Here is a 72089-nt window from a genome sequence, read left to right as displayed (position 1 = left end):
ATGTAACAAAGTCATTTTCAGATTTATGAAATATCAAAAGTCTACCAAAGTCAAGCAGAGATACAAAAGTACTTTACCTTTAAAAAATCTAGCAAAAGTGAAAAAACAAATCACATTTAAATAATTGCCGTTTTCATTAAAAGTAAATTGAATTTCTTTAAGAAGTTAATACAATGCCAATAAATCTCCATATTTATTCTCTACTTTGGACTACATTGTGTCCCCCCAATTCACATGTTGAATCCTAAGCCCCAGTGTGACTGTATTTTAGATAGACTCTTAAGGAGGTAACTAAATTTAAATGAGGTCACAAAGTTGGGTCCCTAGTCTGCTAGAACTGAGGAACTTATAAGAAGAGGAAGAAGTCTCTCTTTCTCTCTCTCTCTCTCTGCCTGTCTCTCTTTTTTTTCTCTCTCTGTCTCCATGCACACAGAGGAAGCCATGTAAGCAAGAAGATGACCATCTACAAACTAGAAAGAAAGATCTCACCAGAAAAGGAACCCATTCAAACCTTGATCTTGGACTTTCTAGCCTCCAGAGCTATGAGAAAGTAAATTTTTATAGTTTAAGACATGTAGTCTTTTTTATGGCAGCCCAAGCTAAGACATTCTCCATACTTATTAAAAGTACAGAGAAATGAATAAAATATGCCATAGAGGTCCACAGGAGTCCTCAAAACAGTCCTCTAGTGCTTTTCTTTGCAAACACTTGACCATCTGGAAATCATGGCATCTAATGCTAAGAAAACCCCACTCTACTGGGTTGCAAAAGGGAAGGTCTGACCCTGGGATCACCCTAGTTAATATCCAGGCAATGTATACCACAGGCTTCCCAGGTGGTGCTAGAGGTAAAGGACCCGCCTGTCAATGCAGGAGACAAAAGAGACGCGGATTTGATCCCCGGTGTCAGGAGGATACCCTGGATAAGGAGATGGCAGCCCATTCCAGTATTCTTGCCCAGAGAATTCCACAGAAGAGAAGGCTGGCGAGCTACAGATCATCGGGTCACACAGAGTCAGACATAACTGAGCGACTTAGCACAACACAATGTATACCACATGTGTAATTTTTTAAACTAAACAATGGCAAAGTCTATCTATTTACAGACACTCAAGATGATCTCTTAAGATTCATTCTGTCCAAGATAGAGAAGGGTACGGTTGTTCCCTCCAGGGTGGAGAATACTGTGGGGTATCCTATGAGGCTGCAATATCATCACTACCAGCTTTCTTGGACTTGTAGGGGTTGTTCTGCCTTCTTTCAGAGTGAATGAGTATAGGGACAAGTAAAAAAATAATAATAATACAGAAGTCAGAGATGAATGGTACTAGAATTTAAAGAATGTAATTGAGATACCATCCACAAGCACAGAGAAGCTAAAGTTTAATGGACTTACCTACAGAGCTCATTCACAGGAAGTAAATGAAGTCCAGAGGAGGATTATTTGAGAGTTTCTTGTTGACCAGAGCTAAGTTATTTGTCTTTAAGTGGCAAGAGGATGGGGGCTTCCAGGTGGCTCAGTGGTAAAGAATCCACCTGCCAGTGCAGGAGACGTGGGTTCAATCCCTGGGTTGGGAAGATCCCCTGGAGCGGGGCATGGCAATGAAGCCAGCTCTCTCCAATTCCACTGTCCAATCTCTTACCCAGTCCACTACACATAACTCCTCTCTCTGTGGAGAATATGATTGGGCCTAAATAAGGTATGCCACAGATTCCACAGGATAGCAAAATACATTATAATATCCAATAATGGGTGCATATTACTCGATGGAAAAGCAACATGAAATACGAGATATTTATAAAAACAACAAAACCATTCCAAATTACTGGGTGTTATAGAGTAATTGTTTTTCTTCCTTTGTAAATTATCTGGGATGAGTACAAGTCAAATGATCTCCACATGTGTTCTAGAGAAGCAAACAAACTTATTTACTTTCCTTGACTGGTTCTCATTTTGTTATCTCTTATAGAGGTGCATTCTTTAAAGAAAAATAATGATTTGGCTGTGTGGTCATTGTCAAAATCACTTGTAAACACTCTTCCATAATGGAAAAGAGTCAACATTGAAATAAACTAAAACAGCTATTTTTTCTTGACTGAAGTACTGCCTAAGAAAGACTTTTAATTTACTTTCAACTATCAAAGATATTATTTTAATTGTAGCACAGAAGAGCAAAGTAACAACAAAAATCAATCTCTGAATTTCTAAGAGGATCATTAAGGTTGTTCCAAGTCTATATGTCTGAAATTATATAATACAGATTTTAATGATATTTGAACTTTCCATTTAAAAAGCACTGGCCCTATAAGCAAAACCCACCACAGATAATGACTTTTAATTGTAGCTCTTCACATGGTTTGTAGTATGCATTCAAACCTTGTGATGAATGGATATCTGGGTTTTTATTTCCCCAGTAAGCTGTAGTGAATTATACTTTTGAACAGTTCATAACTTAACATTTTTAATTTTGACATAGTATTCATGAAGAAGAATTCCATTTGCTGCTGACAAGTAGCGTCATACTCTTCAATAGGTCTTGTGAATACATTTTGGTCAGCCAAGGGCATGCTTAGGTAAACTGTCTCACCGAACACCACAGCCCTTGTCGTTTACAGTAAAAGATAAAAGTGGCGAACTTACAGTAAAAGCTCAGCAGGGAGGTGGCTCACTCTGGAAATGGTACTGGATGGTACTAAGAACAAGAATGTGTCATTGGTTTCAAGTTGTATTTCTCTTTCTTGGAGTAAGATCTTGCAAGAGAATAATAAAGAGGCACATAGTAAGGGCAAATAAAAAAATCTAATATGGAAGTTTAGGGATCTTAAACAAGATCCTCCCATCTGTAGAGGTGACCATTCTAGATAGGTGAAACATATCCTAATTTTTAAAAAATCAAACCTCTGGGGAAGAAATATTGTGAGTTACCATACTAATAAGTAATGGTTCTTGCTATGTGTTTCCTAAATTCCTACCATAGTACTTCATTCTGCATGTCCTTTTCTTTAGTCATCCATGGAAATGAAGCCCCTGGTTAGAGGAGACCAAGAGTGTCTGGTCATCATTTTTTAAATAAGAAATTTTCATAGGCTTATGATAGGTATTGTACCTAAACATCTTCTTCTCTATAATGAATAATCTCACTTCTTTGCATCTTTCCCCATCTCCTCTGATTTCAAAATCCCATGTTCATTTGTGAGCTAGAAGAAGCAATAGGCAAAGGATTAAAAGTTAGGGCTCTAGTTACAGTCCTGCCATGTACTATTCTGTTGGATGAAACACTTCAACCTTTCTGAGTTTCATCATTAATACAGTGTTGAAGTTTGGACAGATTTATCTCTGAGTCTAGCTCTAAAACCAAAGTTCTGATGCTTCCCAGAAATCGAGCTAGTTCTTCCAGGTTAATTAAGGAATTTAGAACTGGACACAGCATGCTGATGTTAAGTATATAAGTTAGGTCACCACTGTGACTTGGTTTATTATTATTTCTGAATCCTAGTCTCACAATAATATCTGTAAGTTGTTGGACTTCAGTGGTAAAAGAATCATGTGATTATTCATGTGAACCTCAAGACTGTTTCCTGCTAATCTTGTTCATCCTTATTAGCTCTGAAAATATGTTTAGCTTTGTTTTTAAGGGTATCAGCTGAAGATTTACCTAAATAATACTCATTTTGTTTGCTACTGATTATTTCTCCAACATATCATTTCATTATTATAACCTGGGCAATCACAGACTGGCTAACCTTCCCACCTGACAGTGCATCATCTGCTCCCTTAATTATATTTCTCATAAATCACTAAGGAAAATATTTAGCAGGATCAGAGCTAGTGCTGGTCCCAGACAACTGCCACCAGTATTGACTCTGATCCTCTGATAAGTTCTTTCTGCATAGTAACCATAAGTTGTGTGACTCATCCTGCGCTTATGTTCCCAACTGACTTATTTTCCTCTCTCCCTGTTTATTTGATTATGTTTAGCATGTATACATTCTATTGATATACTTTCTTTGACAGACAGAAAAGCAGTCCAAGTTGATAGTATGAATCCTAGGAACATGCTTAGGTAATATATGACAAAAAGAAACAGCATGGCAGGAACATGAAAAAATAAAAGCAACCCCAAAATCATAGCCCAGCTGAACTGTATCATTTACTATATTAGATGTAAATGGGATAAGATCTCCAGATTAAAAACAGAATTTTCAGAATAGAAAATAATACAAACCCAACTGTATGCTGCCAATATAAAGCACACTTTAAATATAGAGTCATAAATAGTTTAAAAATAAAAAGGGGAAAAAACCACTGTTCAGACATTAATCAAAACAAAGCTACTTTGACTGTATTTACGTCAAAATAGGCTTCAAATAAGATAAAGAAGGATTTTTATAATAATAAAAATTGAATTTTTAAAAAATATTAATATGGCAATTTTGAATATAATACAGCTAATAACAAGTCTTCAAAGTAAATGAAACACAAATTGACAGAAACACATAGGGAAATAGATAATCACAATCATCACGGGAAACTTTAACAGCCAATTGTCTGCAACTGATAAAACAAATAAATTTTTAAAAAGTCAATAACAATATGTAAGATATGAATGGCACTGACAAGTTACCTAATAGACTTTTCTAGAATATAACATCTGACAGATGCAGAATATACATTCTCTTCAAGCATATGTGGAATATTAAACACAAAGACAATATGCAGTCTACTAAAGACTTTCAGTATATTTAAAAGGATTGAAATCAGAGTATTTTACCTCACCCCAACAGAATTATATTCTAAGATATCAATAAATTCCTCCAAATATTTGGATATTAGGCAATATTTCTAAATGATTCATCAGCCAAAGAAGAAGTCACAAGAAAATCTAGAAAATATTTTGAATGGAACAATAAAAACATACAATACATTGAAATCTGTAAGTTGCAGCAGCTGCTGCTGCTGCTAAGTCACATCTAAGAGTGCTTAAAAGGAAAGTCATAGCTTTAAATACTTATATTAGAAAACAAACAAAAAAATCTCTAAAATTATCTACCCTTCCACCTAAAATTATAGAGAAACAAATTAAGCCCCAAGTAAGCAGAAGAAAGAACATAAAAAAGGTAAGAGCAGAAATCAATGAAATGAATCTCAAATAATAATAAAATTAACATTTGGAAGAATTGAAAATTGGTTCTTTCAAAAAAATTAATACAATTGAAACCTCTATCAAAATTAATCAAAAACAAAAAAAAGGTGGAAAAAAATACCAAAATCAAGAATGAAAGAAGGGCTAGCCCCATAGATCCCATAGACATTAGAAGAATAATAAGAAAATACTATGAACAGCTCTGTGCCAACAATTTCAAAAATATAGATGAAGTAGACAAATTCCTTGAAAAATGTTATTTCCAAAATGGATACATGAAGAAATATATAACCTGAATAAGAGTATCTGTGTTACAGAAATTGAATTTGTAGCCCTACATTGGGAGCCAAGCGCTATAGGCTGACAGAAGGCAGGCAATAGGGATGTGGTTCTTCCCACTAATCTAAAATACAATCTGAGTCATAGGCCATGCACTGTAAAGCTGTTCAAGATCTCAGACATCATCTAGGTCAGCTCTCTAATTTTACAGGTGGAGAAACTGACATCCAGAGAGGTTAAATATTTGCCTATGATCACCAAGCTAGTTGGTGGTAATCAAAACATCCATATTCCTAACACTATGTGAAATTATTATATGGGCATATCTCTCACACTTAGTTACCCGCTGTTTTCAAAGCCCAAAAGTGAGTGGCCCATCGGCGCATACATTCTTCAATCTCCCTCAATCCCCTTAAGACTTCATCTGATAGATACTCTTAGAATAGAAGGGAAAGAGTGTGTAACTATGCCCAAGTCCATGAGGGCTGGCTCACGACTGAGAAAGAGTTTTACGACAAGGAACTGCATTTCCGTTTCTTCCAGTCACTTCTCCATAGAGGTTTTAAGACCAGAGTGGGGAATGCAACGCATCATTGAATTGAACCATGAGGTGAACACAACCATTCATTTGCATTGAGTTTAAACATAGTAATTTCATTGGGCTTAAAAAAAAAAAATAACAATGTGGGGGTCATTTACATTTTCAAGATGTAAGCAAAATTTTACCCTCCAAAATATAACCTCATTGTTTTTACTCCCGTGTAATGTTAGAAAACCTAGAGACCATGTTTTTCTCCCAGATTTCTTTTGAAGACTGGGACCACCATCTGATGATCTGTTTATATTTTAATGCAAACTGATTTTCCTCAAGGTAGTAAACAGTGTCACCAGACTGTGTGGGGGGGAATAGTGGATATCAGTGGCTTGGAATTACCCAAATCGTTGATGCTCAGAAGGACTTCCTCTCTTATCCTTGCACCCGACATTTTGGACTATTACAGAACAAGATTTTCTGTTTCCAGAGTTTCTCTCGTCATTCACCTCGATGTGTTTCAGAGTCCTGTGAGAATTTCTGTCAGCACCAGTCAGTTTAGGAAGCCTCAGGAGGTCATACAGTCTATAGACGGCTCAGTAGGTGAGCTCCAGAGAACTGCAAAGTCTGCTGATTCTCTTTCCTCCAAATCTTTTGCCCCGACTTCCCAGGCCTTCTGACTGAGAAGTGTAGGCCAGGTAGCACTCCCCAAGACTGCTGAAAATACAAACAGAGAACTCAACAGGGGAGGTGGGGAGTAACACTGTGAATTTGTGTATGTATATGGAAGGCATCATTTCTGGAAAGTTTCCAGGATATATTGATTGGGCAACAGTTAGTCAGCTTTTTGGGATAATGAATCAAAGTTGAATGCCTTCCATTGTACATTATAATAAATAAACCTCTCTTTAGGGTGCTAATACTAGCCTTTCTTTATAGTTCTTGTTTTTAAATAAAAATAAATACATTCATATTTTCCCTAATTTTCTTCTTTTCTCATCATGCCAAGATTTATGATGTACTTTGAAACTTGGTTTCGAATGTCTGTTTTAATTATATATGAACCACCGTAAGTGCCCTGGTTCCAATGTGTTAAGAGACTTTAGCGACCTCGCCTAATATGAATCTAGACATCTATGTAGGACTTGATGACAAGGGGGACTCCTGAGAAGTCATTGGATTGATTCCATAGCATTGCTGTGACAGTGTGGAAGCACCATGGGGCATTTTCAGAAGCAGCATGGAGGCTATAAGCCAGAACAAAGTGCACTGGCATAAATCCTCAGTAAATATTTATTAAGATCAATGGCTATATAGAATGTGCTGATGGTAGCCTTTTGCTCTCAGTTATAATTAAGATGAATTACATTATTGATGTATTAGGACCTCCTCTTTGCCTTTAAAGCACAGGACAGGACTTTTTTTTTTCCAAGACAACTTACATATCTTGCTAGTTACCAGACACTGCACCAGTGCTTGCTCATAAAGCTCATTCTTTTAACCTGTAGCGAGCCTGTAGTAGTTTGGTGACAATGATGTGACCCATAGAGAAGTCTTGGATAAGTGCCAGGATCAGATAGCTGTGAATCATTTGACCTCTACTCATGTGGACGGTTTGAAGGCACTAATAGTCAGTTCATAATCACATTCAACAGCTCTCAATGAGTAATAGCCAGCACTGGTAAAAAGCAGTGCCTCTTAGAGAGGATTCCTGGAAGGTCAGAGGGAAGAAGGAGGACCCAGAGGACCCTCAAGACTAGAAGATGTTTATAGAAGGCAAGATTCTTGTTGGCCAGGGGTAAAGGAATAGTCTTCTTCTCCCTTACATATGTTTTCAAAAATTGGTGGTTGCAAGACATTATCTGAACCTTCATTATCTTAGATATTCTTGAGTACTATTTTGGGTATATTTTCCAGAATGCCCTCGTCCCTTAAAGCAGTTTCCTTCAAAGGAAAGAATAAGATTTGGGGTTTTAACTTACACCTTGGAAGTAAAGAATATTTAACTGAAAGCATCTTTTAGGAAAAGGACATAAGACATATTGAATAATTCAATGAAAGTAAATGAAATAATTTTGCTCCTTTTCTGCAACAAAAAGGAAGAGAGAATTTATATTGTCATATTTTTTACAGTCTTTAACAGCCATAAACTCTTGGATAAGTACTGTGTGCTGCGTGCCGTGAGGTCGCTTCAGTCATGTCTGACTCTTTGTGACCCCACGGACTGTAGCCTACCAGGCTCCTCTGTCCATGGGATTTCCAAGGCAAGAATACTGGAGTGGGTTGCCATTTTCTGCTCCAAGGGATCTTCCCAACTCAGGGATCAAACCTATGTCTCATGTGTCTCCTGTGGATTCTTTACCACTGAGTTTATGATCTGAAGTACTAAATCCACTCTGCTGAAGTCAAATCAGTTGTCAAAAGGAAACATCTCTCATCCCTAAAAACCTGGTCTGGAGTGGTAATCCTCAAATTCTGGATCTAGAATCACTAGTGATCCATTATAATCTTTGTTCATGGATCATGCATGATTCAAATTCTATTATAATCCCATCTAAAACATTCAACTTTTAAATAAATATTACAGACTGAGTAACAGACCCAGACATATTTTTATAGGTTTGTCATCAAAATTGTTGCAATTCAACTACTAGTTTTAGGCACAGAAAATATCTGTGGGCTTTATTTGTTGACTGGTTGGTTTTATTTACCAAAATAGTAACCCTCTGCCCAAACAAATTGAGAGCTTCTGGTCAGCAAACTGAGGTTATTTAACTTGAAAATCTAGTCTCTGTCTTTGTCTTTGCCTAAGTTAATGACTCCTTTCAAGTTGTTCTAGCCAATTATTTCCCATTTCCTCATTCTGAACTCAGAAATAATAAAAGAGTGGTTACTAAGTGTTTTGTTTATAAGTTTGATCTAACAACAACTGCCTTTTCAGTAAACAAACACTAACCTCAATGAAGTTTTCACATTTCCTTTGTTAAAGTATTTCAACATAAGGGACAAGAATGTCCACAAAGGATTTTTCCAGAAATTTGATAGGACATCTTTGACTCCATCTTTTTAGTCTTGGATTAAAATATTGAATGCCCTTTGACTATGGGCATAACCATAAGGAACTCAGCTCTGTGTATCTCATCAGATTGTCAACGAAGCTCTGGTCGTGTCTGGAAGATGGCCTGATTACTGTTCAGTAATAATCTTCGCTTTTCTTTGACTACTCCTGGAACACTGAAAATGGTGTATCTTTTGAATACACTATATGTTTTTCAAAGACAACCATTTATAAAGAACTCATTCTTTTAAAGTTTTTTCTTAGGGAAGTTCCTTAAATAGGGTTCATATTGCACTGACAAACTGATATAGAGTATATTTGCATGTTTAGTAGTATCAGTGAGTCTTATCATCCTGTGTTGATTCTTTGAATGTTAATCTTTTGTTCTAGTCCCAGGAGATCCTGAATTATAAAAGAAACGTCATCAAGAATCAATGACACCGAAGCTTGGAAGGGACAGTAGGAAAGAGCTATATGTGCCCTATAATATACAGAATCAAAATTGTGTGACCTAGGTTTCTAAAGAACGCAACAAATTCTTTGTCGAATTCTTTTCTGTAAACAGAGAAAAGGATGATCAGTTGGGCAATGACTTATTCCACATTCACACAGCTGTGTCATTTCCTGTCAGTTAAAGGGTGAGGGCTAAGTCCACACAGCAGCAGTAAATCATATTAGCAGTCAGCATTAATAAGTAAAAGCAGGACCAAATTCTGCAACCTGGGCCAGAGTACCCTTACCAAACAGCCTATACAGCTTATTGCAATGCCCTTGATGGAACAATCAGCCATAATTTTGAAATAAAAGATTCCTCTCCAAGAGGACAAATTCTTCCCAAACAACAAGTTCAATCCATTGACTTTTTATCAACCTTCTTTCCTCAATTCCCTTTTCTCCAAAATAAATAAATAAATAAATAATAATAATAATAATAATTGCCTCCTATTTGGTTGATGTTACATAAGACTAGCTGAGTGACCATCTCCAAAAAGGGACAGCTGTGAAAGTGGCACCTTTCAGTACAGAGCAGGTCACAATTTTACACCCTGCTATTATTTTATATTAAACTTCATGTATTTGAAGCTACTTCATATCCACCATTGTTCGAAATTCTCAAACAGAATGCCTATGACTCAAATTCATATTTTCTGACATACTGTCTCTGAAGAAATCCTGAACGTTTTCTTATTCTTACGTCATCTCTCAACTCTGTTGATGCCTGTAAGAGACTGGGGCTTCCTCCTCAGGACACACTTGCTCCTTCAAACACTTCTTCTGGCGTCTTAGGAAAAGCAGGCAACCATGAATAAACAATTAGGATTATGCCTTTACAATATTCCACTGTGAGCTCAGATCTCCATAAATACACTGAACCTGAATAGGGAGGCAGAGGGGTTGCCTCATGTGTTTCTAAAGAAGAATGTTCAAAAGTAGAGAGCACGTGATTTTCTGAGCAGCCTTCTTGTGGGACTTAAAGGAGGCAAATATCATCGCCTTGTAGGGATGAAACTAAGGAAAAGAATTCAGTGTTTGCTCAAGGTCAGACAGTGCATTCGTTTAGCCGGGGCTAAAAGACAGTGTCCTGACTTGCAGTCCAGTGCTCATAGAAAGAACACAGAGCTATTGTTGTTTATCAGGTCTATACCATCCCTAGATGGCTATTCTCTCTCAATTAGCCCTCTCTCCAGGCCTGGAATCTACCCTTTTGGTGTTAGATGGGATGGAGCATGAGAGGGGCTGCTTCTGTGTAATATGTAAAGAGTTCACCAGAGAGGAAAGAATTCTTAAGTTCAAACTTCTTAGGGCAACAATGCTGAACACACATGATGTATTGAATATTAACCAATCCATATTGAAACGTTTGCTATTTTTTCTCTTCTCTTGAACTTAGGGGTTAATTAGAGAAAGGAGAGAATAATAGGAAACAAGAAGAATAACGAAAGACAAGACATTAGGTAATGCATGATTCCCTAGATGGGGCTACATGTCTTCCAAATGAGTGCTTTCCTTAGGGAAAACCTTTCATTGCAGTCTAAAATTGTAGTCTTTTCTAGGACTTCAGGTGGCGCTAGTGGTGAAAAAAAAACTGCCTGTCAATGCGAGAAACATAATGAGACACAGGTTCAATCCCCTGGGTCAGGAAGATCCCCTGGAGGAGGGCATGGCAACCCACTCCAGTATTCTTGCCTGGGAAATCCCAGGGACAGAGGAGCCTGGCAGGCTGCAGTCCATAGCGTCGCCGAGTTGGACACGACTGAGGTGACTTACCACACGAAGGACTTTAGGTTTCATTTAGATCTGAAAATCTCATTGAAGATAAGCAGTTTCATCAAAGTTTCATAGTTAGTGGAAAGAGAGGTGAAAATTTAGAACTGGAGCCATTCATTCATTCATTCAAATAATCAAGTCATTACCCTGCTTCACACTCTCCTGTGTCTGACTATCTGTTTCCTTTAGGATGAAATCCAAATTCTATGATCCTGTCTATTTTCTTCCTCCTTCAATGGGTCCACTGACTCCAGCCTTCCTTCTGTTCCTTCTACCTGCCGAGTTCTTTCCCTGCGTGTAACTTTTTCACTGTCTGTCCCCTTGTTTTCAAATGGACCTTCTCATGGCTGATTTGTTCTCACCGTTGACGGCTTAGGCTCGTTAGAGAGGTGTTGCCAGGCCTCTGGGTTTGATCCCCACCTTCCTATGCTTCATCACACCATCCTGTTTTGTCTTCATAGAGCTTAGTGCACTCATCCTTATTTGTGTACTTGCTCACTTCTTTATTGTTTATCTTTTGTCTGGCATAAGTATGTGGAAGAACAGCAGGCAGGCTGGCTTGTTGACTTTCATATCTACAGTCCCTAGAACAGTATCTGGCATATTGTTACTGTTGTTTACGTGCTAAGTCACGTTTGACTCTTTTTGCGACCCCATGGACTGCAGCCGGCCAGGCTCCTCTGTCCATGGGATTTCCCAGGCAAGAATACTGAAATGGGTTGCTATTTCCTTCTCCAGAGGATCTTCCTGACCCAGGGTTTGAACCCGTGTCTCTTGCATTGGCAGGTAGATTCCACTGAGCCACCAGGGAAGCTCATCTGGCATACAGCAGGCGCTTAATAAATATCTGTTGAACTAAATGTTAAGTGAATTTTTAAAAAAATATTGAGTATCTACTACACACTGAACAGTGGAAACTCAAAGTTAAGGCAAGGAAAGAATTCTTACCCTAAAGAAATTTGAAGCCTGGTGACTTCCGGCAGTTCGGTTTCTACTCAATTACACAGCCACTAAACTTCACTCAGTAACTGGCAGATTCCTAGAAATTCAGGTCACCTGATTTCCAAAATTGGTCTGTGATTCCAGATTATTCATTAAAGTGATTAGGTCTTTCATTTTACCTAGGCCAGATCCTATTTACAGCTGTTGTTCTGACCATCAATGGTACCTCCTTTTGCTCTCAAATTCTCCCAGCATATATGATGAATTACATGGTCATCTTACTGTCAGCCAAGTACTAATAATTCATAACTTATTATTAGTTAGAGAAGTTTAGCTACATAAACTTCATCAGTTCAGAAATGTGGAAGGTCAAATCATACCTCCAGAAAGAAGCAACTTCCTAAGTTAAAACTCTGAGAAAAAAAACATGGGGGGTACATCTATTCTCTTAGCGCCAATTAGTGAGTCCATTAACAAGGTCAGAATTTCCCAAGATATGTTCAACAATTCTGAGAAGTGGAAATAAGAGTTATGTGTGACATATAAAGTAAGGTCGAAGATTCTTTATTGTGTCAGAAACTACCCTGCAAACTTCACTCGCATTTCCTCATCATTACTATTAGGATTTTACAGATGATGAAATTAAGGCTTTGAGAGGTTAAGTAACTCATCCAACTTCACACAGATAAACTTCTTTATGTTTTCCTGCTCCCAACCACTGTGTTCATTGCTTCCCAAGCAAGTAAATATTTTGATAATTTTGGGGAATGCTGGGTTAAACTCTGTTAGGCAGGCTACCTTTCTACAGAGCCTCTTACTGTTGTAATATACCAAAGTGCATGGTATATCTTCAAGGGGTGATACAGGCATAGTATCTCCACCACTCACTGGGACATAAGACCCTTTTTGTGAGGACCTTTTCTGCAGGGCAGACTTTGGCTAGCGCTGCTTTAGGAACCTGAGCAGGGCCAGCAATCCCTTTTTCTGTAGGTCAGTTCTCTGGGTGTGTATGAACATAGCCTTACACACTGAGTCTGAGTTAGTCTTCCTTGGGGGAGCTCCAGTTTTCTTTGCTCTGAAAGGAAGAAGAGACAATCCTTAGACCCCTGAGGCTTCATGGTCCTAGGGTTGATACTTATATCTGTGCGTTTAACCATCTTTCATCGTGCCTTTTCACTCCCCACACTGAACTTTCTGGTTTTTCACCTTATCTTTTCATTTACAAATCTAGAAATGTCCATCAGGAAACCTATACTTTTTTTTGGCCAATGTCCTTAGTACAATTTAATAGCTAAAACCTCTGCAAATTTTGTTGGTTGTAACAACACGGGTGGACTTGGAGGATATTGTACTAAGTGAAGTAAGTCAGAGAGAAAGACAAATGTTGTATGATATCACTTATATGTAAAATCTAAAAAATAAACTGGTGAATATAACAAAAGAAACACTCAAAGATATACAGAACAAACTAGCAGTTACCAGTGGGGAGGGGGATGGGGGAGGAGCAAGATAGGGTTAGGGGATTAAGTGATACAAACAACTATGTATAAACTGAATAAGCTACAAGAATACATTGTACAGCACAGGGAATATAGCCAGTATTTCATAATAACTATAAATGGTGCATAATCTTCAAAAACTGTGAATCTTTATGTTGTACACCTGAAATTTATGATATTTGAAATCAGCTATACCTCAATTAAAAAATTGTAGAAAATGGGTGAAACCTTGTGATAACTTGGAGCACAGGAAATGAAGATGAGTAAAGAAGGACTTTTAGAGGGAAGAGAGAACAAATATATGGCTATTTTTAGTCCTCTCTGAGACTTTCAGGTGGGGGGGTAGGGGGGTGGATGTTGAGGCAGTGGAAAGGGAGTGATAGGGTGTACCTGCATTTTTCAGCTAAGCATATCTGCATTTTCCGGGTCAGTCAAGGGTGCTTTGAGTTTAGGGAAGGGGAGACTACTGATAAAGGAATTAAAGGGCAGGATCAGAATCCCTCCTATCCCCTCTTCTCACTGAAACAGGGGCGATGGCTGACCTTGCATGCTTAGGTCCCTAGTGTAGTAGGATTGAGTTTTCCAATGGTTTTTGTTACTCAGTTCTGATCATCTTCCACTTTTTTTCCTTCTACTCACAAACTTCCCCTCCCCTCTCTTCCAGACCTTTCCCTCTCTGCCTGAGTCACTGAAACAGAGGTTCCCAAAGCCAGTCTGTTGCTGTGACCCGAGCAAGCCAGCTCCGGCATCTGAAACAGCCTGGCTTAGCTATTGTTCCATGGCCTAAATACCTGACGCAAAACATTTCCTAAGAAAATACAAGCACTTAACCCTTCCCCACCCAAGATTTGCTTTCAGTGTTTTACAATGATGTTTTGGGTAGAAATGTTTTTGCTTTCATAAATGCTTACAAGGCTTCCGTAGAGCAGCCCCCATGAAAACGTTTATCCAGAAATTCTAATCAAAATCAATATACACAGACAATTCCGTTCCCCACTTCCTCCTGGACTTGGACAGTCCCAACCTTCAGCACAGCGTCATTGGGGTCCTCAAGTCGTCGCCGAGCCTTGGGCTGGAAATCGATCCCGCATGGTCACCCTAGAGGGCGCACTGTCTACATTTTCTGCAAGTAACTAGACGGCGCTGTCTCCCAGGCTCCATAAAAGGGGAGGAGGCGGATCAGTTTCCTTCTCTCATTGAGAAAGAGGATTGGAAGGCCGGGCGTATAAAGCCGCGCAGAGAGCGTGAAACAAAGCAGTCGGATCGGAATTGGACTTGGGAAGCGCCGTGTGGAGTCAGGCATAAAACTTGTTGGAGGAGAGTAACGAGCCTGCTCCTGTAGCTCTCTCTCCTCATCCACGCGGCGCCTCAGGGGTTCCCACCACCCTTGCGATTTATTTTTATATCTGCTTTTTATAGAGAAAGAAATATATATATATTTTTTCCTCTTAAGTGAAAATTCCTGTTTCAAGAGAAAATAAGACAAGATCAATGAAGGAGAGAAGAGCCAGCCAGAAATTATCCAGTAAATCTATCATGGATCCTAATCAGAACGTGAAATGCAAGATAGTAGTGGTGGGAGACAGTCAGTGTGGGAAAACCGCGCTACTCCACGTCTTCGCCAAAGACTGCTTCCCCGAAGTGAGTGTGGCCGGCTGGGGCTGCGGGCGGGCGGCGGGGCAGGGATCCCCATCTCGAGGTGGGTTTCCCCTGGCTTTTCACCCTTCACCCGTTTCTCTCTCTCTTTTTTTTTTTCTTTTCAGCCGTCTTTCTCACCGCTTATTACTTTCGCCCGGGTTAGTTGCCGGGAAAGGAAAAGTGGGGTGGAAGCGTGGAGGGGTTGGGATGCGCTTGCACATTCTCCTGTTAGCTTCTGAAACTTGTTCGGTCCTGTGTGCAGAATCTGGGGTTGGGAGATTCGGATCCTCCAGTCTTGGAGGATCCGGGTGGGGCGAGAGGCAAGTTAGGGCTTTCGGAAAGGATCTGCGTGTTTAGTGTGAGATGTGGTGCGTGTGGATTTGGGGGCTCTTCGTTTTTTAATGGGAGAGTAAAGAGACGATTTTCAGAGGGTGTTCTGAGGCTGTCGTGCATTTTAAGATAACCTCTTTGCCCTTTTTACTTCTTCTGTCCATTTTATCCAGAATTACGTCCCTACAGTGTTTGAGAATTACACGGCCAGTTTTGAAATCGACACACAAAGAATAGAGTTGAGCCTCTGGGACACTTCGGGTAAGAGAGTCATCGGACCGCGTGGCGCTCGGGCGGGTTTCCAGGCGTTCAAGGGGGTGCGCAAAGGGTCTCGGGGCCCCGCGTTTCTGGCACGCTCTCGACACCCGCCAGCGCCCGTTCTGCGGTCCTCCGTTAACTTTGCTTCTTACGAGGGATTCCCTGGTGGATGAAAATCTTGCCCCTTCTGAATGGGGGTGGGGGGACGATATTGGGTCTGGCAATAGCTGTGGGAAGAGAAGGAAGCTCCGTGCCCGAAGGGTGACCCCGGGGTGTAAAATGCTTGTAGCCGGGTGTCCGGGGAGCGGTTGGCCCGCGGAGCTGTGCCCGAGTCCTCTCGGGGTGGCCAGGGTAGCCAAATGTTAGGGGGGATGTGTGCGCCTTGTCGGTATCGACTGGCTCTAGGATGCGAGCGCCCCTCCAGGATCTAACCTGCTGCTTGGCTGGTAGGCTGGGAGCACCGAGGGGGTGGGGGGAGGTGGGAGAAAACCCCCGAAGCCACGCAGTTACGTGCGGATTCCGCGCTTGCGGAGAGAGTAGGGGGCGCGCAGGCATCCGCGGCGCTCGTGACGCCTACTGCCAGGAATGCGCTGGCGGCGCGGGCAGCACCCGGCGGGGGTCCCCGGGCCTCCTCTCATAGCTGCCGGCCGCCCGCGCCGCCTCGGTGCCGACCTGCAGATCTGAGCTCCCCCCCCGCCCTCGTGATCACTCGGTGTCCTCCGGCCCACGCCATTCCCTCCTAACCCATTGCATCACCCCCCTCCAGTGTGCGAGGCCGCGGGCTGCCCTATTCGCCTTTGACCTTCCCATCCAGTTGAATTATTGGCACGGTGAATTATTTTCAAGTGTCTGGGGTTCAATGCCGGGTTATCGCCTTCTCACGCACTCACGCACCAACCTGGCAAGCAGCTATAGGGAGGGCCGGTTACACCGCGAAGGGGAAAGCTTCCCCGCGCGGATGTTAGCAGTTCGGTCTGGGTCAGGCGCGGCGGGGGGCGGGAACATCGCCTAGACTCTCCGGCTGGAACCCGGGCACCCGCCGACCCTGCTGCGGTGCCTGGCGACGTAGGAGTGCCTTTTCCGGGAAGGGTGTAGCCTCTGGAGGAGGAGGAGGAGGAGACAGCGGGAAGGCCCGGGGAAGGCCCCTGAGCTTAGGTCTAGGAGTTTAGCAGGGAGCTGGGCTGCTGCGGCTGAACAGAGCCAAATCCTGGGTGAAACTGGCGAGGAGGAGCGCGCAAGTGCCAGCACGCAGGCTTTACTGTCGGGCGGGGAAGGCCGGCGAGGTGGACCTGCGCTCAGCTGGGCGGGGCCAGGCGTAGATGCTTCTGGGCTGTGCGAGCTGTTACATCGCTCCGGGCTGTAACCTCCGGAGCCCCGGAGGGACGGAGGCGATTAGAGAGCCCAAGGAAGAGGCCAGACTGACAGGGTCGCCAGAGGCAGTCCCCGCACAAAGGCAAGTGAGAAGTCTCGCGCGAGCGCCTCTCACGGTTGTTGCCAGGTGCTCCGAGGGCTGCAGTAAGATGCGCTGATTTTGTTTTTCCCTGGAGAGTCGGGGGCTCTTCCTGGAGCCTCGCCAAATGTAGCAGAACCAAGACCTCACCGGATTTTATGCTGAGGATTGCACACACTCTGAAAACTATCGGGAAGGTGGTGATAGACGGAATGTTTGTTTCAGTCATTTCCATCGTCAGATTTGTACACAGCCTAGTTCTTAATGGACTCCAATTACCAGATATATCATGGTATTTGTTTGCCTCGTGGGCAGGACATCTGGTATGGTACCAATAATTAAAACCAACACTCACCCCCCTCTCCCAGTCTGTTCGGACCTAATGCAGGATAAGAGTGATTCAGACATGGGGGTCTGTGAGTCTGATTCGGTCTTTGATACAAGAGCTATGTTTAGATTTTAAGCTACTGCTTACACTGATATCTGTACGGATTATTCTCTCCTTCTCTGTGTCTTATTTCATCATCTGAGAAAAGGATGCAGAAGCAAATAATGTGCAGGATCATTCCTAGCTGTAGACTTCTTGGCTTTGGGTCACCGGACAGGCAAATCTTTTTGTTTCACTGATGTTGGTTGGCTTCAGCGCTTAGTCCCAGTGGATCTGGCATCCCACGCTCTAGTTTTCACCACCCATGAAGCCAGCCAGATTCTGAACAGAGCCACTGCTTCCTGGTGGATTTAGGAAGGAGACCCATTTGGGCAGGGAGGGGGCATGGGTAACCTTAAAGGAATGTTGAGTTATTTACCCCTTCCTTGTCTCAAGCTTCAAGAGTCACAGGACCACCAAAGGAGATTTTAAATTAGGCGCCCACAGGGCTAAATTGACTTTTTTTTTTAAAGAGAAAAAAGGCACATGCTTTTCAAAGGCTAGGAAATAAACAGAATGTAGGCAGTTTATAGTTGGAGGCTATGCTTCACATGTGCAGATAAATACGACTTCAGATAGTTTCAAATATTTAATCCAAACTCTACCGTTTGTTGTCTCTGCACACATAGCATCATACCTTGCACACAGTAGTCACCCAGTAAAATATGTTGAATGAACAAATGAATAATCATATGCGTCGTTTCCAAGGAGATGAGATTCCCTGACATTTATCATCACTGAATTACCTGTGCACAAAGAATGGCAACTATAAATATTGCCTTTCATCAGATTAAAATAATTACCTGAAATGAAGTCTGTTGTGAAATAATCACTGTATTTTTATTTAATGAAACAAAACATATGTGTATTTAACTAAAATGTGAAGGTTTGAAAAGCCTGTGATTAAGAAAATATCATACTGAAAATTTATCCAGTAATGCAATCTTAGGGCAAATTTAGATTAAGATTTATCTATAGTGGAAAAAAGGCATAAGGGAATTATTTAAAATCCCATTATGTTGTTTGTGAGGTGAAGTGTGAGTTAATTAAACACAGTCATGAAGCACTATTTGGATTCTAAGAATAGACTACTTCCACCAAAAATGGTTTATCATTCATGAGTGAAATAAATGTAACAAGAGTCATTTCATCAGCAACTAATCATTAACAGTTTTTCGTTTCATCTCAAGCCTTTCGTGGCACATTTCTGAATAGGATGATTTTTTTTTTACAAACTTGACATTTTCTTTGCCCACTAAGACATTTGTTTAGTTCAGGTTGTGAAAATAACTGTGTATGTCTGATGCCTCTTGCTACATTTATTTTTTCCAACTGCTATCAATTTAACTCTGGAGGAAAGTTTTCTCCTTCTAGAACTTTATGAAAGTTAGAGGAAAAAGAAGGCATGTAACTTCTCTTACATAGGGAGAGTGATGGCATCAACTTTATTCTTTCGATGGCATTCTCATACTGCTTAGCCTCCTACCAGATATTGGGAGACTCTCTCCCCTTTCTTTCTGCACCTACTATGTGCAGGCCCTCTCTGAGGCCTTAGAGATAATAGTTTTAATTCAAATATTGTTCTACCTGCTGAGGGTCATACACCCGGGTAGGGCAGAGAGCTGGGAGAAGGAGTTTTTCCCCTTAGTGTGGCCCGTATGCAACCTATGATGAGCCAATTTTGTCAGATTCTTGAACCCAAGTGCCCTTTTCATCTGGTTTCTGTGGCTTTCCCTTGTCAGGCATCCCTGATGTTGATAGATCCCCTGGGTCCTCCTCAGGTAGAAAATGCTTCTAGCTGCCCCCAGCGCACACACTAGTTAAAGCAACCACAAGTGGCAATTTGCCAGTTGGTGTCTTATGGCTGCTTAAAGTTATTTCAGTCTCTCTAAAAGGAAACGTAATTTGAAAAGATACATGCACTCCAGTGTTCACGGCAGCACTGTTTACAGTAGCCAGGACATGGAATCAACCTAAATGTCCATTTACAGAGGAGTAGATAAAGGTGATGTGGTACAATATACAATGGAATTTTATTAAACAATAAAAAAGAACAAATTGCCATTTGCAGCAACACCTAAGAGACTGTCATACTGAGTGAATGAAGTAAGTCAGACAGAGAAAGACAAATATCAAATGACATTACTTATATGTGGAATTTAAAAAAATGATACAAATGAATTTATTTATAAAATGGAAATAGAGTCACAGATGTAGAAAAACAGTTACCAGGGGCTATGGAGGGTGGACAGGATAAATGGGGAGATTGGGATTGACCTGTAATGCTACTCTAAATAAAATAGGTAATCAACAAGGACCCATCTATAGCACAATACTGTGCTATACTATTCAATACTCTGTAATGGCCTATATGGGAAAGGAATCCAAGAAAGAGTGGATATACCTATGAAGTGAAGTGTTAGCACTCAGTTGTGTCTGACTCTTTGTGACCCCATGGATTGTAGCCAGCCAGGCTCCTCTGTCCATGGGATTTTCCAGGCAAGAATGCTGGAGTGGGTTGCCATTCCCTTCTCCAAGGGATCTTCCTGACCCAGGGATTGAACCTCGGTCTCCTGCATTTCAGACAGATTCTTTACCATCTGAGCCACCAGGGAAGTCCTGGATATATGTGTAACTGATTCACTTTGATGTACACTTGAAACTAACACACGATCAATCTCTATACTCCACACACTATTATCACTATTAACACTATTACCAATCACGCTATACTCCAAAAAACATGTAAAAAGGAAAACCCAGGAAGCAAAGCCTTCTTATAAATAAACAGCATTGTAAATCCTCCTCTTAAAGGGGGGGATTTTAAAGGTAGTCTTCAGACATAGGTCTATGATTTCTTTATCTTAATGAGTAATATTCACTTTTTATTGATGATAAGACAAGTATTTTGATTAAAAGTTGCAGAAATGCTCCTATTGGTTTTTCAATTCACTCAGTGAGTTTCTATAAAACAATAGGTAATGGTTTCAACATTTTGATGTGATGAGACCAAAGTAGTCTTGTGCTTCAGATTCTTGGCCACATTCGCCAAGCATAGAAGCAATTTGTAGCATGGAGCCAGTGCCTACTAATAATAGAAATCCACCATTTAAGGATCACCATATCTTTTCCTAAGTGATTTGATTGCAGTGTAATTTCAGGACATGTGATGTAGGGAGTAATAATCATTCATTTCAGCTTTTAACCAGGGCAAGGTAATGCACACTTTATCTAAGGCATATTATTAGTTTTTAAAATACTCAATTTAGCTTCTAATATTCCCCCACAATAACTTCTGTGCACTTTTTTGAATCCTGTTCTGATACAAGTTTCTTTTAGGCCATGAGTGCTAAAGCTAACACTTCCTGTACTAGTTTTTAGCAGTATTAACAGGAAAGATAATATTCTTTAACTTTTATACTTAAAGGAAAAGGTAAGAGAGGAAACACTTGATTATTCATGACCTGACTTTGAGGACAAATTCCTCTACATCCATAAATCTATATTGTTATGTTTGTAGATTATGCATCAGGTTTGAAGAATGGTCTCAGTGATAAGCACTTTTGAAATATTTCTTAACTGGGATGGGAATGTCAGCAGTGTAATCAGTATATAATTAATCCAGAAAAGCAGCGTCAAAAGGGTCACTGGTCCCTTTTTTGTCATTTAATAGGCAAATTAACACATCAGTACTTAGAGAAATAATTGAAACTGTTAAACATTTTTTAGAGCTTTTTATGTGCCTGAACTCTGCTAAATGTTGTGGGAGCTGGAAGAGGGTGGTGCAAAACCTGGCTAGCACAGTGCCTGCCCTGAAAGTACTTACAGTCAAGTACTTGTTCTTAAGAGGGTGAGCTGGGAGGTTCTAAAGCTGGACTCACTTAACAAGAAGATCCAAAGAAGAGCTGAAGACTGCAGTGTCAGCCCAAGGCCTCTGACTTGTGACTCACTGTCGCCCACCACATTTTCTTCTTTATCTCTAACAAGTTGACTCAGTTCTTAAATCTGTAATATCCCTGCCTCTTGAAAACATGCTTATTATGTTAAATAGCTAGCAAGGAAACCAAGATTCTGAAAGTTGAAGAATTTTAACTTCAGTTAACCTTCTTAGAGAAAGGAAGAAAGGAAGAGTTTACACAGAAGCCAAAGAAGCATGGGTGCTTGTGTTGTGAATCAAACTGCACGAAACTAGTTAGATCATAAGGTAGTAATAAGCTCTAGGAGCTTAGGATTTCAAAGCCAGGTTTGACTCTTAACTTTTTTTGACTCTTAATTTTTTCCTGAAACTCTGTAAGAGATGTGGGTTAAGACAAAACAGCTCTGAGTTAGGATGATGATATCTGATAAAAAAAAAAAATACCTAAAACTATATTTGGAGAACTGTCTACTATGCAATGATTTCTGTTTAAACTATAGATCAAAAAAAAAAAGAAAGAAAAATATGTAAATTCCCTTTCAAAGTTTATATCTGTCTAAATCTGTTTTCTTGCTAAGTTGCACATTTTTGGTGAGGCATCCAGATTGGTCATTCTGATGCCACCTGTAGTAACCAGATGTTTCCTCATTAATCTAGTTCTTTTGCATGTAGATATAACACCAAGGACCAATAGTTCTTCCAGTTAGCTCATGGTGCCTGGTGGACTGTGCCAAATGAATTGCTTGTGTCGCCACCCTTATCTGATGCCCTTTAAATGTCAGCCACTATATGTTGGCAGCCTTACTCAGAGACCCTCTTGACAAAACAGGAATTTCAGTGGCACAAAGGTAAGCTGCCCCAGAAGTCCAACCAGGAGTTGGGCTTTTTGAAAAACAAGCCTGATGACATAGTGTGTGGTATAGCAGCTTCACTCATGGGTTGTTACTGAATAATAATGTAATATTTTTAGATGTATACCTATCTGCTCTTCTCCCTAAAGCTCTGTGATTTGCTATAGTTCCACTTTAAGTAAAATATTTTGGTTCTTATATTTTTAAAATATCTCAGTAAGATTGGGATTTTAACCCTAAACCTGTATTTAAAGCTCAAAAATAGCAGTCTTATTCTATGTCTTTGACTTTCCATACAACTACATATCTACATTGTTCCCTGAAACTGAAAATATTGATTCTATTTTTATAGCAATAGAGAAATGCCCCTCAAATTTTCATAAAATCTGTTTATAATTTCTGTTGATCTGAACCTATAGAAGAAACAAAATATCCTTCCTGGGAATACTTGTTGCATCTTTGAGGGCATGATGCTTGTAGTACAAACTTCTTGGAATAAAAGAGTTCAACAGTCTTACACTGAGCCAGACCAAAGGTTCTGCCTGGACTTGATTCACATTCCTGAGATGATTGCTGATTGGAGCTTTTACTCTTAAGTGGAGATGGCATGAGGAAATAGAATCTTATAATAACTGGGCAGTTCATCCGCATGGTAACTGCTGTTGGGTACAGATATTCTCTTAGTCACAAAAAATACCAAAAGCAAATGTGTTTCCTCTGCCCAAAATATGCAGTATTCCTGATTTTATTGTTCTAGGTAGGGATTTCTTATGCGGGAAAGTGAAGTTTCTCAATTTAAGGTTCAAGTATTAATTTTTAAAAAGTTATATTAATGAAATATTCAACTAGATGAGTTTTCAGTTCCCAAGCTCCTATAAAGCTTCCCAGTGTTTGAACTGGTTTTGCAAAAGGTTCCACAAAGCCTCCCTTTTGGGCATTAATCTTCAAACATATACGTTTAATTATGTACATATATGGTGTGTTCTATCTTTGTGAAGAGATGACTTAAGCAGACAGGTATGTATCTGCAAAAGTAGTTTCTGGGTGAGGCACTTTGTGACTATTCTTGGGCTGGAAAGACTGCTCTCGCCCAGAATTAATGATCTTGAAGACAAGGATGGGTAGACCTGAAGATTCAGAAGCCTTTTAGAACTTTGCTGATGTTTGCCAAACTGCCGAAACTCAGAGAACCTCATAGGGCTCTGTTGCAGTCTTCGCCCTGCAAAGCTTGGTCCTTGTGAGGTTTGGGGACACATTTTGCATATGTAGTGTCCTTGTTTGTCTACAGTGCGGAATTTTCTAAAAGTTTCCCTTTGATGATCTGCCGCTTAAGTAGAAAGGACCTTGGCGTAGTGCTGGGTACTTAAAAGTTACACAAAGTATAAGAGAAATGCTCCATCAGAGCTACCATGTGCATGAAGCCTACTTCACATGGTGAGAAAGTTTTATTCAACCAGCAAAGCTCAGTACCTAGACTAACTGAAATGGTTAAAGAAGAAAGTGTTAGTTACTCAGTCCTTTCTGACTCTTTGCGACCCATGGGCTATAACCCACCAGGTTACACCTCTGAAATCCTCCAGGCAAGAATACTGGAGTGGGTTGACATTCCTTCCTCCAGGGGATCTTCCCAACCCAGGGATTGAACCCTGGTCTCCTGCATTGCAGGCAGATTCTTTACCATCTAAGCCACCAGGGAAGCCCTGAAGTTTGGTGCTTTTCTGCATAAGACAAAATCATTCAGTGTTCTTTCTTGCTCTGTGTTTAGTTCTATGGGTACCTTGGAAGTTTTTTACATGCTTCTTTATTTAAAATAAAGAATCTGTAGAAGTTAATCTTTTCCTGTTTGGCTTAACAGAATGCTTTAAGACATTTCTGATGGGATGGAGGAGGAGGGGCAACTACTGTTCTTGTCTCATCAGCTTGCTTTCTGCTTCTTTGGGGTCACTTCTGCCTCCCTGTATTGCTTCTCACTTCACAGGGGCATTCCTGGAATTCCTCTTCATTTTTTTTTTTTGGCGGGTGAGTTATTCCACTCATGCTTTGTGATGACACTGTGCGCTCTTAAGCTTGGCTTTTCCTCCTTGCTGTGTGCAGTAGTTTGGCTTTATAGGCAAGAATTCCAGGTGCTTAAACATAGAGCAAGAACATGCAAGTTGAACTGGATATTTTCTTTTCCCCTGAAAGTTCTGCTTAGCTGATGAATTGTTAGATTCTTCCTGGCAGAACAGTTTGTTTGTTTGTTTGTTTGTTTAATCTATATCAGTTTTCCTTTTTACTCTGAAAAAAAAAGGCGACCGTGGGTTTTTCTATTCAAAAAAAGTTTTAACCTTGCCTTATCAAGACTTATAATAAATAAGCAATCTTGTTATTTTTAATGACAAATTATTCTTGCGGTTAGTGGTTAGGCAAATTATGCTTATAACTAATAAATGTGGAGATCAGTTTTATTACTACCTTTGGACACTCTGGTTGATCTAAAACCACTGTTCATTAGCAAAAGTAATAGGACGGATCAAAGTGTCATTCCTAATTAGATCTTGTTAAAGCTCTTAAAAATGACTTCTGAACCTCAACAAGCAAGGTGGTTTATTTCTCATGAACCTTAACCTATATATTTTTTACATGTGGGTTTTCATTCAAAATATGAAACCCAATCAAAACAAAAGCAGAATCAAACCTCCATAAGAATGTGGTTTAAGTTGCAGACTTCATTTATTTTAAAGTCAGGCCAATGTCTACATTTTTTAGATATTTGTGTACAACCAGTAAGCACAGGGGGCTTCTTCCCAGGTGGCTCAGTGGTAACAAATTCGCCTGCCAAAGCAGGAGACATGGGTTCCATCCCTGAGGCGAGAAGATCCCCTGGAGAAGGAAATGGCAACCCACTCCAGTATTCTTGCCTGGGAAAGCCCATGGACAGAGAAGTCTGGCGGGCTACAGTTCATGGAGTCGCAAGAGCCGGACACAACTGAGCAACTAAACACCACCACCACTAAGCCCTAGAAACTGCTTCCTTGATTCTAGGAAGCGGGTGTCTCCAGCAGTGAAGGAGGCCTGAAGACAAAGCCACATCCCCTTTGTGGCCTTAACATGGGAGGGGGCGGGAAACCCAATACACAAAAAGGAGGGCAGGGTCGTCTCTACAGACATGTGGTGGCTTAGAAGTTAAAACCACTCCTGGATTTTCTCTGTAGTTTGGATTTTAATTACTCTGTTTTAGTACCTTTGTAATTCTCCAACTGTCTTCCCTTAATTTGTGTTTGGAAAAGATGATTTTCACTGTTTTGTAACACAGTCTTAGATCAGAGATTAGAAGTGTCTACTTGCTTTCATCTCAGTCAAAGTTTCTGTCCTCCAAAGTTCAGATGAACTGGAGACTCAGGTCTGCTGGAGATGGGAAAGTAACCACAGAGTTTTCTTCCCAGTGGGAGTGATTTCCAAGAAAGGACATTTCGGAAGCCTAATTAGGCTTCTGACAGTCTGAATTGTTGCAACGCTGGGACTTTCTGGATTTGGGGTCAAGTCATCTCCTGCTAACTTTGGCAGAGCAGAGGAAATCCTCGTGTATGTGTCTGGTATTTGAATTCCCACTCTAGGATCTGAAATTTTCTGATTCCATGTTTGGAAAAAGAGATTCCCCCAATGTTTATGGCAGAAACTGTGCCCAGGTTAGACTTCAGACTCGGAAACAGAAGCTGCGATTGAGAAGGTCTGAACTTCACAGAACAAATATGGAAATCCCAGTGTGTCTGTGTAGAGTGATAAGCCATCTAGTTTCTGAGTTCTCTCAGAAATGTTGAAGTTGATGAAGTCTTTGTGAATTTTTCTCTTAACCTCAGATTTTTTTTTTCCTTGATTGACTGAAAAGGCAGCAGCTGTAGCGTGTCATTTTCAGAAACAGCCTTATTCTAATAAGTCTTACTGTTTAAAATGGCGTGATTGCTTTTTTTTTTTAGCTGTAAAGCCTTTAAACTTTGGGAAAATACCTTTATACCTTTCTATTGTCAGTCTCTGCTTCATCAGGGTCCTGATTCCAGATGTGGGCAAGGAACTGCTGCAGCTCAGAACTGATTCTGGCTTTAGTTGGTCTGTATTTATTCACACTTTCCTTCCTTATGCCTAGAACATTTTCTTTCTTCTTGGCTTGGTAGACACACCTGGCTTGAAATTGTCACTGCTGGTGAAAAGGCCACAGCATTCCTGGGGTTAACCAGTGGATACTGGGCACCCACCATATCCTATGAAAAGAGAATGGTGCACCCTAACCACACAAAGTAACTTCAACATCTCAAGAGCAGCCTCCTGAAAATTTTTGTTTGATAGAAATTTAAAAGATTATTTGAAACGCCTCTTTAGTCTTTTGCTTTCCTTGTCTTTGACTTTTGAAGTTTTGATTTATCAGGGGACAACATGTCATGTTTTTCTGCTAAAAATGGAAGGTGATGTCAAAATGAAATTGGGTTTCAAAAAGACTGGTAGCTTAGGTTTTTTTCCTCTATCCTGGAGTCAATTTTTTATATATATATACACATAATGATATATATATAATGAGATATATATATATATATATATATAATTATTTTCCTGTTGTGCTTGTGCAATGTCAGTATACCGAAAATGATTTTTCAAAAAAAATAAATAGCATGACAAACTTATTTAATTTTATAATTGGCCTCATGCAATTGCGCATCCTTTGGGGTTCTTAAAAGAACAGAAGAAATGTCCTATATGATTAGAAGGGGGTTCTGTGGTTAAATTAATTGGCTGGTAACTTGAAGCTTTAGGATTTAAGTTAGGCTGGATTTAACTCAGTCTCGTATCCTAGGTGTTACTCCCAGAGATGGAACTGTGTAAAAAAGAGACAGAATTCAGTATGGCATTTATTACATTCTTTTGCTGTAACAGGAAGTGTCTATATAGGGTTTGGGGATAAGTTTAAGTAAGCATGCTCAAAGGTCATGGCTCATTGTAACTTGGAGACAGGGTGGTACCAGATGAGGTTCACGATGGTTCTCTATGCATAGCTGAATCTACCCTTTTCTTCTCTCCCTCAGCCTCCATTGTACTTACAGAATGATCTTGAACTTGGGGCTCTTTGCCAAGAAGTAGCTCCAGTTATGGTGCTTCCTACCACTCCACTTGCAATAGCCCAGCCGTATGTGTGTGCTCAGTTCCTAAGTCGAGTCCAACTCTTTGTGACCCCATGGACTGTAGTCCACCAGGCTCCTCTATCCATGGGATTTTTCCAGGCAAGAATACTAGAGTAGATTGTCTTTTCCTATTCTGGGGCATCTGCCAGTATCCTACACTGGCAGGCAGATTCTTTACCACTGAGCCATCTGGGAAGCCCTTAGCCCAGCCATAACCATAGTTAAGACTTTTTGATCTCTTATTAAGTGCGGGCACTGCCCAGGTTCACTTAATCCAAGGTAGGTACTGTCGTCATCCTCATTTCATGAGTGAAGAATTGAAGGAGCAGTGACCTGAAGCTACCTGCCCCTCCCCTGCAGGGGTAGAGGTGGATTTACACTTCAGGACATTGGGTTCCAAATGCTCTGCCCTTGACCCAGGTGCCTTTCAGGCTCTACTGTTTGAACTAAAGATCCTGGCTCCTCCCCTTGATTTTAAGTCAAACAATGAGGTTTCCTTGTCTTGTAGAAAGAAATATAGTACTGTTACAGATGGTAAAGAATCCACCTGCAGGTCACTGGAGGGGTGCTTCACTGACAGCAATGGCAGCCACGGCGTTGGCCGTGGGTACCCGGCAGGCCGTCTGGAGCGTCTAGGCAATGCAAGGCCGAGGCTTTGGCTCGGAACAGGGAGATAATGTTAGGTCCAGTGCAGGCGCGATCCGGGACGCCGGTGGGGCCTTCGGAAAAAGAGAGCAGGCCGAAGAGGAACGATACTTCCGAGCTCGTGCTAAAGAACAGCTGGCCACCTTGAAGAAACACCATGAAAATGAGATCTCTCATCATGCAAAGGAGATAGAGCGCCTGCAGAAAGAAATTGAGCGGCATAAGCAGTCGATCAAGAAACTAAAACAGAGTGAGGATGATGACTAAGTGCAAAGTTCTCCATAGAATGGCTACCTATTATTGCCCACTTCTATGTAGACATAGTTCTGGTTTAACCAAAGTCAACTTGTGTGCTTCCAGCAAATTATAATAAATTGTCGTTAGTGAAAAAAAAAAAAAAGAATCCACCTGCAATGCAGGAGACCTGGATTCAATCCCTGGGTCGGGAAGATCTCCTGGAGGGGGAAATGGCAACCCACTCCAGTATTCTTGCCTGGGAAATTGAAGGGACAGAGGAGCCTGGCGGGCTACAGTCCATGGGGTCGCAAGGAGTCGGACATGAGTGAGTGACAGAGCACGCATGACTGTTACACAAAAACTCAATGAAGTTTTTGACCAGCCCAACACTACTCGACTTTTGTTTGCTTTCTTTTCCGAGAATTAGAGGCGATGGGAGCCACGGGATCCTCCAAAGATTTAGCTCAGAAGGGCAAAGTTCATGCATGACTGGCAAAGGGGATTTTCATCTGACAACTTGTGTATCTTTGCTGCTTCTCAGGGTCTCCTTACTACGACAACGTCCGGCCCCTCTCTTACCCAGACTCAGACGCTGTGCTGATTTGCTTTGACATCAGTAGACCAGAGACTCTGGACAGTGTCCTAAAAAAGGTAAGTGCTAGGGAGGGATGACACAGATCAGTACTGGCTACATATAAAGTAGAAACGTTTGGTTGACTGACAGCTCAAACACTCCAGTCACCGTGCTGTATGTTCTGTAATTAAAACATTGAAAAGGACTCTCACATTATAAAAGGGTTTCCACTCATATGTGACCTAAGTTTTGATGATGAACCTGCTTAACCCTTGATCTCATTTTAAGAGAGAAAATACCTTGTTAAGAGCCTCTGTGTTAGACTTTGGGTGGCAGTGGTGCTGCTAACAATAACAATACATTTACTGTTCACTGTGTCTTCCATCTTTTTTCCTCCTTTCATTAACCTGTAGACTGTGCTTACTTTTCAGGTTTATGTTTGACCTCGATTCAGGGCTTGAAATGAATGCAGTCCTTGCTGTTTTAGTTTAAAAAAAAAAAAACAAAAACCTGTATTTCAGTAATGATGTTATTTATTAGAAACAGAAATATAATGCATAGGGGAGAAATAGGGCTATGTTTCCAGGCAATAGACCAGGTGACTTGTGATCGGGGTATTGTCGTACGCTAGTAAACACAGTGGTTGTATACAGGTGGTAAGTGACATCGCATGGCTGGTGTCTGGAGACAAAGGTAAGGGAGGTTTTGTCCATGGCGAGGGGACCCTAGGAAGCTCTGTGTGGAACCCAGGGAAGGTCAGGAAGAAGGGACCCTGTTGCAGGTGGCCTCTGGTCCTGGCGAGGCCAGAGGAGGGAGGAGACAACCTAGGACTGAGCCCCAGGATAGGTGGAGAAGGCATATGCCTGTTCGAGGGCCAGCGTGGGCAGGCTCTAGTTGACTCTTCAGTCCTGGCCTGAATGCCCTGATGTTTCAGAATCAAACCTTTCTAAAGCCCCCTTCTCCTCCATGCACTCGGGCTTCATCTGAGGATGTGCTTGAGAGCACAGCAGTGTCCTTGTATTTTGTATGTTTTTATTAGTTTGTTTTTCCCTGTTTTGTTTGAATACTGGCCTTGTGTGTCGTGGTGAAATTAGGCTCTAAGGTGAATCAACCCCTCCCCCCAGCCCCGCCTCTTTACTAAACATGACAGACACAGTTCAATGAAATACTAATTTCTTAAAAGATGAAAGGCTCTTTTTAGCTTTTTAACTCGTTTCAGTGTTGAGTAACGTTTGTATCTTAACGCAAGTGATGTGACTGTCAGATTCCAGCAGGAATACGCCTTTCCTGCCTTCAGTGCGTGTGAACAGTTGCTAGATGGGAGGCCAGAGTCATCACACAGCCGAAGGATGACAGAGCAGCTTGTCTCGTGCTCGTCTATAGAGCAAAGAGGCTGCGTGTTTACTGGAATTCTTACTTGATGTAGTATCGGGTTATGCATAATTTATGGTGAAAAACCCTGCTTCTGTTTTATTTTGCTTCTGTCTGCAAAGACCAAATGAGGAGTGACTTGGCCTTAGAGATATTAATGAATGTGTTTTATGTTTGTGTGAAGTTTAAGGCTCATGATAACCCCTGCTATGGGTTGTCCTAGATTAATTAAATCCTTTAAGTCCTTGAATATCAAAGAGGTTAGAGTGACTTAGAGCTGGAGAGGTCTTATTCTTTTTTTTTTTCCCGATTAACCTTCTAGTTCTTACTCCAGGGCTGTCTAACACATGGTAGATGGCTCTAAATGATGCCTCTAAATAATACTGGGGGGAAAGAGAGGAAGGAGAGGAAAAGGGAGAAAGGAGGGACAAAGTAAAGTGAAATGAAAGTCACTCAGTCATGTCCAACTCTTTGCGACCCCATGGACTGTAGCCCACCAAGCTCCTCTGTCCATAGGATTGTCCAGGCAAGAATAGAGTGGGTTGCCATTCCCTGGACTTTTATGCAAAGTAGGTATTACTCCCTTCAGTATCCTGGTGTACTTTGGGCTAGAGTTTATTGCCCACACTTCTGGATCCAGAGGTGTCCTCTAGAGATCTTTTAAATTACTCATGCAAGATGTCCCTTTTATGTAGTATTATAGACATGACTTCATCGCCCTCCTCTCTTGTGAATTCCTTTCTGGAAGACACAGCTACATTGTAATCATCTCTGTAACCACCACAGAATTTAGAGCACTGAACACATATTTGTGAATGTGGGCAGGGAGAGTCAGGCAGAGATTCCTGACCTCAGCACCTCTGATCACTCCTCTTCAATGTCAGAGCTCACCTATGAACTGTCTCAACTCCTGACTCCCAACCTAATGGTCATCTCCAGCTTGAGGAAATGAAACCACAAAAAGTCATCCATTTGTTCTTCTAAGGGGACAATTGGAATTCCCTGCCAGCCGTTTCTGGAAGTTCTAAGAGTTCCTGTTGGGCCATGAAACAACTGGCTGGGGTAGACTAAATTAATAACTTATGTAGCATAAAACTAATTCAAGGGCATGTGAGCAATAGGACCAGATGCCTCTCTGACAACCCAGGAGATGGGCCTTTGCAAATGTTATGGTCTTTGTTGATTCAACCACTCCAATGGAAGCTCCATAAAGGCAGGAGATTCTGCTGTATCAACTCTAATCTCCAGTCTCTGAAATTTCACTAGAGATTTCAATGCAGGGTGACTGCTCTGTCTTTCTAGGTGGGGGTCAGTGAATGCATATCTCTGCTTGTGTTGACTCTTCCCATGCTGGGAAGTACCAGCTGAACATATCCAAAGACATAGTGACTTGTTAGAATATATAATTTTTCTTAAGTCGTGTTTATCTTTCAGAGATGCCTCAATAATTAAGAAATTGCCTTAGCTACTTTCTGATAACAAGTCTCTTACAGTAGGAATGAGTCACAGAGAAAGAGAACAGGTAATAACGTGCTTAGTCACTTCAGTCATGTCCGGCTCTGTATGGCCCCATGGACCATAGCTCACCCAGACTCCTCTGTTCGTGGGATTTTCCAACAAGAATACTAGAGTGGGTGGCCATGCCCTCCTTCAGGGGCTATTCCCTACCCAAGGATTGAACCCACGGCTCCTGTCTTTCAGGCAGATTCTTTACCTGTCGAGCCACTGGGGAAACCCCGTAGATAATAATATGGTTCCCTAATGGATCCATGGGCTTCCCAGGTGGCGCTAGTGAAGAGCCTGCCTGCCAATAAAGGAGACATAAGGGACTTGGGTTCAATCCCTGGGTCGGAAAAAATCCCGTGGAAGAGAGGATGGCAACCCACTCCAGTATTCTTGCCTGGAGAATCTCCTGGTTCCTCTGCCACCAGGACAGGAACCTGGTGGGCTATGGTCCAAAGGGACGCAAAGAGTCAGACACAACTAAAGCAACTTAGCACGCACACAATGGATCCATACTTAAAAGCAGTAACATTTAATATCTACTCGGCCGATGATTGCAAGTTTGCTCCTTCATCTGAAGTGACACTCACTTTTAAACGTCCCTTCTGAGTCCTGTTTCCAGTGCCTGCCAGTAGAGAAATTGTTTTCCCTTGTACGATGCCAGCACCCTGTTAATTCTTCATCTCCTTCTCCCCCCATAGTGGAAAGGTGAAATCCAGGAGTTCTGTCCCAACACTAAAATGCTCTTGGTTGGCTGCAAATCTGATCTTCGGACAGATGTCAGTACATTAGTAGAGCTCTCGAATCACAGGCAGACACCGGTGTCCTATGACCAGGTATGTATATGGTCAGTGTGCACATGTGGATTATAAAGAGTGACAGAAATGAAACATCACTTGTAATAAATAAACTAAAAAGTAGCTACTTTTCTACAGGGTCAAGCAAGGGTCACCGCCAAGTGCAGGTCCCTCTCCTGAGGTGGAGACTGAGCACGCTGTGTCCGGACTGTGCCCATCTGTGAACAGAGATGAAAGGGGATGGTGTGTCTGTGCCTCTGGCTTCTCAGCAAACGTCCAGGCCCCTTCCTGGCAGTCCACTGCTCAGATTAATGTAAAAACTGCCCAGTGGGCACCAAAGTGGTCCAGGATGAGGTTAGGCCAAAATTATGGTGATATTTTGATTGTGAGTTTCTCAAAAAGCTTTCCAACATTGGTTGAGCAATTGACTGTGGAAGGATTCATATGTGTACATGTATATATAAGGCAAATTTGAGAGAAAATCCTTTAAAATGTTCTGTCATTCAGCAGAAGAATCATGTGACACTTGATTACTTGAGGACAGAAACAGTGGCTCATATTCAGCCCTTTGTATTTCTCTGCAACTCTCAATGGGTTTAAAGTTAAATAGCTTTAAGAGAGAATGTGGCCAAAACCAGTAATACTCTTAAAGAGAGTTAATCTTATTTTACACTCAGCAACATAATAAAATACTACAAAAGGCCATTGTCAGTAAAATAGAGCACCCCCCAAAAACCGTCTTTTAGAGTTTCATCATTCCTGCAGGCATTTCCCCCAAGTATTTAGGAAGGAGGAGGATTAGTTTCAGAAGTTCATTCTCTTAAAACTTACAACCAAATTCTAAAGAGAGTTCATGTTGAAATAGCTAGAATTCTATTGATTCATTGTTTGACCAATCATACTGTGGTCTTCTTTGTCCTTCATTCCAGTTAACACAACTCTGGCTATTTAAATAAGTTATTTTGATGTAGACATGCTCTTCTTGGGTCCCCTTGTTGCCTGGCCCACATTTAAAAATTACGTATTTTATGTCTCCTAAATTATAGATGTATAACAGTATTATTCCTTTCCTCAATTTGTTTTGGCCCTTAATCATATAAGTTTCGAAACTGATTCTAAATTCTCTTATGGCTGCTTTTTGTACAACCTATTAGCCTTGAGTGCCATTTGCTCAGTTGCTCAGTCATGTCTGACTCTTTGCGATCCTATAGACTGTAGCCCACCGGGCTCCTCTGTCCGTGAAATTTTCCTAGCAAGAATACTGGAGTGGGTTGCTGTTTCCTACTCCATGAGTGCCATTTACACTCGAGAAAAGAAAAGCTGAGTGCCCCATGCGGTGCTGAAATAGGCTGGAAGAGCCAGATGACTCTACCAGAGCTGTGTGAAAAATGCAGCATTTACATCCATGGTCTTTAGCTTTTTCACTCTTTTTCAGCAGTAAAATTCTCTGGGTAATTCTATACTCGCTGTAACTTGGAAGACCTAAGTGTCTAGTTACCCTAGGTTACAGTTGGTAGTGAAGATAAATCACCTCCTAAGACTTCTACTTCCTGGCAACACCCCATACTAACTACTTGATGATTGGGCTGTTTATTGATAACCCAGTGTCATTACACCAGCCTTTAGCACCTCTGGGAAGTCAAGCAGTGCCTACTGAGTGATGACAATTGAATATCTTAAGACTGGTCCTTGACTGGAAATATTTATGAAATAATAAAGAAGGCAGTTAAAATGTTAAAAAAGATTTTTTCATCAATACTTAGAAAATTCAATTACATATTAGAAACATTTTGTTATGCATTATAATTTTGAAGTATTGGAATATACTTTCTAACTTTCCCCAGAGACTTATTGCTGATCACAATCCCTTTTGCTTCACAGGGAGCAAATATGGCCAAACAGATCGGAGCAGCTACTTACATTGAATGCTCAGCTTTACAGTCAGAAAATAGCGTCAGAGACATTTTTCACGTGGCCACCTTGGCATGTGTAAACAAGACAAATAAAAATGTTAAGCGGAACAAATCGCAGAGGGCGACAAAGCGGATTTCACATATGCCTAGCAGACCAGAACTCTCAGCAGTGGCTACAGACTTACGAAAGGACAAAGCCAAGAGTTGTACTGTGATGTGAATCTCCAGTTATTTTTTATGAGGACAAGGAAATTAAATGTAAAAACCACCACCAACAAAACAGAAAGGTGAAGTCTGAACAAAGTGCACAGCCAAAGTCACATGTTCTGGAGGCTTAGGAGGCGTTTGGAAGGATTGTTCATCTTTTTGGAATCCTGTCCTTAGATTTGGCATGTAGAACAAGTGGTGGGAAGTGAGTTCATTGAAGAGTTTTGAAATGTGACTTGAAAAATATGCCAAAAAAGAGAGATTCAGATGGGCTAGAGGTTGAAGAAGAGGAATGCGAGTACCTCCAAGAAGAAAAATCACACTCTGAATGGTGCTTGCATTTTTGTTTTCTTTGTTACATTCTATTCATGGATCTCTACTTTGATTTAATTTTTAAGTGTTTTAATCTCCTTTACAAAAAAGTATATATTAATATACCATCCTCATTGGGGAACTGGCACTGTGACCTTAGCATTTAGTTTTCTAGAGGATGTGATCTAATTTTCTCCTAGCTCATCATTAAAATGGAAATTGTATCAGGACCCATGGGATATCCAGAGGAAAGTTGGTGAGGCTTTGAAATCTTGCTGTCCTGAAGATAGCTGAGTGAGATGGTTCTCAAGGAACGCTTTTGCAGTGTTGCGAGGTGCGGAGACCAGCACTACAAAGATTGAATAGGTCAACTAGAAGAAAAGTGTCAATTTTTTTTCAGTCTGATGGTTCTGTTCATCCTTGTGATTGTCATTAAAAAGTGGTAAATTGCTCAATGTGATATTTTTGTGTGCTGTTTAGAAAAGAGGGTGTGTGATTTTTTTTTTTTTTGCCATCATTGATAAAAATGCAACGTCAAATAAAAGGTGTCTTGGTATGACATCATAGAATGATCCAAGGGGGAAAAAATGTAGGTACTATTGATATTTTCACCTGACGAGATAACGAATGAAGGATAGTAGCAGAAAGCACAGTTTGTGAGTTAAGTTGTCTGGATGTAAGAGACCAAAAGTACAAAGCAAAAAGCCTATTTTGGGATGAAGCTCCAAAGTTGGCAACATTTGATAATCAGTTGGCTTATTTCAATATCTTTCAATGAACATGATAAGAATGGCCCTCTGTTCCAAGCTTTTGAGAATCCTTAGAGGAAAATTATGTAATGTCAGTCCTACACTATCCTATGGCATTTCTAGAGAGTGATTGCTAAACCTCACTTAATCAGATTCTGCCAAGGCCGTGTTCCATACTTGATCACTATTGTTACATAAAATAATCAGCCTTTAAAATAGTTTACAGATATTTTTTGACCAGTTGCTTTTAGAGCTTCTTTTCAGAGAAGAAACTAGATCCGACCTTTTTATTGTTGGCGCTTGTTGAAAACGAGCTTTCTTTCCAATGATAAAGCTTCATTTTTGAAGTGTTGAAGCTCCCATTCAGTTGTGGCAGGAGAGGAGATTAAAGTAATTACAACACTCAGTCTGTGTCTTACAAGCACTTTGTTTTGTCTCTGCAAGAAAATACCATTCCAGTCATTTTCCCCAAGAAATACAGACATTTTACCAACATGATATGCTCTGATTAATGCAGCATTATGCTTTGGGCAGTATTACAAAATAGCTGGCAAATGCTTTCTGTATTTAAATATTGTAAAAAGAAAATAAGTTATAACTGTTATAAAGCAGAACTTTCGTTGCAGTTTTTTAAATGTTGAAGTCACTTTGTATGTTCGTTTGGTCAATGTTTCTGCAGTATTTATTAAAACATACTTTTTTTTTGTTTCTTCAAATAAAAAAGTAACCATGTCTTTGTCAAAATGTGAGCTGCCTTTCATTACCTACTTCCTGATTTAACTGTTTATTTTTCTTTAATAGAGTTGATTACAGAATCTGGCCTCACATTTCCTGGATGGGTAGGCCTTAGAATTATTTGCTTCTTGGCAGAAGTTGGAATTTCTTGGGGGAAGATACATCTGTGTATATAAAAGTTTTTTTATGATGATTTCAAGTCTCGAGAAGGAAGTGGAGTGTCATTAGAATGAGTAATTTGATCATAAACAGAGCCACCATACTGCCTAGGATTAATTCATAGAAAATGTGGGGATTTCCTTCAACCCTTCAGTAATAACAGTATGATGCAGTCTCAGGGCCCAGGTTAATTCTGATAATAGGGCTAGTTTGCTTCTGTGACCTGTGTAGCCCCAAGCCTCAATTCCTAATCCAGCATCCACCTTGCAAGGTGTGCTCTTGTTCACAGAGGCCTATTGTGCAGATGACCCAGGACTCAGCTATTACATTAAAGAAAACAGCAAAAAAAAAAAAAAAAAAAAAAGGTCTTATTTATGGTAGCAGCATCTCTAAATAACACAGAACAGCGTAATTCAGGCTTCCTCAGTGACCTGGAAGTTGTAACGTCAGCATGAAAAAGCTTAGGATCAAGAGAGACATGGTGGCCCATGAACCCAGTCTTTTAGCTGAGACCCTTACATGCAAGTTTTACAGAAATGTCCAAAGATACTCCATGTGCGTATCTCACAGCTATTTAGGAAAATTCAGCTATCTCTACACAGTTAAGTCACTTCATATAAAAACTACGTCCTTGTGGCTTTTTTAAAAAATTGGAACATAATTTATTTATAATGCATTAAGTTTATGCTGTACAATGAATCAACTATGTGTATACATATATCCCCTGCTTCTTGGGCCTCCCTCCCCACATCTGCCCCCCCAACCCACCCCTGCCAGGTCAACATACAGCACCGAGCTGAGCTCCCTGTGTTATTCAGCATTTCCCACTAGCTAGCTATTTTACACACGATAGTGTATATGTCAATCCTAATCTCCCAGCTAGTGCCACTCTCCCCTTCCTCCCGAGTCCACATGTCCCTTCTCTACATCTGTCTCTATTCCTGTCCTGCAAATAGATTCATCTGTATCATTTTTCTAGATTTTGTATATATGCATTAATATTAAAATATTTGTTTTTCTGACTTCACTCTGTATGACAGACTCCAGGTCCATCCACATCTCTATAAAAGGCTTTAGAAACCTGAGCTGTAGTGACTTGCTTGAGAATAATTCTCAGAAACACAAAGCAGAGAAAACCAAGGATCTAGCAAGCACGACTGAACAAATGAAAGAGCATTGACATTATGGGATAGTCTCATGAAAATTTTTTTAAAAGCCCAGAATTACCAAAAATATCTAATTCATTCTTGTCGGCAGGTAGTAAAGGGAATAAAAAGACTTTCCTAATCCTTGGTGTTGAGTAACTTCTTAGGCATAACATCTAAATTGGGCTTGCAAGAAACTCGTTTCTCAACAATGACTGACACAGGAGAAAAAACCCAACAGTTGAGTTTCTGCTGACCTTGGCAGTATTTTATGGGTTGGACAGTATTGTTTCCCTCTGGTGAATTGTTCTTTCCCAGTGACTTTAATTTGTTCAACAGAAAAGAAAAAAGTTGGTCTTCAGCCCTAGGCATGTATGCTTTCCTTTTCTCCTCTGAATTTTTGCTTCAGCAAACATTTATTCCAAGCATTCTGTGAACATTCCTTTCTTTTGATTAATGATCATGGTTAATGCCTCTTTAAATGCTAAAAGGTGATTTTCAAACTCTGAGTAAGACTTTGTGTCTCACTTCTATTAATCTTTCCCAAGAATAGGAATAGTTGCTTAGAAGATTCTCACCTTGTAGGGAATGTGCCTTAAATGCAAATTTAGAAATAACCCAGGGAATTATTTTTTATTAGAAGAAATAAAAAAAGAATCAACTCATCCTTAAGACTCCTGAAACTCTTAATGTTCCATGTCCTTTTTGATGGGCTATGTTGACATTAGCATTCTGTTCTAAATCTAGCTTTTATTTTTGTCCTTCCATCAAGAACATATTTACTGACTGCCTACTATGTGCCTGCCACTTTACTAGGCTTGACACAATTATTCCCAAAACAAAATCTCTGTCCCAGGGAATTTATAATTGATTTGAGAGAAACAGTCATGAATGCACCATTTCCAGGTGTGACCTCTGTGGACATTAACTGAGTCATAGACACTGGCTGATGGAAAACATTCCTGTAGGTAGCCAGGTACCAATGCAATATGCTGAAGAATTGATGCCTTTGAATTGCAGTGCTGCAGAAGACTCTCGAGAGTCCCTTGGAGACTCCCAAGGAGATCAAACCTGTCAATCCTAAAGGAAATCAACCCTGAATATTCTTTGGAAGGAATGATGCTGAAGTTGAAGCTCCAATACTTTGGTCACCTGATGCAAAGAACCAACTCATTGGAAAAGACCCTGATGTTGGAAAAGTGAAGGCAAAAGGAGAAGGAGCAGCAGAGGGTGAGATGGTTAGATGGCATCACCGACTCAATGGACATGAGGTTAAGCAAAGTCCGGGAGATAGTGAAGGAGAGGGAAGCTGGCGTGCTTCAGTCTGTGGGGTTGCAAAGAGTCAGACACAGGATGTGAGGACGATCTGGTTGTGACATCTGTCACCCCATTGATCGCCAGGGTTGATTCGGCTGAACTGGCTGGCTAGGCGGGTGTCGCCTTCCTCCCTCACCGCTCCATCTGCGTCCCTCCCAAAGCTGCGCGCTCGGTCGAAGAGGACGACCATCCCCGATAGAGGAGGACCGGTCTTCGGTCAAGGGTATACGAGTAGCTGTGCTCCCCTGCTAGAACCTCCAAACAAGCTCTCAAAGAGTCAGACACAACTTAGTGACTGAACAAAAACTACCACCAATGCAATAGTGACATGTTACACCATACTTAGAATGGTATGATGGTGCAAAAGAAGTTTGCAAGTGCATCCTAATGGCTGATATCCATAAATGGTGACTATGGAAGAGCAGTGTGAGTGTGAATGATGGTTGCCAGTCATCAACATCCTATTTGTATAAGGACTTTAGATTTTTATGCTAGATTAGAAGTCCAATAGGGGATTACATTACTACATAATCCATGGTTGGTTGAATCCAAGGATATGAAACCAGAGATACGGAGGAAACATGGATGTCCAGAGCTATGTTGGCTCTGAGTTGCATTTGAATTTTCAACTGTACTAAAGATGGGAGCTCCAACCTCCACATTGTTCAAGGTCAACTGTATTATAATATTAACACAATGTATAATACTATGATTATTATTTTAAAATCCTCCAGTTTTCCAGTCTTCCACATGAATGGTGTAGATGTGGAAGATGTGGCAAATTGCTGGTGAGAGGAGACTTCTTCATTCCTCAGGTTCCCCAGAGGGGGCAGCTATTTAAAAACTTTAGGTTCCCTTCAGCTCTGGGAACAAAGTTCTTCCCTCTTTTGTTACTGCTTGTTCCTGTTCTTAGCTATGTAATTTCCCTTTCTGCTTTTGCTGCACATAATATCCATGAATATGACTCTTCCTACAGAACCAGAGCATAATAAAAAATAAGTAGATGTGAGCAAACGTAAGGTAAAGTGGTGGACTGAATAATGGCTCCCCAACCAAGTCTCCCTCCTAAGCTCCAGTAACTGTGAATGTCACCTTATTTTGTACTTCGGGTGCTTACTTACCAAAAGGACTTCGGGCTTCTCAGGTGGCTCAGGAGTAAAGAATCCACCTTCAGGAGGCACAGGAGAGGTAGGTTTAGATCGCTGGGTCAAGAAGACCCCCTGGACTAGGAAATGGCCACCCACTCCAATAGTCTTGCCTGGAAAATCCAATGAACAGAGAAGCCTGGTGGGCTACAGTCCAGAGCATCATGGAGTTATACACGACTGAGCACACAGCATGCACGCACTTAGGCACACAAAGGGACTTTGCATTTGTGATCAGTTAAAGATCTTGAGATGGGGAGATTATTCTAGATTATCCACTTGTGCCCCCATGTAATCACACATACTTGTAAGAAGGACACAGGAGGAATCAGAGTCAGACAGTAGCAACATGGCAAGACACTCAGCAGAGGGGCAGAGAGATCTGAAGATTCTGAGCTGATAGCCTTAAAGACAGAGGAAGAGGGCATAGCCAAAGGATGTAGTTGGCCTCTGGAAGCTGGAAAGACCAAGGAAAGGGATTCTCCCCTGGAGTCTCCAGAAGGAATGCCATCCTGAGGACCTGTTGTAGACGTCTAACCTTAAGAACCAGAAGAAAATAAATCTATGCTGTTTTAAGCCACCAAGTCTGCAGTAATTTGTTATAGAAGCAATCGGAAACTGATACAGGCATGTTAATTTCCTTCACCCCTCACATTTGACTCCTTAACTTTTAAATTTATTTTTCTCAGTAGTTGCAGCACTCAGGCTCTCTATTAATAGTTGTGACATGGACTTAGTAGCTCTGCAGCAAATGGAAACTTAGTTCCCCAACCAGGGATCAAACTCAAGTCCCATGCATTGGAAAGTGGATACTTAACCAATGGACCACCCGGGAAGTCCCACAATTGACTCCTTTAAATGATGAGGCCATGGCTTTTGCTTGTTTGTTGAGTTGCTACTACAGACCCAAATTACTCCTTTTAGGAATTGCCTACCCGCCTACTCATTCCTAATGAGTGTTAAAAATCTCCCCTCTCTCTTCACTTGGTATCTCCCAATGTTCCTGGACCAGCATTTCATCCCACTGGCCTCTTACATGGGCAGTCTTAGCAAACGGTCCCTCTACTATCCTTGGAGCGCCTTTTGGGTAGATGATATTTATAGCCTGATCCTGGAAGATATGGAGGTGTCTTATGAGGTGAAATAGTCAATGTCTGGGATAAAATAAATCTAAAAAAATTTTCAATCACAATTTTCCCACAACATTTTTTTGTGGGAAATTGGAGAAGTCAAAGGCTAAGCTCCAGATTCAAACAATGAAGATGAAGTTTAACCTGAACACATGTAGATAGCTAAATGTCATGAGGCAGTGAATGATTAGGGGCAGATGAGCAATTGGGGCTGGTTGGGAAGCACTGTGGCTCGAGGAGTTTTAGAAGTTTTCTTAGAAGTATAGAGATTTTATAGAGGAAAGGGATATCAAAAGTTAGCTATTCAGATGTTTCTTAATTTTTTTTTTCTTTTTTTTTTTGGTATTTATTCCCACCCCCTCCCCAACCCAGTCAACCCTACCCCCTCCCAGCCAGGAGTCTGTTTTAACACTTCTCAAAAAAAAAAAGATTTTCGGTCATATTGCACAGCATGCAAAATCCTAGTTTCCCAACCAGGAATTGAAACTATGCCTTCTGCATTGGAAGGCAAAGTCTTAACCTCTGAACTGCCCGGTAAATACCTCTTACTTCTTAAAAAAATTTATTTTATTTTAACCTTTTTTTAGAAGCTATTTTTCCTGAAAAAACTTGATGAAAGCTATCAATACTTTTGCTCAAAAAAATACACAGGTGTACACATACACATAAGGAAGGCATGGCATTGCACTTCAGTAGTCTTGCCTGGGAAATCCTGTGGACAGAGGAGCCTGGAAGGCTATAGTCCATAGGGCCACGCAGAGTTGGACATGACTGAAGTGACTTAGCATGTACACATTCATACAATTATAACACATCACACACAAATCTCAGGAAGCTTACAGGCTTGCTGTGGTAGTCATCCATGGATCTGGGCAGTCCAGCTTAGTATTTCCTGTGGCCAGCTCCTGTGGACTACAGACCAGAGACTGGAAACCCAGGGACTTGTTTGAGGTCTCTAGAAGGAGGCTGATGGCACAGACGAGTGGGCCTCCTGAGTGCTGTTCTCCCAGACCTTCATGGGTGAGCAGAATGTTTCATGAGGAGGACCAGTTACTGTGAATCTCATTTGATTGAACTGGAGAACTTGGTTTCTTACAAATCTTGATGTGACACCACTGGCCTATGCAACAGAACTCTTCCCAAGATGAAACATTAGACAATGGAGATCATTGTGTAAGGGATGCCCTTTGCTTTTGTGGAGCCAGTCACTGATGTAGTCAGCAAATACTTTTTCAGTATTCTCCATGAGTCAGACACTGTGTTCTGTGCTGGGCATCGAGAAGGATGAATTAGACCTTGTCCTTGTGAATGCCAGTCCAGTGGATGAGAAAGACAAAGATAACTACAACCACAATTCAGAGTGATAAGTAACATTGGAGAAGTATAAACAGTCTTCTCTCTCTGTTGTAATTACTGTTATTAAAGTCCTCTGCTCACATCCTGAGGGAGGAGCCAAGATGGCAGAGGAGTAGGACGGGGAGACCACTTTCTCTCCTACAAATTCATCAAAAGAATAACTGAATGCAGAGCAAACTTCACAAAACAACTTCTGATCGCTAGCTGAGGTCATCAGGCGCCCAGAAAAGCAGACCATTGTCTTCGAAAGGAGGTAGGACAAAATATAAAAGATAAAAAGTGAGACAAAAGAGCTAAGGACGGAGACCCGTCCCGGGAAGGGAGTCTTAGGCGGCCTTGCTTGGGCTAGGGTCCGGGCCTGAGTGCCCTGAGGACAATCGGAGGGAGCTTCTGTGAGGTGCCAACTTGAACTGTGGGAGACCAAAAGAGAGAGAAAATTAACCGGCCGGAACACACTGCCGGCCGTTAGCAGAACAAAGGGACGGAGAGGGTCCCGAGAGGAGCTCGCAGGCTGCGGACCGGCCCGGCCCCGCCGGAGGCAGGAGGCAGGGGGTAGGGGAAGGTCGCGGTGAGACACAGGGCGCAGGCACCCGACCGGCGCGGGCGGGGACTGGGGCTGGGGATGCGGAGGGCAGAAGGCGCAGGCACCCAACTGGCGCCAGCGGAAACTGAGACTGGGTCCCCGGAAGGGAGTGAGTGCGCCACACCTGGGGATAGCGCGCCCATCAAGCCCCTCGCTGCCTGGACCGCTCTGACGGGGAAGGCACAGAGAGCAGGCGCAGCTTTTCCTTCCGCGCTTTTGTGGAACACCCGAGGGCTGGAACCTAGCGCAGCGCGGGCCGCGCTCCATATAGAACAGCCGGGAGCCTGAGCAGCGCAGACGGAGAAAGCAGCGCCAGCCCATCCCCGCAGCGTCAGCCCCTCCCAGCAGCGCAACGGAACTAGCTACCTGAATAAGAGTCCACCTCCGCCCGCCTGTGTCAGGGCGGAAATGAGGCTCTGAAGAGACCGGCAAACAGAAGCCAAATAAACAAAGGGAACCGCTTCAGAAGGGACTGGTGCAACAGATTAAAATCCCTGTAGAAAACACCGACTTCACCGGAAGGGCCCTGTAGATATCGAGAAGTGTAAGCTGGAACGAGGAGCTATCTGAAACTGAGCGAACCCACACTGACCGCAGCAGCTCCAGAGAAACTCCTAGATATATTTTTACTTTTTTTTTTCTAAGTAAGGAAAAAAAAAAAATTTTTTTTTCTTTTTATATTTTTTCTTTTTTATTTTTTCTCTTTTATTTTCCTTTAAAATTTCCTATTACTCCCCCATTACTCCTTAACTTTCATTTACATAGATTTTTACGATTTTTTTAATTAGGGGAAAAAAAAAAATTTTTTTTTTTTTCTTTTTTTTCTTTTTCTTTTTTTTCTTTTTTCTTCTTTTTTCTTCTTTTTTTTCTTTCCGTTTTCTCTTTTATTTTCTATTTTTCTTTTTCTCTTATTTCTTTTAAAGTCCTCTAGTACTCCTCTACTACTCTTCATTTTCATTTTCACTACACTATAACCTTAAAAAAAAAAAAAAAAGAGAAGCCCTATCTTTAAACCGAAGATTATTCTCTCCCAATCTTGACTCTCTGTTTTCTACCTCAGAACACCTCTATTTCCTCCTTTCCCCTTCTCTTCCCAATCCAATTCTGTGAATCCTTGTAGGTGTCTGAGATACGGAGAACACTCTGGGAACAGACAGCTGCGTAGATCTGTCTCTCTCCTCTTGAGTCCCCCTTTTTCTCCTCCTGCTCATCTCTATCTCCCTCCTCCCTTTTCTCCTGTTCATGTAACTCTGTGAACCTCTCTGGGTGTCCCTAACGGGGGAGAATCTTTTTGCCATTAACCTAGAAGTTTTCTTATCAGTGCTGTATAGTTGGAGAAGTCCTGAGACTACAGGAAGAATAAAACTGAAATCCAGAGGCAGGAGACTTAAGCCCAAAACCTGAGAACACCAGAAAACTCCTGACTACATGGAACTTTAAGTAATAAGTGACTGTCCAAAAGCCTCCATACCTACACGGAAACCAACCACCACCCAAGAGCCAATAAGTTTTAGAGCAAGACATACCACGCAAATTCTCCAGCAACACAGGAACATAGCCCCGAATGTCAACATACAGGCGGCCCAAGGTCACACCTAACACATAGACCCATCTCAAAACTCATTACTGGGCACTCCATTGCTCTCCAAAGAGAAGAAATCAAGTTCCACACACCAGTACACTGACGCAAGCTTCCCTAACCGGGAAACCTTGACAAGCCAATCGTCTAACCCCACCCACTGGGTTAATCCTCCACAATAAAAAGGAACCACAGACCTCCAGAATACAGAAAGTCCACTCCAGACACAGCAATCTAAACAAGATGAAAAGGCAAAGAAATACCCAACAGGTAAAGGAACATGAAAAATGCCCACCAAGTCAAACAAAAGAGGAGGAGATAGGGAATCTACCTGAAAAAGAATTTAGAATAATGATAATAAAAATGATCCAAAATCTTGAAAACAAAATGGAGTTACAGATAAATAGCCTGGAGACAAAGATTGAAAAGATACAAGAATTGTTTAATAAAGACCTAGAAGAAATAAAAAAGAGTCAATTAAAAATGAATAATGCAATGAATGAGATCAAAAACACTTCTGGAGGGAACCAAGAGTAGAATAACGGAGACAGAAGATAGGATAAGTGAGGTAGAAGATAAAATGGTGGAAATAAATGAAGCAGAGAGGAAAAAAAAAAAAGGATCAAAAGAAATGAGGACAACCTCAGGGACCTCTGGGACACTGTGAAACGCCCCAACATTCGAATCATAGGAGTCCCAGAAGAAGAAGACAAAAAGAAAGGCCATGAGAAAATACTCGAGGAGATAATAGCTGAAAACTTCCTAAAATGGGGAAGGAAATAGCCACCCAAGTCCAAGAAACCCAGAGAGTCCCAAACAGGATAAACCCAAGGCGAAACACCCCAAGACACATATTAATCAAATTAACAAAGATCAAACACAAAGAACAAATATTAAAAGCAGCAAGGGAAAAACAACAAATAACACACAAAGGGATTCCCATAAGGATAACAGCTGACTATCAATAGAAACCCTCCAGGCCAGAAGGGAATGGCAGGACGTACTGAAAGTAATGAAAGAGAATAACCTACAACCTAGATTACTGTATCCAGCAAGGATCTCATTCAGATATGAAGGAGGAATTCAAAAGCTTTACAGACAAGCAAAAGCTGAGAGAATTCAGCACCACAAAACCAGCTCTTCAACAAATGCTAAAGGATCTTCTCTAGACAGGAAATGCAGAAAGGTTGTATAAACGTGAACCCAAAACAACAAAGTAAATGGCAATGGGACCACACCTATCAATAATTACCCTAAATGTAAATGGGTTGAATGCCCCAACCAAAAGACAAAGATTGGCTGAATGGATACAAAAACAAGACCCCTATATATGCTGTCTACAAGAGACCCACCTCAAAACAAGAGACACATACAGACTAAAAGTGAAGGGCTGGAAAAAAATATTTCATGCAAACGGAGACCAAAAGAAAGCAGGAGTCGCAATACTCATATCAGATAAAATAGACTTTCAAATAAAGGATGTGAAAAGAGACAAAGAAGGACACTACATAATGATCAAAGGATCAATCCAAGAAGAAGATATAACAATTATAAATATATATGCACCCAACATAGGAGCACCGCAATATGTACGGCAAACACTAACGAGTATGAAAGAGGAAATTAATAGTAACACAATAATAGTGGGAGACTTTAATACCCCACTCACAACTATGGATAGATCAACTAAACAGAAAATTAACAAGGAAACACAAACCTTAAATGACACAATGGACCAGCTAGACCTAATTGATATCTATAGGACATTTCACCCCAAAACAATCAACTTCACCTTTTTCTCAAGTGCACACGGAACCTTCTCCAGAATAGATCACATCCTGGGCCATAAATCTAGTCTTGGAAAATTCAAAAAAATTGAAATCATTCCAGTCATCTTTTCTGACCACAGTGCAGTAAGATTAGATCTCAATTACAGGAAAAAAATTGTTAAAAATTCAAACACCTGGAGGCTAAATAACACGCTTCTGAATAACCAACAAATCATAGAAGAAATCAAAAAAGAAATCAAAATATGTATAGAAATGAATGAAAATGAAAACACAACAACCCAAAACCTATGGGACACTGTAAAAGCAGTGCTAAGGGGAAGGTTCATAGCATTACAGGCTTACATCAAGAAACAAGAAAAAAGCCAAATAAATAACCTAACTCTACACCTAAAGCAATTAGAGAAGGAAGAAATGAAGAACCCCAGGGTTAGCAGAAGGAAAGAAATCTTAAAAATCAGGGCAGAAATAAATGCAAAAGAAACTAAAGAGACCATAGCAAAAATCAACAAAGCTAAAAGCTGGTTTTTTGAAAAAATAAACAAAATTGACAAACCATTAGCAAGACTCATTAAGAAACAAAGAGAGAAGAACCAAATTAACAAAATTAGAAATGAAAATGGAGAGATCACAACAGACAACACTGAAATACAAAGGATCATAAGAGACTACTACCAGCAGCTCTATGCCAATAAAATGGACAACTTGGATGAAATGGACAAATTCTTAGAAAAGTATAACTTTCCAAAACTGAACCAGGAAGAAATAGAAGATCTTAACAGACCCATCACAGGCAAGGAAATCGAAACTGTAATCAAAAATCTTCCAGCAAACAAAAGCCCAGGACCAGATGGCTTCACAGCTGAATTCTACCAAAAATTTAGAGAAGAGCTAACACCTATCTTACTCAAACTCTTCCAGAAAATTGCAGAAGAAGGTAAACTTCCAAACTCATTCTATGAGGCCACCATCACCCTAATTCCAAAACCAGACAAAGATGCCACAAAAAAAAGAAAACTACAGGCCAATATCACTGATGAACATAGATGCAAAAATCCTTAACAAAATTCTAGCAAACAGAATCCAACAACATATTAAAAAAATCATACACCACGACCAAGTGGGCTTTATCCCAGGAATGCAAGGATTCTTTAATATCCGCAAATCAATCAATGTAATACACCACATTAACAAATTGAAAGATAAAAACCATATGATTATCTCAATAGATGCAGAGAAAGCCTTTGACAAAATTCAACACTCATTATGATTAAAAACTCTCCAAAAAGCAGGAATAGAAGGAACATACCTTCAACATAATAAAAGCTATATATGACAAACCCACAGCAAGCATCACCCTCAATGGTGAAAAATTGAAAGCATTTCCCCTGAAATCAGGAACAAGACAAGGGTGCCCACTGCTCACCACTACTGTTCAACATAGTGTTGGAAGTTTGGCCACAGCAATCAGAGCAGAAAAAGAAGTAAAAGGAATCCAGATAGGAAAAGAAGAAGTGAAACTCTCACTGTTTGCAGATGACATGATCCTCTATATAGAAAACCCTAAAGACTCTACCAGAAAATTACTAGAACTAATCAATGAATATAGTAAAGTTGCAGGATATAAAATTAACACACAGAAATCCCTTGCATTCCTATATACTAACAATGAAAAAACAGAAAGAGAAATTAAGGAAACAATACCATTCACCATTGCAACAAAAAGAATAAAATACTTAGGAGTATATCTACCTAAAGAAACAAAAGACCTATACATAGAAAACTATAAAACACTGATGAAAGAAATCAAAGAGGACACAAACAGATGGAGAAACATACCGTGTTCATGGATTGGAAGAATCAATATTGTCAAAATGGCTATTCTACCCAAAGCAATCTATAGATTCAATGCAATCCCTATCAAGCTACCAACGGTACTTTTCACAGAACTAGACCAAAGAATTTCACAATTTGTATGGAAATACAAAAAACCTAGAATAGCCAAAGTAATCTTGAGAAAGAAGAATGGAACTGGAGGAATCAACCTGCCTGACTTCAGACTCTACTACAAAGCCACAGTCATCAAGACAGTGTGGTACTGGCACAAAGACAGAAATATAGACCAATGGAACAGAATAGAAAGCCCAGAGATAAATCCACGAACCTATGGACACCTTATCTTTGACAAAGGAGGCAAGGATATACAATGGAAAAAAGACAACCTCTTTAACAAGTGGTGCTGGGAAAACTGGTCAACCACTTGTAAAAGAATGAAACTAGAACACTTTCTAACACCATACACAAAAATAAACTCAAAATGGATCAAAGATCTAAATGTAAGACCAGAAACTATAAAACTCCTAGAGGAGAACATAGGCAAAACACTCTCCGACATAAATCACAGCAAGATCCTCTATGACCCACCTCCCAGAATATTGGAAATAAAAGCAAAACTAAACAAATGGGACCTAATGAAACTTAAAAGCTTTTGCACTACAAAGGAAACTATAAGTAAGGTGAAAAGACAGCCCTCAGATTGGGAGAAAATAATAGCAAATGAAGAAACAGACAAAGGATTAATCTCAAAAATATACAAGCAACTCCTGCAGCTCAATTCCAGAAAAATAAATGACCCAATCAAAAAATGGGCCAAAGAACTAAACAGACATTTCTCCAAAGAAGACATACAGATGGCTAACAAACACATGAAAAGATGCTCAACATCACTCATTATCAGAGAAATGCAAATCAAAACCACAATGAGGTACCATTACACGCCAGTCAGGATGGCTGCTATCCAAAAGTCTACAAGCAATAAATGCTGGAGAGGGTGTGGAGAAAAGGGAACCCTCTTACACTGTTGGTGGGAATGCAAACTAGTACAGCCACTATGGAGAACAGTGTGGAGATTCCTTAAAAAACTGGAAATAGAACTGCCATATGACCCAGCAATCCCACTCCTGGGCATACACACTGAGGAAACCAGATCTGAAAGAGACACGTGCACCCCAATGTTCATCGCAGCACTGTTTATAATAGCCAGGACATGGAAGCAACCTAGATGCCCATCAGCAGACGAATGGATAAGGAAGCTGTGGTACATATACACCATGGAATATTACTCAGCCATTAAAAAGAATTCATTTGAATCAGTTCTAATGAGATGGATGAAACTGGAGCCCATTATACAGAGTGAAGTAAGCCAGAAAGATAAAGAACATTACAGCATACTAACACATATATATGGAATTTAGAAAGATGGTAACGATAACCCTATATGCAAAACAGAAAAAGAGACACAGAAATACAGAACAGACTTTTGAACTCTGTGGGAGAAGGTGAGGGTGGGATGTTTCAAAAGAACAGCATGTATACTATCTATGGTGAAACAGATCACCAGCCCAGGTGGGATGCATGAGACAAGTGCTCGGGCCTGGTACACTGGGAAGACCCAGAGGAATCGGGTGGAGAGGGAGGTGGGAGGGGGGATCGGGATGGGGAATAAGTGTAAATCTATGGCTGATTCATATCAATGTATGACAAAACCCACTGAAATGTTGTGAAGTAATTAGCCTCCAACTAATAAAAAAATTAAAAAAAAAAAATAAATAAAGTCCTCTGCTCACATCCTAAATTGCGAAGATATATCCTGAGAAGCATTGGAGGACAAAAAAGAAGAGATCACATTGCAAACGGTTACTGTTCTTTCCCTCTGAAACTGGATGGAGAACAATGACAAGTCTAATTCTGTCCGTGAAAGCCACGTGTCTCATTCTCCTCCAAATGCAAACTCTTTTTTTTCCCCAAGATTGAAAGGGAGAAGTCTCGAATGTTCTCCTGATCTCATGTGCAGAAGCTGGAGGGTATTACATTTTTAATATCAATATTAAAAGGAGTGACACATTTTCTTTTTTTCTTAATGGATGTATTTTATTGAAGTATAACTGACTTACAATGTTTCAGGTCCACAGTAAGGTGATTCAGTAATACACATATGTTATTTTCGAAATTATTCTGTCAGAGGTTATTATAAGATATTGGCTATAGTTCCCTGTGCTCTACAGTAAACCTCTGTTGCTTGTTACACATCTTTTTTTTTTAAATTAGAAATCTAGCATTCTATTCATACTAAGTCAAACAAGTAGAATCAAAACGCCCTAAATGTTTTCAGTTCAGTTCAGTTCAGTCTCTCAGTTATGTCATACTCTTTGCAGCCCCATGGACTGCAGCATGCCAGGCCTCTCTGTCCATCACCAACTCCCGGAGTTTACTCAGATTCATGTCCATTGAGTCGGTGATACCATCCAACCATCTCATCCTCTGTCGTCCCCTTCTCCTTCTGCCTTCAATCTTTCCCAGCATCAGGGTCTTTTCCAATGAGTCAGTTCTTCACATCGGGTGGCCAAAGTATTGGAGTTTCAGCTTCAGCATCAGTCCTTCCAATGAATATTCAGGACTGATTTCCTTTAAGATGGACTGGCTTGATATCCTGCTGTCCAAAGGACTCTCAAGAGTCTTCTCCAACACCACAGTTCAAAAGCATCAATTCTTTGGTGCTCAGCTTTCTTTATAGTCCATTTCTCACATCCATACATGACTAATGAAAAAACCATAGCTTTGACTAGATGGACCTTTGTTGGCAAAGTGATGTCTCTGCTTTTTAATATGCTCTCTAGGTTGGTCATAACTTTCCTTCCAAGGAGCAAGCGTCTTTTAATCTCATAGCTGCAGTCACAATTTGCAGTGATTTTAGAACCCCCCAAAATAAAGTCTGCCACTGTTTCCACTGTTTCCCCATCTGTTTGCCATGAAGTGATGGGACCAGATGCCATGATCTTAGTTTTCTGAATGTTGAGTTTTAAGCCAACATTTTTACTCTCCTCTTTCACTTTCATCAAGAGGCTCTTTAGCTCTTCTTCACTTTCTGCCATAAGGGTGGTGTCATCTGCATATCTGAGGTTATTGATATTTCTCCCAGCAATCTTTATTCCAGCTTGTGCTTCATCCCATCCAGCATTTCGCATGATGTACTCTGCATATAAGTTAAATAAGCAGGGTGACAATATGCAGCCTTGATCTACTCCTTTTCCTATTTGGAACCCGTCTGTTGTTCCATGTTCAGTTCTGAATGTTGCTTCTTGACCTGCATACAGATTTCTCAGGAAGCAGGTCAGGTGGTCTGGTATTCCCATCTCTTGAAGAATCTTCCACAGTTTGTTGTGATCCGTACGGTCAAAGGCTTTGGCATAGTCAATAAAGCAGAAATAGATGTTCTTCTGGAATTCTCTTTTCTCAATGACCCAACAGATGTTGGCAATTTGATCTCATAAATTTTTTATTTAGGCAAATATTCGTAAATTTTATAATATATATATTATACATATTAATATATGTATACAAAAGCTTTCTACTATGCTTGATAAAGGCTTGAGAAAGAACATTAAAAAAAAGAAGAGATGGAGAAATTGAAAAACATAAGCTAAATGAAATGGGAACACTGAATATGAAATAGAAAAAGTGAAACAAACTAGATAAAAGATCATCATATAGGAGTCACATGTTTTAATAAAGATATAAGTTCTACAGTGTGTGTGTCTCTAGATAAGAAGGGATACTGATACATACAGTAGGACCAATTAACTTCAGGAGCAAAAGAACAATAACAGCTGAGCTGTCCTATAGCACAGAATTCAGCAATTCAAATCCAGTCTTTAAGTCCACAATAAGGAATAATGAAAGTGTCATTTTCCCTTCTCACACCAAGTTATTTTTCTGTGTGAAACTCCCAAAATGCTCACCCCAGGGTCTGTTAAACCCACCTTAGGCAGGAGTTACTCCTTCTTTCCACAGTTTTAAATGGAAGATGATGGAAAATACCTATAACATTGACTTTTTTTGGGGGGGGGGCCCTGCCACACAGTTTGCAGAATCTTCGTTCCTCCACCAGTGATTGAACCCATGTCCTCTGCAGTAAAAACACAGCCCCAGCCATTGGACTGCCAGAGAATTCCCCAATAATATTGACTTAATTTGGAAACAGGTGACTGGAGGAAAAGAAATAGGTTACCTCTATGCTTAAAGATCCCGGAGAAGGAAATGGCAACTCACTCCAGTTTTCTAGCCTGGAAAATCCCACAGTCAGAGCACCCAGGGGGGCCACAGTCCCATGGGGTCGCAAAAGAGTCACACACAACTTAACAACTAAACAACAGCAATAACAATGCTTAAAGAATCATCTAGATTTATTGAAGTAAATTTTCCAGCTGCATGGTTCAGAATGTGGTTGGCAAAGCAAGATCCAACAATGAAGCTTATCCAAAAATGAAACTGTCAACCAGAAGGACCAAAACGTGTCAGGTGGCCCTTTCCTATCAAGGTTGCTTTTGTCATATTCTGATGTCCTGCCAAGGTGGGAAGAAAATAGTTTCTGGATAGAAGAATGTTGCCAATTTCTTTGGCATCTCTTGACATCACACAAGAGAAAAGTTGGGTTCGATTTCCAGGTCCCTAATGACACAAAACAGGTTGAGGGAAGGTAGAGAAATAATAATTTGTGAGAGACCACAGGCAGAGTAGTAAACAGTAAGTTTCTAGAGAGCAGACCCCAGATCTCTGCTTTTTTTGTATGTGTTACCCCCTTTAAGGGCTACCCACAATTAGGTGGTGATAAAATATTTTAGATGATAATTGAAATATGGGTCTATTCTAATCAAACCCCCTCTCCCTCTAAAATGGTGTTGTTTCTCATAAAACTGGGATAGGAGAAAGTATCATTTTAATTCATTTTTATTTACATTATACCTAGGTAAATAGAGATTAAAGGAAGTGATAAGAATGACTGGATAGAATTCAATGACTGCTGTCCTCCCTGGTGAGACAACAGAAATAAGCCCAAAACTGTGGCTAAATCAATGACTCTCACAGTCCATGGACTAGTTGACCCTCCAAATGGACCCTTCAAGTGGGTCTTAATCTGATCCCAAAGCATATAGGCAATCATTCTACAAGGAAATTATTTATACATATATAAGACGGGGCTTCCCAGGTGGCGCTAGTGGTAAAAAACACATCTGCCAATGCAGGAGATGTAAGAGACGTGGGTTTGATCCCTGGATTGGGAAGATTTCCTGGAGGAAGGCATAGCAACACACTCCAGTATACTTGCCTGGAGAATCCCCATGGACAGAGGAGCCTGAAGGGCTACAGTCGATAGGGTTGCAAAGAATCGGACATGACTGAAGCAACTTGGCACACACGCACACATATAAAATATAAACTTTTTTCCTCTCAAATAAAATGGTACATTTTTAATGTATAATCTTTTTCATTCTTTAGTTTGCATGAAAATTAAGAAAAAAGAGAAAAGCAGGCCACTATTACACTCTCAAACCTTCTGCCAGAAAGACTCTTCTCTCTTTCCATGACTGGCAACTGTTGTCTGACAAACACATTCTGACCTTTCAAATCCCAACTCTGATATTACTGATAAAGATATATTCCCACCAACATCACAAGTTGGGTTAGATGCTCCTATTATCTGGATTTATGATATTTCCTATATCATAGACTATATCACAGTCTAAGGAAGCCATATCTGTCTTATTCATCATTATAACCAAACATTTGGGCTGATTTATGGCACACAGTAGGCTTTCAATAAACATGTGTTTATTGAATGGACCACAGTTATTAATTCCATAATTTCTCTGTCAATTTTTAACCCACCTGAGGAGAAAGGAAAAGAGAAAACAGGGGCTATGCTAATCTGAAGCTAAGAGATTAAAACTCAGCAAGAACATGTGCTGAGTTAAACATAGAGCTGGGGAGGGAAAGATGGAAAATGATAAAAATACAATATGGAACATAATTAACTGTGTTTGATAAAATAAAAGAATCTAGGACATTTTTAATATGACCCCAAGTGAATACATGAAAAAAGTAAGCAATTACATTTAAGAAAATATATTCAGTCTTGGGGTGGGAGGTAATAACAAGTAAGAAAGTCTTCAGGAAACCTGGATCTCATCTGGTATGGCATTTTCAGAGGGACTTAATGCAAAGTGTGATGCTGGAATCAGGTCTCTCAAATAGAAGAGGGAGTAGAAGGGCCCAAAGTAGACCTTGTTATAAAACAAACTTAAGAAAAATAAGAATATTCTAAATGCAAAAAGCAACCCCATTACTGGTTTCAAGGAATCTGTGTCATTTCAGGATAAGAAAATTAAGTAATAAGGCTTGTTTTCCAAAGATGGTTCACGGAATTCAGCTTTGTTGTTCTGCTATCATTAATCAACTGTGAGAGCATGTGGTCAACATTTCTCATTTTTGTTTATGAAATGAATAATAGAAGCTAACAGAAAATATAATTAGAATACACTTTGCTTCAGAGAAGAATTTGCTATTGGGAAACAGTATCAGGAAGGACATTGAGGGAGGTACTGGATTCTTGGAACAAACTTCTACTTTCATGAAGGGGAGGTTGATGAAAACGTCCCATAGCAAGATCCCCTCTAGCCCTTGATGTTATAATACATGGCATCATGAGCTCAGAGTATGCACCTCAGTGTCATAGATACTCACAGAGACTCGGATTCAAATCCCGGCTCATCCACCTCTGTACTGCTAGATATAGATGAAGCTCAATTCTCTCTCCTAAGAGATGGATATAATACCTAAACATAGGTTTGCCAAGAACATTTGTTTTATTCCTTCCTTCCTTCTTTCCTTCCTTCCTCCTTTCTTTCTCTCTCTCCTTTTTCTTTTATTGTGAAAAGAACACTTATGATGAGATCTTCTTCTTAGCATATTTTAAAGTCTATGATGTAGTATTGTTGACCAGAGATACAATGTTGTAAAACAGGTCTTTATATCTTATTCACCTACTTCTCTTAGGTCATGGCATGATTAGCACTATTTTAGGAAAGCTCTTCTTAACCCCGTCAACAATGTCACTTTCCTAAGGAAACACTCTCATGGCACCATGGGCCCTTCCTTCTTATCACTCATCACAGCTATAAACTTACATTTTTGTCTATAATTCTTTTTATATATAGTTCTTTGATTAACTTGTGTTCTTACCTAGTCCAGTACCTGGAACCTAATAGATGTTCAGTAAAGTTAGGTTGCTGAATGAATAATTAAAAGAATGAATAGTTGACTCTTGAACAACATGGATTTTAACTACATAGATCCACTTATATGCAGTTTTGTTATTCAATAAATTTGTGCTATTACTACAAGGTCTGCAGTTGATTGAATCTACAGATCCAAAAGCAAGAACGGGAGGGTCAACTGTCGAGTTGTTCAGGATTTTTGACTGAGCTGGTGGGCACCCCTAATGTGACCCCAAATCCCTGAGGTATTCAAAGGTCAACTGTGTACATGCAAGAATAAAGATTAAGAGACAGGTAATGGCACATGCTTAGCTCAATGCCTGGCCTTTGGGGTGATGCCATATCCTCTGCTAGTAAAATTATTGCATTGTCCTCATAGGAAATATTACCAGGAATTTTTTGGTTTCTTTAAAATGCATGTAACTTCTACAGCTGCTAACAAGCTAGTCCAGGAGACATTTTGGAATGTTTAGGAGCTAGGAGATATCCTAGTAGTTTCTTATGTGTTTGCTCCTCCAAGAGATTTATCTTTCTTCATCCTCCAATCCCTGCCCATAACCCCGCCAGCCCTGTAGACGAACATGCCTCAAACAAGTCTATCTGAAACCACAGGGACCACATCCTTGAGTAACAGATAATTACACAGTAGTGACTTTTTTTCTGGCTCACTTATCTATAATTTTTTCATCCTCCCTGCTTTTTTCTCACTGTCTCATAGTTCTTGTTCTTTTAACCTCTCGTAGCTGCTTGTGTCTCTATGTATTGCTTACCATCGTGGTGGTATTCTCACAGCGCCCCAGTGTACTCCTGAAACTGAGTGAAGATTATAGGCTCTTTTTTTTTTTTTTTTTAATGGTTAAAGACATTAAAAGTTTCTAAAAAGAAAAGTGGAACCAGCTTTTTGAGAACTTAGTTCGCTAAATCTGAATTCCTTTCTGTGTGTATGTGTGCACTCAGTCCTGTCTCTTTGTGACCCCGTGGACTGTAGCCTGTCAGGCTCCTCTGCCCATGGAACTTTCCAGGCAAAAATATTGAAGTGGGTTGCCATTTCCTGCTCCATAGGATCTTCCCAACCCAGGGATTGAACCCGTATCTCCTGCGTCTCCTGCATTGCAGGCAGATCCTTATCTGCTGAGCCATCAGGACTTCATTATGTCATGTGAATGCCTGTAATAAAGATCACCCAGCTGTGAGGTCCCTGAGCCTAGGCGCCGTGTCCCAGTGCCTAACACAGTACCCAGTGTGAAATGAGTGTGCTGTGCTGTGCTTAGTCACTCTGTCGTGTTAGACTCTGAGACCCCATGGATGGTAGCCCACCAGGCTCCAGGGAAGAGATATTGAATTCTCCAGGCAAGAATACTGGAGTGGGTTGCCATGCCCTCCTCCAGATCTTCCCAACACAGGGATCGAACCCAGGTCTCCCACATTACAGGTGGATTCTTTACCATCTGAACCGTATTTGTTTAACAAACAATGAAAAAAAATTATTATACACTAAAAACATGGGCTTTCTTTATCAAGAAATATATTTTAGCAGTGAAATACACTTGGATGGCTTTAAAAGTGGACACACTTAATGCTCTATAAGAATTGGAATAACTGAATTATATTGTAATATAGGATAAGGTAGTATATTAAAGATGGATGAGAATTCTGAATCTCTTCATCATGACCAGAGTAAAAAGTAGCACATTTCTTCAAAAACTATAAGCTATTTATGTTGCATTTGGCATAGGGTTTAAATTGTTATTAAAATTATTAAAGCCATTACTAAAATTAAAGACTAGAGTGCTGGCTGATATTGCCTGATGGATAAGGACTGTGAGTATTCTCTGAATTTCTCTTTGGTATCTTTGATAAACATTCACTAAGTATTGATATAATGGTTGATTGAACTAATAACAGAGGAATTTCTCTGGGTTGATTTACCCACTGTTTTCTTTCCTATCTCCTTGATCCTTCTTATGAACAACCTGGTTTGGTGGAAATCATTAGCTGACATGTCCCCTTTAAGGGAGTGGTTTTGTTAGAGAGTCAAACCAAATCTTCTGGTTGCGTCAATATTTGCTCACATGTCAGTGTAAAATACACTGGAGAAAGTCCTGACTTTTCTTCTTTTCAGATGTGTAGATCTCTGTATAAAACTAAACAGTGAAATTAACCCAGGTGTAACATTCCCACGAAACTCAGGTTCTCTTCTCTGTAAACTGGTAGGAGTGTCTCTTGTGTTCAGTGATTCTGAGAGAATTCCTTTGTGTTAACAACATACGGTCTTTTTAAATCTCCCTGTTGTAGAGGAGTTTGACCAAAACTAACCTTAGATCAGAGTTTGCTTTTTTTCCCCCACTAGATGTCATTCAGTTTTAGAAGACCTAGTTAGGCAGCTATCCTAAGAGATAATTTTGAAAATTGATGGTAACCAGTTTAAGATTTAAAGTGCCTGAGGACAGCACTTTGGAGAAAATAAGATTGAGCTCTTACGATTGCTGCTTCTGTGATGATTGCAATGTAGGTGAACTTTTAAGATGTAGAAATCCTAGCCACAAAGCTTGTTCTGTAGATATCTGCTCTTGAAATAAATTAATTTCATAAGGAATCTATAAATGTATTCTTAGTTTTCTAAAATAAGACATAGGGGAAATCAGGTCCTCTAGAACACCAGCTACATGAAATGCTCATCTTCTCTTCCACCCACACTCACCCGGGACTGTAGCTTTGCCTTTTTTCCCATCTTACTTTGCTCATTCACCAGTCTTAATACCCATATCCTTCACATTTTATTACCTTTATTTACCCATTCAATCTTGGCACTTGGCAGTGAATCAGGAGTCAGATGACAGAACTATTTACTCTTGGTACAAAAGGTCCTGGAGAAAATACCCACACAATTATCCCCTAAGTCTCCTCATCACCATCACCATTTACATCATCATCATCAAGACATCACTTAACTCCCCCCATGGCTCCACCTCCTTGCCCCTCCACCCAGATCCCCTTTTCTGTTTTCTTTTCCCTAGAAGAGCTTTCCTTAATTTTTCCCAGATGCAAAGATTAAAATTAAAATAAAACATAGGAGAAGAAAAATGGAACTAGCTCCATGGAAGCTCATTCTCTAAATCTAATTTCTTTTGTGAGGCCTTTAAAAATGATATTTGATTATTCATGACTACCTTGCCATATTCCAAGAAGTATTAGGGGTGACTCAGGAGATGCATTTAAAACATGATAACAAATAAATATACTGAAAAAATATGAAGAAAGGAAAATAAATTAGATCAAGACCTATATCACACAAATCTGAAATTGCTTTAGAATAAATCTTAATTTTGGCCTTGATTTTCCTAGTAAATCAAAAAAAGAGGTAAGCCTTCCTTCAAATAGTTTGTGCTGCAAAGGCTATTTGAATAAAGTGATACAGCTTTAAGAGCAGCCCTAATTTCAAATAGAATGATGTTTAGTAAATATCTTTAAACTTGAGGGGAAAGAAATTCAAACTTCCTTGGGTATTTGTTTAAAATTTCATAAAATTTCCAAGGGGCTTTACTGATTGGTGGCTCAGTGGTAAAGAATCCACCTGCAAGTGCAGGGAACACCAGAGAAACGGGTTTGATCCCTGGGTCAAGAAGATGCCCTGGAGGAGGGCACAGCAACCCACTCCAGTATTCTTGCTGGGAGAATCTCGTGGATAGAGGAGCCTGGTGGACTGCAGTCCAAAAGTGACTGAGCATGCATGTACGAAAATTTTCCAAAATTTCTTCTCTGCCAAAAAGGTCTTTTTAAATGAACAAAATTACGCTGAACATGTTGATTATCATCTAAGCAACCTTTTAAGAGTAACATGTAGCTGAAACTGTGTGTCATGTAAGCTACGATTTCTGCTCTCGAGGATGTCACAGTCCAATTGGGAAGGCAGGTGTGTACACCTATTTCTAGCAGAGCAAGAGCATCCTAATGCAAGGATATACAGAGTTGCTCAATGTGGTAGATACATACTGGATTGTAAAAATCTCAGAGACTGGGGTTCCAGTCCTGACTCACCGACTTCTCCATGGCTAGATATAGCTGAGACTCCATTCTCTTTCCTAAGACATGGTTATTATAATACCTATAACACAGGTTTGTGTTGAACATCTTAACTTCTTGTAGCTTTTAGCATAATTAACCCCATCCCAGGAAAACTCTTCTTAACCCTTCCAACTTGTCACTTTCATTTTCCCCATCAAACACTTTCATAGTACTATGTATTCCCTCCTTTTTAGCATGTATCACACTGTAACCTTATGTTTACATCTGTGATCCTTTATATAATGCATGTCCCAGGTACCTAGCCCAGTTTCTGGAACTAGTAGATGCTTGATGAATGGACACTTGAATAAATGAATGAATATATCCATGAATAGAGATTAAGAGATGTAACCTAGCAGATACTTAGCTCAGTGTCTGACCTCTTGGGTGATGCCATATTCTTGGCTAGGAAACTTCTCCCACTGTTCCTAGCAGAATATATCATTATCAATAGTTCTTTAGCTATGTGTCTAGAAATTCACTAGTAGGGTTATGAATGTAACTTAGACTAATTTTCATTCCACTCTATATCTTGTTATGCTGATAAAGTTAAGAGTTCCACTGCTTTCCACTGGGAGAGAAATGAATTTATTTATTTTTATTGGATTATAGTTGTTTTACAATGCTATGCTAGTTTCTGATGTACAGTAAAGTCAATCAGCCACACATATACATTTATCTCCTCTTCCTTGGATTTCTTTCCTATTTACGTCACCACAGAACATTGAGTAGAGTTCCTTTCGCTACACAATCAGTTCTCATTAGTTACCTATTTTGTGTGAGCGTGTGTGCTCAGTCGTGACCGGCTCTTTGTGATCCCATGGACTATAGCCCGCCATGCTGCTCTGTCTATAGAATTTTCCAGACAAGAAATACTGGAGTGAGTTGCTGTTTCCTTCTCCAGGGAATCTTCCCAGCTGAGGGGTTCCCTTGAGTTTCCTGCATGAGCAAGTGGATTCTTTACCACTTGTGCCACCTGGCATAGTGGAAAGTAGTTATTTATTTTAGGGAAATGAATTTAAACTCTTGGTATTAGGGCTAGGCAATCAAATCAGAAAAAACCTTCAAACATTGTACCTTGAATCATAGTTAATGTTTAATATTTACTTCCAACATCTAAGTTACAGCAGCAAAAATAGCCTTTATTTTTTAGATCTTCTAACACAGTAAAGAATAAACTAATCTGCATATTCCCCGTATGAATATGCGCTCAGTCTCTGGGTGTGTGTGCTCAGGTGCTCAGACATGTCCAGCTCTTTGCAACCCCATGCACTGTAGCCCACCAGGTCTTGGGTACATCAGATTATCCCAGCAAGAATACTGGAGTGGGTTGCCATTTCCTGCTCCAAAGGATCTTCCCCACCCAGGGACTGAACCCGCGTCTCTGTGTCTCTTGCATTGGCAGGCGGAATCTTTACCACTGAGCCACCTGGGAAACCCCCTTATTCCCCATATGTTGAATAAATGGCCCCAAATAGGAATATGTGTCTGATGAGAGCAGTTTTAATTTCAGGGTGACAGAGGAAACATCCAGGCATATAATACAAAAATCTTCTTCATTCTTTGCCCTCATAAATAATTATCTAATTAATGTCTGACCTAACCTGTAAGTTTGATGAGTGGTCACTGATTTTTCCCTCCTGGCATAGTATATGTACTGAGCAAATATTTATTTAACAAAAGAATGTATGAATGAATGATTAAATAAATGAAAATGGATGTACAACCTCAAGCAATGCTCTCTTACATTTAGGGGAGGAAGCTTATCTGACCAACAGGATCTCAGCATTACCCATTCATTTTTTGAAGAACCTCACCTTCAATCACTAGTTTGAATTTTGTAAGCTATTAAACTCGGTTGTTACCTGGTGTCAATGTTCACCACACAAAAGACCAAGAACACACCTATAGAAAACACTATTGGGAATACCTCTCATTACAATGAAACAGTATAGGGCATCTGGACAAGAAAGTGTTAGGAGTAACTTGTAAGATCTGAGCTTATATCAGGTGACTCGAGAAAGGATGCAAGGAGGAGAGCGCTCACTTTAGATTGAGTGCTGTCAGAATATGGGATTAATTCTATGGTTGATATCTTAATGAATTTTAAGTAGGAAAAAAAGAAGAGAGGGATACTAAGTCTGTCATTGGTAAATAAGCAATAATCATTCATATTATCTGGGCAAGGAGATAGTTGATATTTGTGACATTAATCATGCTCATGTTTTGTCATGTTCAGACATTATTACAGAGTAGTTTTGTTTTTGCCTACATCTCTCATGGGTCCCAGAGTACCCTGGTCAGATGCTGATGTTCTATGAAATTATTGGTATTTATTAGGAGAGCACCAAGACCTCACTGTGAATGCTGGGCCAGCTGCCAGGTGTTAGGGACTTCTTCTCACTGGTGAAGTGACATAAAAATCTATTACCATCTATTTGATTTAGGTTGAATTGATTTCTTAGTTTCCTTAGCAGAGTCTAGTAATTAAAAATTAGTCAGAAATGGGTTGCTTTCACAGGGTAGGAGAAACAGGAAGAAGGCAGAAAGGAATGTCTCATTAGAGCAAACCTTGGTGGTGGGGGATTCAAAGACACATGAAACATTAGAAGAAGAAAAATAAATCAGAAACTTTACTCAGTGTTTTGAATTCTTGAGACTGAACTTTAGAAATAGGATTTTGTAAAATGATAACAAAGAAATAGTTGGAATTTAAGTTTTTCACAAAGTTATGCAACACTGTTACTGAAATACATAAAAAAGTAGTGTAAACGGCAACATGGGACGGCATTTCCCATACGGGATGCTGTAGTCAGTCTAGCTCATAGACAAAATTTCACTTTTATTTTAAAAGATCACTTTAAAGATACTTGGGCTTCACTAGTAGCTCAGACAGTAAAGAATCTGCCTACAATGCAGGAGATCTGGGTCAGATCCCTGGGTTGGGAAGACCCCCTGGAGAAGGGCATAGCAACCCACTGCAGTATTCTTGCCTGGAGAATTCCATGGACAGAGGAGCCTGGCAGGCTACAGTCCATGGGGTCACAAAGAGTCAGATATTCCTGAGTGACTAACACTTTCCCTTTCTTTAAGGGTGCTTACATTTCTGTCATTCTTATTGCTCTCTGATAGGTAAATAATGAGTACCACTAAAAACAGATCTTTATTCTTAGATATTAAAATGCTCGAGAATTTATGTTTAAGCGTATTTAAAATCTTTCTTTGTAGAAGATCAATCAAGCAACTGAAAGATTATATCTCTATTCTTTACATAGTTTTTTATCATCCATCATATCCTGTCAGTGATGTTAGCTGTTTTTGGCTGGTTCCCAAGACCTTTTACAGGCTTTCATCTTTAGAAACTCAATTGCTTCCTGTATGGGTAAACTCCGGAACATAAAACCTGCCCTTCCACTCATTTGGAGGTGAAACTTATGTCAGAACTTATGCATGCCTTTTTGCTGAAGACATGATTATCCTTCCAGCTTCTCATACATAAAAGTTCCCGACTCTCCCATCATCTTCATCAAAGGGCATATTGCCATGTAAAGAGCTCTAAGTATACCATTAGTTTTATTTTAGTCTCTGAAGTTTCTTTCATTTACATGTGTGGTCCTCTCCTTTCCACAATTTTAGCACACTATTTATATTTTTTACTTGAGGGAAAACATACATATATACCCACATTGGAGGTATACTACTGAGGTTGATTCTTTGCAAAGACACAAGAAGCATTCCATTAAAAACAAAACACTGCTCAGAGATGTCCCTAAGCTTTCATCAGCACAGCCATAACCAAGCGGAGATTGTTCATTTTCTGCTTAATTAAAACATTTCTCAGTTTGGTTCTCCATATTAGACTACAATAATTAGACAATGGCAACATCTTTGCTTCACTACATGTTAGATAGACCTGCCAGATTTAAGACAAACATACTGGTCCTTCCTAAACTTCTATCACCAATTTGTTTTGGTAGAACACTAAGTATGCCTGTTTAGAGTTGAGATAATTATCACATAACTTAAATAAAATGCCACCATAGAAATAATTTACATCCCTGTTGTTTTGGACCCATGTAATTCACAGTCAATCAATTCTCTGACTCATTTAAATTGCTGACTCTGTTTAAAATATGACCGTGCTGATAGTGCAAGACAGTAGTTCGCTGTAGTAAAGGGTAACTGAATAGCTGAACAGTTTTTCTGACAGCAATTTTTATTAACTCCCAGTAATTTAAATCACAATTCATATTGCAAATGTGTACATATAGAAGGGACATGACATTTAAAAATTTGGATTAAAAAAAATCAGACATGAACTGATGTGAATACCTTGGTGAACAAACTATTATTTATGGAGCTGTATTTTAATATTGCCCCCAATTGCTTCTGGGATTTTTTTAAACTATGTAATTAATAGTTTTTGTTGGAATTTCTGATAAGCAAAAACAACATTGGGTATGTTGTGTTAGTCACAAAAACACATTGTGTTAGTCACTCAGTCGTGTCCGACTCATTGCAACCCCATGGACTGTAGCCTGCCAGGCTCCTCTGTCCATGGGATTCTCCAGGTAAGAATACTGCAGTGGGGAGCCATTCCCTTCTCCAGGAGATCTTCTGGACCCAGGGATAGAACCCAGGTCTCCGGCATTGCAGGCATATTCTTTACCATTTGAGCCACCAGGAAAGTCCCAAAATAATGTTAGAAACTGAAAATAAAAATATGGATTAAAAATATATAAATAATACCAACAGCAGAAGTTGGAACCCATTTTTCATCTATTTTTCTTTCCTAATAATCATTCTACACAAGCTTGTGAAAACTGAAGGGGATAAAAGCAGAAAAGAATTCTTACTTGTTCAACTGTTTACAAGGCCAGTATAATCTTTGCCTTTGTAATTTCCTCTGAAAAGTCTGGGGTTCCCTTAAGCAGTATTAGACTGAAAGCAGCCGGGTAGGATTTGAAGCTTGGTTCCAGATTGTCTGGAGATACGGGTCACCACAGTGCACAATGGGTCATGTATGTTCCTTCCTCTATGTATGTGTGAAGTACACACATCCTACCCAGTACTTCTCTTTTCTATGATAAAGCATTTCCAAAGTTCCAAATTGTAATGTTGACTTTCATAAACTTGGTTTTTCAGCTTCTATCGAAAAAGTCTAGAAATTACTCTGAAACCCATTTAAGTAAAAGCAATTTTACAGTGTCCAGAAATTATTGGTTGGATACACAACATATTGGTGGTCCAGCTTATTCCAAGAAAATCTAAAGATTACTTTCAAATGGCTCAATACGTGTTTCATAGAGTATCTGGAAGACAAAGAAGAAACTGAGAACTTAAAACATCAAAAACCATAACCGACAAATGACTCACTCCTAAGATCTTAGATAATTGGCAATAATTATAAAGGAATCAGACTGAGGGAAAACCTCCTCAGGGTACAAGTCACAGCAACAACGCAAACAGTTACATGGTATTTACTGTATGCCTGGTAAGGTTCTAAGACTTTCCTTTTTCTAATCACTTAATCTTCAAAACAATCCTGTAAGTTTGGTTACTACTATTTTTCCTGTTTTTCAGTTGAAGGAAACAGAAACACAGAGAAGTGACTCACATAAGGTTAGTACACGGTGGAGCTGACAGCTAAACCAAGAACATCTATATTTTAATTAAGATAACATGCTACTTCTTCATATATCACCAGTTTTGTTTTACACAAAAGGGGTCACCTAATAAAAGTACATAAATGCTTCACAACTCCCCTAATATACATCCTAATGTACACCTAATATAGCTTAAAGTTATGTTATAGATAATATATATTATATTATTTTATATATTATGTATTATTTTATATATTATATATTATTTAATATATAATATATATTATATTGTTTTATATATTATTTCATATTTTATATATAATATATATTATATTGTTTTATATATTATTTCATATTTTATATATAATATATATTATATTATTTTATATATTATATAGTATTTTATATTATTATTTTATATATTATATTATATATATAAGACTTAGAACATGTCTTATATATATAAGACTTAGAACATGTAATAGTGAAGAACTGGGCAGCCATCACTATCTATCCCTGGGTGCGTCTCCATGGCAGATCATCCTGTCAGCATCTTTCTATGTGTATACAAATTATGTACAACCCAAGAATAGCTGAGAAGACAGAGTGGGGAGGTATAGACTGGTTACACTGTGACACCTCAGTCCAGGAGAAGTAGAGAAAGAAAGCTGGAGTCTGTGAGGCATGGTGGGGGGTGGGGGTGGAGGGGGAGACTGCTGAAAAGAGAAGGGAATAGTAACAAGAAGATTTAGAATAAGATCTTGTCTTTGAAAATGATTGTCTGTAGCCCTAAGGGGAAAATGTCTGTAAACATCTGCAACCTAACAAAATAGCAAGGGAAAATATGTATTCTACTAAGCAAGGACTGACAATTATTAAAAAGAAAAACAGGTTGAGATTTAAAAAAAAAAATAAAATCTAAGTAAAGTGTAAAAGAAACTGAAGGGGACCTCCCTGGTGGTCCAGTAGTTGAGAATCCGCCTGCCAGTCTACGGCCATACCACCCTGAACGCGCCCGATCTCGTCTGATCTCAGAAGCTAAACAGGGTCAGGCCTGGTTAGTACTTGGATGGGAGAATCTGCCTGCCAATGCAGGGGACATGGATCAGATTCCTGGTCCAGGAAGACCCCTCATGCCGCAGGACAATTAAGCTGATGTGCAGTAACTGCTGAGTCTGCACTCTAGAGCCTGTGCTCAGAAAGAGAAGCTCATCGTAGCTAGAGAAAGCCTGCAACACAGCAACAAAGACCCAGCACAGCCAAAAACAAACTAATTAATTTAAAATACAAATAAAATAAACTGTCTTCTTTATTAAAAAAATTGAATAAGTAATCAATGCAAATGTACTAAACATATACATGGTAGAGTAATAGCTCATTTTCCCTAATACCTCCACATCAGTGAAAGCATTAAAGAGCTACTATCCATAGATAAAACTAAGAAACCTGCATAGATGAAGAGGAGGACAAAAAAATTAGGAAAATTAGAGAAAAATTTCTAAGGAGAAAACATTCCTGTGGGGAATGATTGAATACAAAATTAAGTAGACTGAGGGTTAAAGAAGGAACTGTGAGCAATGGTTTGGGTAGGGTTGAAAGTGAAAGTGAAAGCCACTCAGTCGTGTCCAACTTTTTGCAACTCCATGGACTATACAGTCCTTTGAATTCTCCAGGCCAGAATACTGGAATGGGTAGCCATTTCCTTCTCCAGGGGATCTTCCCAACACAGGGAACAAACCCAGGTCTCCTGCATTGCAGGCAGATTCTTTACCACCTGAGTCACCAGGGAAACTAACAAATACTGATGAAGCTTCTGCAACTAGCAATAATGAGGACCTGTTACCACCCCCAGGTCAGAAAGGGTGAGGGAGCAGCAAGCAATGAACCCTGGAGAAGGCAGAAAAAGAAGGCCTGCAGAGCTAGATTCAGCCTTTACCCAGTGGGGAACAAGCTAAGGAAATAAATATCCAACTTTTCCTGCCCCATTATCTTCTGAAGATATCTCCCACTGGCCAGTGACAACTGGAAGGTAGAGGGCCAGGAAAATCAGTTATACAATATAAAGATCAGGTTCCCAGAGCATAGAACATAGTGGAAAAGATGGAGATAATCTGTGGGACAAATGGAAAATATCCAACCCAGTGAACTATGTAGAAGGGGAAGGGCAGAAAACTAGCGTATGTGTGCTGTGCTTAGTTGCTCAGTCGTGTCCAGCTCTTCACGACCCCATGGACTGTATGTAGCCCATCAGCCTCCTCTGTCCACTGGATTTTCCAGGCAAGAATACTGGAATGGGTAGCCTTTCCCTTCTCCAGGGGATCTTCCCAACCCAGGGATCGAACCCGCGTGTTCTGCATTGCAAATTCTTTACCATCTGAGCCACTAGGGCAGCCCAGCATACGTGAAATTGTGTGTTAAAAAAAATGGAATAGGGACTTCCCTGATGGCCCAGTGGCTAAGACTCCATGCTCCCAATGCCGAGGGGCCCAGGTTCAATCCCTGTCAGGGAACTAGATCCCACATGCCACAACTAAAGATCCTATGAGCTGCAACTATTTAAATAAATAAGTATTAAATAAATATATAAATATTAAAAAAAAAAAATGGAATAGCAAAAACAATGAAAAAAATCATAAAGGAAAGTTTTCCTTAGGAAGCTCTGCATTGAATGGGATCACTGTGCTCTAGATAATGAAAACGATTTATGTCTAAATGTATCTTGGCTGAAGTAAAAAATAAAACCATATAGAGTTCAAAGAAGAGAGTTTACTACAAAGGAAAGAAAAATAAGCCAATTTCAATATACATAATAGAATGCCAAAGCAACAATAACAACAGACCTAAAAGGTTTTGAAAGGAAACAATTTTAAGTCAAGAATTTCATACTGCGTCAAATCTTCCTTTATGTGTAAAGAAATAAGAAATGCACGGATATGAGTAGGCACAGAAAATGTAGTATCTATGTATCTTTCTTAAAAAACATTTCTTAAATATACACCACGAGAGAAGAAATAAAATGAGTAGCTAAGAGATCATGTTATAAACTGGAGCTGATTGTCAAAATTAAAGCATTAAACACACACACATACAACACATCTATAAGTTTAGCCATAAAGCAAAATATAAATGTCAAAATATTATCAAAATATGTAAAGGAATTGTAAGGTAAACATTAATACTGTAAAAATAATGATATGGATTCTAAATCTAAAAATGCTATTATGTATTCCAAATCTAACCTTGTATAAACAAATAGGAAAAAAGAATAGAAACACTGCTAAATTTCTTATCTCACATATGAGAATATGTTCTTCACTCTGACATTAAATAATAGTAGGAATTATAATAATAATACCACCACCTTTTACTGAGTACTTACTCTATGTCAGGAATTGCTCTGAACTATTTACACGAATTAATTCACTTCAAATCTGAAATAACTCTATTAGGTGTGTGCTATTAATATCCTTATTTTATAGATGAGAGGACTGAGGTTAGGTAACTTGCCCAATGCAAATCAACTAGGTTTTAAGTCTGCCTTTTTAATCACTATCTTACTATGCATGTTCAACATTAGGAAATTGATTGAATAAATCTGGAAACAAAATGTCTGAAAATAAAATACCTGTCCTTTTACCACTGTAAAAGCATATGTGTTGATGTGAAGGTATTTATTTTTAAGCACATGTACAAAACCTTATTACTACGTAGTAGAACCTGCTTTTGCCTTCACAGCATACTTGTCAAAGTGCTGTCTATAGTGCCAAATGATTACAGTGGATTAATCCATGTCTCAATCCTCAGCCTTTCAGTACAAGCTCCAATAAATTCCCTCTTTTAAGTCATATGGCATTGAGCATCCTGTCATTTGCGATTGAGGGAATCCTAATTTTTGTTTTTTTTAAGTTTCAAACCACATATCATTTTTTAAACAGATACATATATGCATATATACACAGTGATTAAAGTCAGTGGTTGTCACTCATTATTATTAGTAACAGTTATATTTGGATAGCAGAATTGAATGACTTTTAAAATCTGTATTTCTAATGTTTCCCTTGACAGATATGTTGCTATTGTGTAATAAACAAAAAGTAAATTCTTGAAACAACAGGATGATTGTATTTAGATATCATCTCTCTCAAACGAATTTTTCATACTTCTTGCAAATCAGGCAGTTTTTCTCTCATGAAAGTACACATATTACTGAATGGATGAAGCCAGCATTTATGAAAAATAAATGACAGTCTGGAGGTTTCTGACCATGCATCTCCTCAGAGAGATGGCAAGAGGAAGAAGCTGCAAGTTAAACTAGATTTTTTCTTAAGATGAATGTCTTGCCAGTTTCAATACAGGAATGAAGGATACTTTCTCTAAATTTTATAACATGGAAAGTCACAAGATTATTTTACTAAGGAAAATTATTTAAACTACTCATTACTATTTAAGCACAATTGCCTAGGGAAAAAAAATGTACTGATGCTTCTATTCCATGTCCAGATTGGCCAACCTGGTCTCTGGTCAAATCAGAAAAAGAAAGGAGTTAATTGTTTTTTTGTTATTAGAAAATATTTATTATATTTTTATATTTCACTGTACTTTTCAATGTAACAAAGGTCAAATATATTAAAAATAATAGTCAATGAACATCTACTAGGTGCCAAGTGCTTTACATACATTATCCCAACTCTTTAAGTTAGGATTCAGGTAGGGACACTGAAGCTCAAAGGGAAATACATATATGCATTCTATCCATATAGTTGCTCAATCCTCCTATCCAAATATAACTGCTACCAGTAATGATTTATAGCAACCACTGACTTTAGACACTATGTATGTATGCATATGGGCTTCCCAGGTGGCTCAGTGGTAAAGAATCCGCCTGCCAATACAGGAGATGCAGGTTAGATCCCTGGGTCCAGAAGATCCACTGAAGTAGGAATGGAAACCCATTTCAGTATTCTTACCTGGAAAATTCCATGGTCAGAGGAGCCTGGTGGGCTACAGTCCATGGGATCACAGAGTTGGACATGACTGAGCAAGCACACACGTATACTTATATGTATTTTTTTTTTTGCATTTATGTATTTGTGCAAATTTATATATCTAATGTATTGTGATGTTGGTATTTGAACTCAAACCTGTTTAATTCTCAAGCAGCTTCAGGTCTGCACTATCCTGCCTCTTAGTAGAGCTTATGTTCTGCTTTTGAAAAATGCTGGTATGTGTTTTTTAGTTATGAGAGATTGAGAGAGAAATGCCTGAAGTTAGTTGAATAGTTTTTGAAACTCTTTCCTTTAACGCAGGTAGACCTCAAACTCCCTTGCCATCAGCAGGGATCACAGGCTGAGGAAACAGGTTGGCCTCTTCCAAGTTTTACTTCATCATCTCCCGGTGACCACAAAAAATCAGAAGAACATGATAGGCATGCTGGTACACAGGCTACACTGAAGTTGCATGAACAGTAATAATGTTTGCTATATAAAGAGTAAAAAATTAGAGACTTCTGATTTTAATTAGGCCTTATATTTCCTCTTATGTGCTAGAAAATCAATAAAAGAACATTTCTCCTCTCATATCAAGGTAATCTTATTTTGAACTTTCATTTTAAATCAAAATACTAAAAACCTTTAAGAAAAGGTTAGAAAGTTAACTTTCTCTAGCTCATTCTCTAAGTTAATTTTCTGTAATTGTAGACTGCCTATAGCATATACTAAATAAATACTAAAATCTCTAAGTAAATGACCAATAAATGTCATTTGCACATTAAACTCAAAATTGGGGCAAAGTAATTAAGATAGAGTGATAAGAGAGGCAGGGTCATGAAAATTTGATATTTATGAAAGACAGACCAAGAAGAGATGGGTCAGAGCACCCATCTCAACAAATGTAATTTTAGAAAGATGCCATAATTAAATTTAGGAACGAGTCTAGAATCTAAAGTGATGCCTATATTAAAAAGTAAATAAACAAACCAAAAAAACCCAAACAGAAAGACTATACCAGAGGCTAAAGTTAGATGATATCATTGTTTGTTCGCTTTGTTTTTTAACAAAAGGACTTTGCTTTTCTGGTAAAGGGATTATTTAGTTTGGACGCTAGGCTGAGGATGTTTCTTTTCTGAGGAGTCAAGTTTCTCTTTCCAGATGGTTTCTCCTCCCTCAACTCAAAAAAAAATTGCTTTTATGGTTATTGATTTTGATTAATGGATACTGTTATGGGAAACCATTTTCTCTCCCTTAAGGAACACAGACCCCTGTGATAAGGACAAAGTTTAGGTTTAAAACCTTTGTCCATCATTAACCAATTGGACTGAGGAG

At 39.8% G+C, this 72089-nt stretch overlaps 2 protein-coding genes across 2 annotated transcripts; both read left to right on the top strand.

Moving 5' to 3' along the window:
• The first annotated feature begins 14946 nt into the window (after positions 1 to 14946).
• On the top strand, positions 14947 to 36793 carry RND3 (Rho family GTPase 3). Its single transcript, XM_043487807.1, has 5 exons — positions 14947 to 15362; positions 15863 to 15950; positions 29165 to 29274; positions 32773 to 32907; positions 34750 to 36793. Exons 1-5 carry the CDS (start codon positions 15213 to 15215, stop codon positions 34999 to 35001), a joined length of 735 nt encoding a protein of 244 aa, XP_043343742.1. The 5' UTR covers positions 14947 to 15212; the 3' UTR covers positions 35002 to 36793.
• On the top strand, positions 28288 to 28786 carry LOC122453701 (ATPase inhibitor, mitochondrial-like). The gene has a single exon (XM_043487808.1). It carries the CDS (start codon positions 28381 to 28383, stop codon positions 28651 to 28653), a length of 273 nt encoding a protein of 90 aa, XP_043343743.1. The 5' UTR covers positions 28288 to 28380; the 3' UTR covers positions 28654 to 28786.
• Positions 36794 to 72089: the final 35296 nt, after the last annotated feature.

Source organism: Cervus canadensis, chromosome 15 (assembly GCF_019320065.1).
Source record: "Cervus canadensis isolate Bull #8, Minnesota chromosome 15, ASM1932006v1, whole genome shotgun sequence".
NCBI classification, from domain to species: Eukaryota; Metazoa; Chordata; class Mammalia; order Artiodactyla; family Cervidae; genus Cervus; species Cervus canadensis.
The sequence above is the reverse complement of the archived record's forward strand: the minus strand, read 5'-3'. Positions and strand labels throughout refer to the sequence as shown.

Coding starts and splice junctions, on each gene's coding strand:
- LOC122453701 (XM_043487808.1), top strand. CDS start 28,381: ATGCAAGGCCGAGGCTTTGGCTCGGAACAGGGAGATAATGTTAGGTCC.
- RND3 (XM_043487807.1), top strand. CDS start 15,213: ATGAAGGAGAGAAGAGCCAGCCAGAAATTATCCAGTAAATCTATCATG. Junction 15,951..29,164: donor GAGCCTCTGGGACACTTCGG/GTAAGAGAGTCA, acceptor GCTGCTTCTCAG/GGTCTCCTTACTACGACAAC. Junction 29,275..32,772: donor TGGACAGTGTCCTAAAAAAG/GTAAGTGCTAGG, acceptor CTCCCCCCATAG/TGGAAAGGTGAAATCCAGGA.